At 47.4% G+C, this 72089-nt stretch overlaps 3 protein-coding genes and 1 pseudogene across 3 annotated transcripts; all 4 read left to right on the top strand.

The window, feature by feature from the left end:
* The first annotated feature begins 18563 nt into the window (after window positions 1-18563).
* LOC136484134 (dirigent protein 1-like) lies at window positions 18564-19524 on the top strand (annotated as a pseudogene).
* Window positions 19525-25576: 6052 nt separating this feature from the next.
* LOC136484136 (dirigent protein 1-like) lies at window positions 25577-26520 on the top strand. The gene has a single exon (XM_066481323.1). The coding sequence runs from the start codon at window positions 25828-25830 to the stop codon at window positions 26407-26409; it is 582 nt and encodes a 193-aa protein (XP_066337420.1). The 5' UTR covers window positions 25577-25827; the 3' UTR covers window positions 26410-26520.
* A 2626-nt stretch (window positions 26521-29146) lies between these two features.
* Window positions 29147-31382, top strand: LOC136484132 (beta-amyrin 28-monooxygenase-like). The gene is made up of 4 exons (XM_066481322.1): window positions 29147-29641; window positions 30071-30512; window positions 30620-30807; window positions 30902-31382. The coding sequence occupies exons 1-4, from the start codon at window positions 29147-29149 to the stop codon at window positions 31223-31225; spliced, it is 1449 nt and encodes a 482-aa protein (XP_066337419.1). The 3' UTR covers window positions 31226-31382.
* A 27172-nt stretch (window positions 31383-58554) lies between these two features.
* On the top strand, window positions 58555-63967 carry LOC136484131 (uncharacterized). Its single transcript, XM_066481321.1, has 2 exons — window positions 58555-62982; window positions 63016-63967. The coding sequence occupies exon 1, from the start codon at window positions 58708-58710 to the stop codon at window positions 59794-59796; it is 1089 nt and encodes a 362-aa protein (XP_066337418.1). The 5' UTR covers window positions 58555-58707; the 3' UTR covers window positions 59797-62982; window positions 63016-63967.
* The last annotated feature ends 8122 nt before the right edge of the window (window positions 63968-72089 follow it).

Below are 72089 nucleotides of genomic sequence, written 5' to 3'. Positions count from 1 at the left end.
GTCGTAATCCAACTAAACCTATATGACTTGCACAAGTATCTCACCTCAACACCTTGAATTTATTTTACCACATAGCATACATCAAGTTGCATTATATTCAACATGGTGATCTGGATTTTATTTGGGTTTATGTGTTGATTAATAAAAGCTAAAAAATATTTGTTTATAAATAAATGCACTAACATGGGATTAATATCCCAACATATACTATGACCAATGTTTATCACCATGGGACATTATACCAAAGGAGAAATATGCCACTTTGATTTATATACATGAAAGAAGTGTAACATAATACAAAAAGAAATAGAAAAAGAAAAGGAAATAGGAAAAAAGAGGGAACAACAGCAGCCCAGGCCTGCTCGGCCTTGCGAGCCAGCCCGGCCGAGCCCGCCTGCCCTCCCACTCGCGCACGTGGCCCACGAAGCCAGCCTAGCTTCGTCTCGCCACCCGCGCGCACGCAGACGTCAACCGCTGGGTCCCACCTGCCAGCCCGTACCGCTTCACCGTGTCACGACGCGCCTGAGCCGCACCCGCTGCCAACCGGACCCCACGCGTCAGCCACCCCCAGCAACAGGGTCTTCTTCCTCCCCATGCCAGCCTCTCCTCCTAAACCGAGCCCCGACTACAAAGCAGGCGCAGGCCCAGGGTCACGCACATCGCATGGCCCTATTCCCCCCTTGCGCCGCGCTTACGCTACCGCACGTGGGCCGTCGGATGCACCGCACGCATCACCACCGCCCGATCGCCGTCCGCCATTGGAGCCCTTGGAGCTCGGCTATAAAAGCCAACGTCCGTGAGCCCTAACCCTCAGCCCATTCGCCGCCGCCGCTGGTGGCACAGCACCACACAGCGTCAAGCCGAGAGAGAGGGAGGAGGGAGAAGCAAGGAGGAGAAGGAAGCCGCTGCGGGGAGGAGCTCGCTGGAGCCGAAGTGAGCGACGCCGCACTACACTGCTTCCAGAGCTACACGACCACACCGTCTCGCTGCACCGCCGCACCACACCGTCAAGAACACCGCGGTAATCCTCTCGCTGCTGAGATCTCCTCCTAGAACCATGGACGCCAACGCACACGCACATGCACGAACACGCTCACCATGGCCGAGAGCACAACCATGGCGAGACCACCGCGTCTTCTACGTCGCAGTAAAGGCGATGTTGACACCCCGACTGGCTCCACCATGACGAGAGACACACCGCGCTCACCTTAGCCGAGAAAGAAGCACACCGGAGCCCTGCGTTGCCGCACCGCACCTCATCGGAGCGCCACCGCCACTGTTTGCCCCCACCACCATGGCCGAAGCCACTGGGAGCACCAGGAGCTCCTTCAACATGCCCACCATGGCCGTAGAAGCACCGTGGAGCTCACACGCTCCTCCAACTGGGCTCTCGCTACCACTATAGCCCTGTCCATGCATGCCAACGAACCCACGCCGCCGTTCACTGTGGCCGGAACCCTAGGAAGCCCCAACCGCCACCTTGACCCCACCACTGCACTCGCCGAGGCTTGGCGACGCTTTTGCCTATCTTAATTGAACACCAGCGCCGTGGGTGAGGCTCGCCGAGGAGCTCACCACCGGCGGGAGCACGCCGGGGAAGAAGATGGGGATTTTCCCCTCGCCGACCACATGTCTGTGCACTTGGTGCACGTGAACCGAGCCCTGGAAAGGAGTAAGTGGACCAAGTCCTTCATAGACCGGCTCTACAGTCTATGGACCAACGCAGGCAGGTTCACCATGAACCACGCCTCACCTACGCCCGTGGACCATGGACGGTTAGTGGCCCAGTAAGAAGACGTGGCCGCACTAGTGTGCGCCACGTGGCGGGCCAAGCCTGGCCCAAATCCAGGCCCAACCAGCCCAGTCGAGGCCCGACCTGTATTGACCATTGATCGGTCAACGTTGACCGTTGACCGGGGCCACATGTCAGTGACACCACCATGCGGGACCCACTTATCAGAGGATGAAACAGCCGAGACGACGTCATGCTGACGTCATGATAACGTCAGTTGCAGACGTTAGCAGCTCTGGCCCCACCTGTCAGTGACTATGATCCATTGACCGTTGACTCACCCGTTGACTTGATGTTGACATTGATCGAACCCACATGTCAGTAATCCAAGAGCCCCTGGTCCCACCTGTCAGTAGCTGATGATGTAGATGACGTCATGCTGACGTCAGCGGGACCCACCTGTCAGCTCGGAACCGAGATGATGATGTCATGCTGCCGTCATACTGATGTTAGCATGCCACGTGGACCAACAGGAGCATGACACGTGTTAGTACGATATTAATTCAGCCTTTTCCCATTTTCAGAAATGATTGAAACTTTGGAAATTCATAACTAATTCATACGAACTCAGAAAAATACAAGACCAGGACCAAAATTCATCTAAAATCGAGCTCTATGCAATGAACTCATGATTGATTGCATTTGGCTCTTTTGAATTTTCATTGTTTTTTGTGCTATTCTATAGACGTCGCTAACGCGACTATAATGCGATCGTTTGCAGACTCGGAGGAGAACTAGACGGACGAGGACCGAGAGTACCGTGAGGAGTACGGAGATGACTACACTGAAGGTGCCACATTTCACCCAATCTCGTAGCACCTATTACGCATGGCTAATATAGAGCTGCTATTGCTTTACTTTATTGTTATAATCACACTATGATAGGACTTGCATGGTAGTATGCTTTCTTGATAGCCTTTACCTTGACGCAACCTTACCCCTGCTCACCCTGCTGTTAGGCTAAGTCACACGCTTGCTGCTATATTTCACTGCTTATTATTTCTACTACGCTTATATATACCATATTGATGTGTGGTGGAAACTGGAGTTATCTGGACTATGGGGAGAGTGCTGCGTGTGTGACTTGGGTGTGTGGAGTGTAAGGGTTGTGTCGACCAAGTTGGAGTATACGATGAGCCTGGGGCAAGTCTTGCCATGAGGTGCTACCTAGGCACCCCTAGAATGGATACCTGTGGTGGGTAAATAGTATATGAGGTGGTCCTGGGTGTGAACCTGTGATGGGAGGAGCCCGGGGTGGAGGTGCTGTGGTGGCACGATAAACGGAAACCCTAATGAAGACATTCTAGCTTGGTCATCCCTAAGGACTTACTAGTACTCAGATTCACCAGGAAGCCTTACGTACCACTCGCCCTATATGGTGCGGGACGGCCGGACTACTTGGTAGGATATTACCACTACTGCTAGGTTGATAGCAGACAGTGCGAGAAGGTATGGGGCATGGAGGATTCCCCCACACCCTTCTGAGACTTCATGGAGACCTTGTGGACTCGGCTCGTGACTCACAATTTCAGCCACCCCAGACTAGATTTGGGGTGTACTAGGGCTAAATGGTAGAGTGGCAATATCCTAGGCTAGCAAGCGGCCAGAATCTGCCCAGTTGACGATGGTCAGCGAAGAAGGCAGATCTTGTGGTTATGTAAAACCTCTGCAGAGTGTATGGTTGATCGATCGATACATGTGCCGACTTGTCGGCTATGGACCTTTCCTGGATTTCGCTTAAACTAGATAGCGAGATGAGTCCTTCTCTTCTTCCCCCGTGAGAGAGTGTCAGTCGTAGTCAGGGGCTACGGGCCATGAGACAGTGCCGAGAGGGAGTTGGCCTGTCGACTGAGCGATGGTATGGTGATGATATGGAGATGGTGGTATATTGATCCCAGGATCGAAACCTGGCTCTGGACAGAAATGGGGTGGAATGTGTGTGGGATTGGTGTTAAAACTTGACTATACTATTATATACTTGATATGCTAATACATAGGAAACCCTAGCCTTATAGGTTCCTTGTGATTATATCCAACTTGCATCCAATTTCCACAAAGCATTGCTCATAGGGTGGGAGTGGCAGTACAAATCGTACTGATAAACTTTGGCACACAGGTTCTGCTGAGGAGTATAGCTCTGAGGAGTTTGACGGTTGAGGGGTTCATTCCTATGCTCGAGTTTTGGCGATCTTATCTCCAAGCTGTTCTGAATGAATGCTACTTTTGATTCCGCCGATGCAGCGATATAATAATTTATGTAATTCCACACTTTATGTACTCTGATATTATCATTGTATGGATGTGGTATTTGACTGGAATTTGGGTAATATGATCTACAACGGTCATAATACACTTCGACTCTATGGATTTCCCTTTGTGGAAATCAGGTCGTTTTAGTTGGTATCAGAGCCATACCTGACCCTAGGACGAAACCCACAGAAATGGACGATAGAATAGGACGTGAACAACCTTTCTTTCGGTTATATACTGACCCTGCATTTACTTTTATGCAAGGCTTATCTATTTATTGACCTGCTAACACCTATTTCCTTAAAACATGCAGATGGCAACGAACATCGAATGGCCGCCTATAGGACTGCTACCTCTGGACCACGCCAAGCTTACCTTCGACCTACGTGAGCTTGGGGGTTTTGCATAGACCCTCTATCGAGTTCTTGTCACGTTAGGAGTCCCTGACGAGCTTGTCAAGGTCACCTGTACCGAGAAGTCAGCTCAGGAAGGAGGAATCGAAGGACCGATTGTCACCTTAGTCGAGTTCCCAGCTAGCACTACCTTACCTTCTGTCCCAGCTTTCATCGAGTTGACTATAGAGGACACGGTTGAGGAGGGATTGCGAGCTGTCTCACATAAGGCACTTTGTAGAGTGATGAGGGACCACCGTGAGCACCTGAAGACAATAGAGTTCCGTCTACTTCCCTAGGCCCTTGACCTCAGCCTTACCCCTAGTGAGCAGAGTTTCATAGCCGGCAGAGTTATCTTTGCCGAGGAGGATAGATGCCCTCGCGTCTCTGCTATCCACCTACTAGAGCAAGACAGGTACATGACCCAGCTTGAGCAGAGGAGACGTCAGGACCGGGCCCTTCTGTGGGAGTACCAGGAGCGAGACTCGCAGGGAGCATAGGAGCGAGCTAGTCTGCTTGAGACAGTTGCCAAGCTACAGGACGAGCTCAACCGTTGTGAAGAAGTCCACAGAGCCGAGGTCGCTGACTGACAGGACAAAGCTGCCGACCTAGGCAACAGGAACTGCTACCTCGATAGCAAGGTCTTGGAGTTGCAGAGAGAGTTGGACGACAAGAAGGTTGAGTTCAACCGCAGAGGAGATAGAGAGAGGTCCAAGGGGATTGATATGCTGAAAATCCAATCTCAGAATAAGACCATGACTCAGGAGCTAGAGGAGTTCAGGAAGAAGGCCGTTCGCAACTAGGGTCACCTGATCAAGGCACTCAGGCAGAACGAGTACCTACAGGATAAGTGTGAGAGGACCTGGCAGGCTTGGTAGAAGTCTGACAAGAAGCGCCTCAGGGAGATGAAGGGTATGTGGGATCAGCTACCCAAGGAGGTTCGTAGCAAGACGAAGCCTAGGATAGAGGAGTTTGAGTTAGCCCCGACTCACCTCAACCTAGACGCCTGCCCTACCCTACCTAGAGCCAAGCCTACTGAGGAGCTCGCCAAGGCCTTGAAGTATGTGTCCTGACTTCACAAATCTGACGAGGAGATCAAGATCAAGAACAGTCGCATCCTTGCTGTGGTGTATGAGATAGAGTAGATGACCCTGCATGGTCATGAGTCATGTCAGTGGCTTCGATAAGTTGTACCCCATGATGTACCCCTTATGAGATGTAATATGAGACACTATGCGTAGTACGATTCTTGCGAGTCTCCAAGTGTAGCTACTGGAGATGATGCTATGTAATAAAACCCATGTAATGAATGTTTTGGATCTTATTGCATCTTATGGATCTTATTGCTTCTTTGTAATGAGTGTTAGATAGTATAAATGTTTTTCTTTAAATTGTAAAAATCATGTAATCATACTGAATTATAAGCACTTATGGCACAAACACTAAAATTCCTATAATCCGGGTTGCAGATGCCGAACCGCCGATCTACTCGCCTAATGAACCAAGGACGTGCGTCCACCCTCGAACCAGTCAAACCAAACGGGGGGCATGGTGGCAACAACCATGGCCGTGGTCGTGGCTGTGGACGTGGAGGGATACCCTTCAACCTGGAGAATACCCCGCCGCTTGTTGAGGAGAACATTCCGCCACCACCACCACCGAACCTGGCAGAGGTGATGGCGCAACAGACCTAGCTTCTTGCAGCTCTTGTAGACAGAGCAAACCGTTGCCAGGGAGGTTAGCAGAATGACTTCCAAAGGAAGCTGGAGGGATTTCTGAAGCTAAGGCCACCTACCTATGATGGCACCGACCCTAACCCGCTTGTAGCTGATGACTGGCTCAAGGAGGTGGAAAAGAAGCTCGACCTCACCACCTTCACCGACGATGGGTGTGTTGGAGCTGCCACACACCAGCTCATAGGTGCAGCACGCGCCTAGTGGGACAGTTTTAGTGATTCCCATGAGGACCCTGCCAACATCTCGTGGGATGAGTTCGCCAAAGCATTCACTAAGTATCACATTCCCTAGGGTATCATGGAGGCCAAAGCCGAGGAGTTCCGCAACATCAAGATGGGAAAGGACAGGGTGACTGAGTACACCACTCGCTTCACCAACCTTCTACGCTATGCACCTTCCTATGTTGTGAACTCTGAGAAGGAGAAGCTGTACTATTATCGCAAAAGACTTAACCCACACATCAAGTTGAAGTTTGGTGGTATTAAGAGTAGCACGCTGCGTGCTCTGGTGGATCGCTGCATCCAGATCGAGAAGGACCATGCTAAAGCTAGAGAGTAGTACAGGGAGAGGAAGCGGAAGCCTGAGGAGTCCTTCCATGGCCGTGATTGGAAGAGGTTCCACAGAGATGCACCATCCAGGGAACGCTCTCGCCACAACAGGGATGACAACCCTGGATCGAGTAGGGGTGGTGGAGGCTACACCACCAAATACTCTCGCCCTGCTCAGGATCGTTACACCCGGGACCGTTATGCTCAAGACCACAACACTCAAGACCGTTCCAACCGTCCTCGCTCTACGAATGAACGCCCAGCATAGAACCACTCTACACCAAGCACTAGAAACTGGACGGCACCTGCGCCAACCCCTACAGGCAGTGCGCCTTTCACCTGCTTCACTTATGACCAACCGGGTCACAAAGCCACTGAGTGCCCTCAAAACTCAGCCGCTCAGAAGTCTTAGTTCAAGGGATCTGCTACTCGTGGACGTCTCTACCATCTGGACGCCGAGGAAGCACAGGCTACCCCTGACATTGGGTATGGTATGTTTTTAGTTAATGGCAATACTACATCAGTTCTATTTGACTCTGGAGCAACTTGTTCTTACATATCATCCAAGTTTGCATGAGAGCATGACCTGCCTGTAACCCCATGTGGAAAGCCTATCATCACCAGCTCACCTTTAGGAGACCTAAAGTGCACCCACATCTGTAAGGGAGTGAGTCTTACCATTGAGGATCTTGTCTTTGAAGCCGACCTAACCCTGTTACCTTCCACGAGCCTAGATGTCATCTTAGGTATGGATTGGCTAACCATTCACCGAGGTATCATATCATGTTCACCTAGATACGTCCAAGTGACCCACCCATCAGGCTAAGTTATTAGATGTGAACCTCAGTTCGGAAAGTCCACCTCTATCCTATGTGCCCTTAAAGCCAGTTCAGAACCACAAAAAGAGGAGAAGATAGGTCATGATGTGCCTATGGTCAGAGACTATCCCGATGTATTCCCTGAAGAATTACCGGGTATGCCACTAGACTGTGATGTAGAGTTCATCATTGATCTTTTGCCAGGAATAGGACCCATCGCCAAGAGACCCTATCGCATGTCAATTGACGAACTAGCTGAGCTCAAGAAACAGCTTGATGAGCTCATCTCAAAGAGGTATATCAGACCTAGTGCTTCACCCTGGGGATCCCCTGTTCTGTTTGTTAAGAAGAAGGATGGCTCAATGAGAATGTGCATTGATTACCGAAACTTGAACGCAGTCACCGTCAAGAACAAGTACCCCCTGCCAAGAATCGATGATCTGCTTGACCAGCTCAGAGGTGCCAAGTATTTCTCCAAGATTGATCTCATATCTAGCTATCATCAGATGAAGATTCGAGAGAGTGACATCTCGAAGACAGCTTTTGTGACTAGGTATGGGCACTTTGAGTTCACTGTGGTGTCCTTTGGACTCACGAATGCTCCTGCCTACTTCATGAACATGATGAATAAGGTTTTCATGGATGAGCTGGACAAGTTCGTGGTAGTATTCATTGATGACATCCTTGTTTATTCACCCACCGCCAAAGAACATGAACATCATCTGAGAACTATACTTGAGAAATTAGCCCAACATCAGCTCTACGCAAAGTTCAGCAAATGCGAGTTTTGGCTATAGAAAGTTGCCTTCCTAGGTCATGTACTATCAGCTGAAGGTGTTGCAGTTGACCCAGCTAAGATTGAAGCTATGAAAGAATGGGATCAACCTTGTAACGTGACCGAAGTCAGAAGTTTCTTGGGATTGGCTGGATATTACCGCCGGTTCATCGAGAACTTTTCCAAGATAGCTCGTCCAATGACCAACCTTCTGAAGAAGACTAAGAAGTTTGAATGGACGCCCGAGTGCAAACAAAGCTTTCAAGAGTTGAAATTGAAGCTTACCACAACTCCTGTGCTAGCATTGCCTGATATCAGCAAAGATTTCGTGGTCTACTGTGATGCATCCCGTCAAGGACTTGGCTATGTATTGATGCAAGGTGGAAGAGTGATAGCTTATGCTTCTCGACAGTTGAAAGAACATGAGAACCGTTACCCTACTCATGATCTTGAGTTAGCAGCAGTTGTGCATGCTTTGAAGATTTGGAGGCACTACTTGATAGGCAACAAGTGTGATATCTACACTGATCACAAGAGCTTAAAGTACTTTTTCACTCAGGAAGATCTGAATATGAGGCAACGCCGATGGCTAGAATTGATCAAGGACTATGACCTGGAAATTCACTATCATCCGGGAAAAGCTAATGTAGTCGCAGATGCTCTCAGTCGCAAGAGTTACTGTCATACTTTGATCACAGAATCCGTACCACCTAAACTCAAGGAAGAGATTGATGATTTCCAACTTGAGATGCTACCTCATGGCTTGTTGAATGAGCTCCGCATACAGTATGATCTCACAGATCGCATTCGTCAAACTTAGAAAAATTGTGAAGAGATCGAATATCTCCGTGGACTGATGAAACTGGGCTACAAGACCAACCACCATGAAGATGAACAAGGAACCATCTGGTTTAAGGACAGAATCTATGTCCCTTCTGATCTAGCACTACAAGAGGAAGTTCTGTTAGAAGCTCATGATTCTAAGTACTGTATTCGTCCTGGAGGTTCAAAGATGTATCAAGACTTGAAGAAACACTTTTGGTGGAAAGGCATGAAGACAGACATTGCGGGACATGTGGCACGATGTGACACCTATAATAGAGTCAAGGCTGAACATCAAAAGCCTGCAGGATTGCTGAAGCCTCTTGACGTCCCCGAGTGGAAATGGGAGAGCATATCCATGGATTTCATAGTTGGATTGCCCCGTTCACAGAAAGGCAATGATTCCATCTAGGTGATTGTTGATCGTTTGACCAAGATTGCTCACTTTGTACCAGTTAAGACCAAGACCGATGCCGAAAAGTTAGCAGATCTATATGTTGAGCATATCTACAGACTGCATGGAGCTCCCTCTAGTATTGTATCTGATCGTGGTCCTCAGTTTATGTATCGATTCTGGGAAGCTCTACACAAGTCCATTGGAACTAAACTTGATTTCAGTACCGCTTATCACCCACAGATAGATGAACAGACTAAATGAGTAAATCAAATCCTAGAAGACATGCTCCGCGCTAGTGTACTGAATTATGGCTCTGATTGGGAGAAATGCCTACCCTATGCAGAGTTCTCTTACAACAACAGCTACCAAGCCAGTATCAAGATGTCGCCGTTTGAAGCTCTGTATGGCAGACCTTGTAAGACACCTTTGATGTGGTCTCAACTGGGGGAAAGATCGTTCTTTGACTCTGCTAAGATTCAAGATGCCAAAGAAGGAGTTGCTCAAGTAAAGGAGAATTTGAGAATTGCTCAAAGTTGATACAAGAGCTATGCTGACAAAAGAAGAAGAGAACTTGAGTTCAATGTGGGAGATTTTGTCTATCTCAAGGTATCCCCGCTATGTGGAACTGTCAGATTCCATGTGAAAGGAAAGCTTGCCCCTAGATTTGTTGGCCCATACAAGATTTGCAAGAGGATTGGAAAGCTCACCTACAAACTTGAGCTACTTGAGGAATTGGCGGGTGTACATCCCGTATTTCATGTATCCCAGCTACGCAAGTGTTTGAGAGTGCCCGATGAAGTGATCCCGACTAATACACTTGACATTCAGAACACTCTCGAGTATAAAGAGAATCCTATCAGAATTCTAGGTAGAGATACCAAAGAGACCCGAAGCAAAACTATTCCTATGTGCAAGATCCAATGGAGCAATCACACTAAGAGAGAAGCAACATGGGAGAAAGAGTCTGACCTTCGGCTACAATATCCTCACCTCTTCGAAGAGTACGTTACACTTTAATCTTAGGGACGAGATTATGTTAAGGGGGTAGGACTGTAACAACCCAAAAATCCACACACCAAAAATCCCAACTACAAAATTTTTCTTCAAAACCCCATGTGATGATGAGTGACATTTGTAGGAGCTAACCCTAAGTGTTGCATTAGTCGTAATCCAACTAAACCTACATGACTTGCACAAGTATCTCACCTCAACACCATGAATTTATTTTACCACATAGCATACATCAAGTTGCATTATATTCAACATGGTGATCTGGATTTTATTTGGGTTTATGTGTTGATTAATAAAAGCTAACAAATATTTGTTTATAAATAAATGTACTAACATGGGATTAATATCCCAACATATACTATGACCAATGTTTATCACCATGGGACATTATACCAAAGGAGAAATATGCCACTTTGATTTATATACATGAAAGAAGTGTAACATAATACAAAAAGAAATAGAAAAAGAAAAGGAAATAGGAAAGAAGAGGGAACAGCAACAGCCCAGGCCTGCTCGGCCTTACGAGCTAGCCCGACCGAGCCTGCCTACCCTCCCACTCATGCACGAGGCCCACGAAGCTAGCCCAGCTTTGCCTCACCACCCGCGCGCGCGCAGACACCAACCGCCGGGTCCCACCTGCCAGTCCGTACCGCTTCACCGCATCGTGACGCGCCTGAGCCGCACCCGCTGCCAACCGGACCCCATGGGTCAGCCACCCCCAGCAACAGGGTCTTCTTCCTCCCCACGCTAGCCTCTCCTCCCGACCGAGCCCTGACCGCAGAGCAGGCGCGGGCCCGGGGTCACGCACATCGCATGACCCTATTCCCCCCTTGCGCCGTGCTTACGCTACCGCACGCGAGCCGTCGGATGCACAACACGCATCACCCACCGCCCGATCGCCGTCCGCCATTGGAGCCCTTGGAGCTCGGCTATAAAAGCCAATGTCTGTGAGCCCTAACCCTCAGCCCGTTCGCCGCCGCCGCTGGTGGCACAGCACCACATAGCTTCAAGCCAAGAGTGAGGGAGGAGGGAGAAGCAAGGACGAGAAGGAAGCCGATGCGGGGAGGAGCTCACCGGAGCCGGAGCGAGTGATGCCACACTGCACTACTTCTGAAGCTACACGGCCACACTGTCTTGCTGCACCACCGCACCACACCGTCAAGAACACCACGGTAAGCCTCTCACTGCTGAGATCTCCTCCTAGCCCCATGGACGCCGATGCACGCGCACATGCACGGACACGCTCACCATGGCCAAGAGCACAACCATGGCGAGACCACCGTGTCTTCTACGTCATGGTAAAGGCGACGTTGACACCCTAACTGGCTCCTCCATGACGAGAGACACACCGTGCTCACCTTAGCCGAGAAAGAAGCCCACCGGAGCCCTACGTTGCCACATTGCACCTTGTCGGAGCACCACCGCCTCTGTTTTGCCCCCACCACCGTGGCCGGAGCCACTAGGAGCACCAGGAGCTCCTTCAACACGCCCACCATGGCCGTAGAAGCACCGTGGAGCTCACACGCTCCTCCAACTGGGCTCTCGCTACCACTACCGCCCTGTCCATGCACGCCGATGAACCCACACCGCCATTCACCGTGGCTGGAACCCTAGGAAGCCACAGCCGCCACCTTGACCCCACCACTGCACTCGCCGAGGCCTGGCGACGCTTTTGCCTACCTTAATTGAACACCAGCGCCGTGGGTGAGGCTCGCCGGGGAGCTCACCACCGGTGGGAGCACGCCGGGGAAGAAGATGGGGATTTTCCCCTCGCCGACCACACGTCCGTGCACTTGGTGCACGTGAACCGAGCCCTAGAAAGGAGTAAGTGGACCAAGTCCTTCATAGACCGGCTCTGCGTTCTATGGACCAATGCAGGCGGGTTCACCATGAACCACGCCTCACCTGCGCCCGTGGACCACGGCCTGTTAGTGGCCCAGTAAGACGGCGTGGCCGCACCAGCGCGCACCACGTGGCGGGCCAAGCCTGACCCAAATCCAGGCCCAACCAGCCTAGTCGAGGCCCGGCCTGTATTGACCATTGACCGGTCAATGTTGACCGTTGACCGGGGCCACATGTTAGTGACACCGCCATGCGGGACCCACTTATCAAAGGATGAAACAGCCGAGATGATGTCATGCTGACGTCATGATAACGTCAGCTGCTGGCGTCAGCAGCTCTGACCCCACCTGTCAGTGACTGTGATTCGTTGACTCGCTCATTGACTTGATGTTGACTTTGACCAGACCCACATGTCAGTAACCCAAGAGCCCCTAGTCCCACCTGTTAGTAGCTGATGACGTAGATGACGTCATGCTGACATCATGATGACGTCAGCGGGACCCCACCTGTCAGCTCGGAACCGAGATGATGATGTCATGCTGATGTCATACTGATGTTAGCATGCCACGTGGACCAACAGGAGCGTGACACGTGTCAGCACGATATTAATTCAGCCTTTTCCCATTTTTAGAAATGATTGAAACTATGGAAATTCATAACTAATTCATACGAACTCAGAAAAATACAAGACTAGGACCAAAATTCATCTAAAATCGAGATCTACGCAATGAACCCATGATTGAGTGCATTTGGCTCTTTTGAATTTTTATTGCTTTTTGTGCTATTCTATAGACGTCGCTAACGCGACTATAATGCAATCGTTTGCAGACTCGGAGGAGAACCAGACGGACGAGGACCGAGATTACCGTGAGGAGTATGGAAACGACTACACTAAAGGTGCCACATCTCACCCAATCTCGTAGCACCTATTACGCTTAGCTAATATAGAGCTGCTATTGCTTTACTTTATTGTTATAATCACACTATGATAGGACTTGCATGGTAGTATGCTTTCTTGATGGCCTTTACCTTGATGCAACCTTACCCCTGCTCACCCTGCTGTTAGGCTAAGTCACACGCTTGCTGCTATATTTCATTGCTTATTATTTATACAACGCTTATATATACCATATTGATACGTGGTGGAAACTGGAGTTATCTGGACTATGGGGAGAGTGCTGCGTGTGTGACTTGGGTGTGTGGAGGGTAAGGGTTGTGTCGACCAAGTTGGAGTATACAACGAGCCTGGGGCAAGTCTTGCCGTGAGGTGCTACCTGGGCACCCCTGGAATGGATACCTGTGGTGGGTAAATGGTATATGAGGTGGTCCTAGGTGTGAACCTATGATGGGAGGAGCCCGGGGTGGAGGTGCTGTGGTGGCACGGTAAATGGAAACCCTAATGAAGACATTCTAGCTTGGTCATCCCTAAGGACTTACTAGTACTCAGATTCACCAGGAAGCCTTACGTACCACTCGCCCTATATGGTGTGGGACGGGCGGACTACTTGGTAAGATATTGCCACTACTGCTAGGTTGATAGCAGACAGTGCGAGGAGGTATGGGGCGTGGAGGATTCCCCCACACCCTTCCGAGACTTCATGGAGACCTTGTGGACTCGGCTCATGACTCACAGTTTCAGCCACCCCAGACTAGGCTTGGGGTGTACCAGGGTTGAATGGTAGAGTGGCATTATCCTAGGCTAGCAAGCGGCCGGAATCAGCCAAGTTGACGACGGTCAGCGAAGAAGGCAGATCTTGTGGTTATGTAAAACCTCTGCAGAGTGTATGGTTGATCGATCGATACATGTGCCGACTTGTCAGCTATGGACCTTTCTTGGGTTTCGCTTAAACTAGATAGCGAGATGAGTCCTTCTCTTCTTCCCCCGTGAGAAAGTGTCGGTCGTAGCCAGGGGCTACGGGCCATGGGATAGTGCCGAGAGGGAGTTGGCCTGTCGACTGAGCGATGGTATGGTGATGATATGGAGATGGTGGTATATCGATCCCAGGATCAAAACCTGGCTGTGGACGGAAATGGGGTGGAATGTGTGTGGGAATGGTGTTAAAACTTGACTATACTATTATATACTTGATATGCTAATACATAGGAAACCCCAGCCTTATAGGTTCCTTGTGATTATATCCAACTTGCATCCAATTTCCACAAAGCATTGCTCATAGGGTGGGAGTGGCCAGTACAAATCGTACTGATAAACTTTGGCACACAGGTTCTGCTGAGGAGTATAGCTCTGAGGAGTTTGACGGTTGAGGGGTTCGTTCCTACGCTCAAGTTTTGGCGATCTTATCTCCAAGCTGTTCTGGATGAATGCTACTTTTGATTCCGCCGATGCGGCGATGTAATAATTTATGTAATTCTGCACTTTATGTACTCTGATATTATCGTTGTATGGATGTGGTATTCGACTGGAATTTGGGTAATATGATCTACAACGGTCATAATACACTTCGACTCTATGGATTTCCCTTCGTAGAAATCAGGTCGTTTTAGGAGCAGTGTGATGAGGAGGAAGGGGGAGCAGAAGGAAGAGCAGGAGAGCCTGCTGAAGGCAAAGAAGAGGATGATGATGATGACTCAGAAGAGGGATATGTAAGTCCCGAGGATCCTTTCCCACATGAAGCCAGAAGGAGGCCAATGGAGGAAGATTTGGACAAGGATTTTGACCCGAACGAGGAGGTAGGGAAAAAGCCATAGCTTGTAAATTTTGCTAAAGCTTTGGCTGTGTTACCTCTGCTAACACATGACCTATTGTATATACAGGTCCCTCCTAAAACTCGGAAAAGACAACGTCGACGTCCATGACATCTCACTAGACAAGACGGAGTAGAGGAAAGGAGAGCAGAGGCAACAACCACAGAGACGGATCACGATGCCTCTGCTCCACAACCTCAAGACACAACCACGACTACCAAGATTAAGAGGAAATGAGGGGATAGAAAAGGAAATCTATATCCAGATAAGGCATGCTATGTGATAACGGAGGTCGGGCGAGCAGGGGAGATCCTTGAGCCGAAGGAATTAAGAGGACGATTCCATAATGCGATCGGGCCCCTAGTAAGAGATAAATTGAACCCAGCAATCCCTAACGGGAAAGAGGTACTAGAGAACAAAAAGAATGAACTATGGGATAGGCAGCTGAAGCTTAATTTTAGATTTCCGGAGGGTAAGCATGAACTGGTAAAAAAATGCTTTCACGATGATGGGAGAGTCATTCCGACGTTGGAGGTCGAAGCTCAACATGAAGTATATCCAAAAGGGGTTAACTTCCTTCAACGAGTTTGGCAAAATAACTCCTAGTCAATGGGAGGAGCTCATGGCTCAAAAGACTTCACCGGAGGCATTGGAGCTCAGTGCCCGTAACACCGAGCTGGCGAAGAGGAACAAGCACCACCATCATCTAGGCCTCAGTGGCTACTATGCCAAGGAAGGGCAGTTTAGGAAGATGGACGAAGAGGCCGCAGCTGCTAGGAATATCGATGTCACAAATTTGAAGGTACGCTCAAGGAATTGGATATATGCGAGGAGTACAGAATCATCCGGCGGTAATCTTAAGTTTGATAAGCCAGAGACCCAAGAGGCAGTATCATGGATACTGAAATATGCTAAAGACAAGGAGAAGGGCTCATTCAATCCTTCCAGAGAGAGGGATGAGCTTAGCCTTGGCTTGAGAAATAAGGAGCACACAGGCTGCACCAGGGGGCTAGGGAAAAGGATGACCTGAAAGCAAGGATTCGAAGAGGACAAGCACATGTACAAGAAACATGGCAGAGACCGGGAGACTAATCTTGAGCTCCAAGTGAAGGCTCTAGTTGCGAAGGCGCTGGAGGAGCAAGGACTGTCTACAGAGCCACATATATTAGTGCCGCCGCTGGGAGAACTGGCATTAGTTGGCAGCCCTCCGAAAGTTCCTAGCATCCAAGGTTCCACTGCAGCCATAACCCCCGTCTATCGCATACGGGAACCAACTAGTTGCACCTTGGTGTTTCTCAGCTGCCGGCAGAACACTGTGATGGAGGTGTCAACGGGTGTGGCACATCCTCCCGGTGGCTTACACCACAATAATAAGATACCGCCGGACTACACTAGGGTAGAGGTGCATATCGTGAAGCCCGAGTTCATGCAGTGGAGGATAGACTACGCAACTCCCGAGGGGCTGGTGTTACTTGGAGACATTGTGGGGCAGTTCAACCTCTGGCACAAACGGGATATTATATTGACTGCTTCTTCGCCGCCTCCCCCTCTCCCAAATTTGGAGCAAGTTGTTGAGGTCGGGGAGATATTTTCATTGTCTTGTGACCACCATTCCTGAGATGCCACATTCTTCCCCGCCTCCTAGCGAGCATGTGCCTAATGAGATGCCACAACTTTCTCTAGCTCGTACCGAGCAAGTGCATGATGAGATGCCACAGTCTTCTCAACAAGCACAGCCGTTACATGAACAACGAGTGCCTCCTGAAGAAGGTGATGCACAAGAAGATGAGGACGTGCTTGAATGGGAACTTCGAAAGAAGCATCCAATCACCATAAGGCCTGTTTATGTTCCGATGAAAGACGTCTCGTTAGTGTTCAAGTGGTATTCCCATGACCAGTTCAAGCCTGAGAACCAAGTTAAAAAAGTCCCATCACGGGGTTCTGAGGAGGCCGTCACTAGCAAACTCCACCAAATTGCAAAGCAATATCCAAATATTGATGCTATCAAATGGTCAAAGGATTGCCCAAAAACATATGAAAGAGACAAGCCCTTCCTACCAAACCAGGACATCCAGCGCCTACCACTTGGAATGAGAAGGTTCCATGATTGCTACTTGCGTGTTCTCCCAACGAGCATAGACCTCATACAAGCATGCTTCCCCACCGGCACATTTGGAAGCCCAGCCGAGAAAATTGTCTTTGACTTCAATGACATGTAGACATGCTTTCACCTGGGAGCAATGGAGATGAATCTAATTCACACGTGGTGCCTGTAAGTCCTTGTCCTCCCGATATGATATGAATGTAATCTTTGAATTTTGTTGTAACTAACCCACGCCATGATTTGTAGAATACAAGTGCACATTGTCAAACAAATGCCAAGTGTGAAAGCCGGGAATCTAGACCCTCAAGCTATAGCCCAAATAAATTTTAATTACCCTAAACAGTGGAAACTGGATGCCAAAGAGCTAGCTGCTGCAAAGACTCTTTGGGAGAAAGAGCACATCCGTACGGCGAAACTAAGGGAAGAGTCCCTTAAGGTTGCGGCATACATTGCCCTAGCTTTCAAAAGTTTCCAACAACACTCTATTATATGGCTACCATACAACTTCGAGTAAGTTCAACTCTATACTTAAAGCTTTGTTCGATATATTTTATTCGATGCAAAAGAGCTTATCTAGTTTTATGATTAAATCCATGCAACAACCACTGGATTTGTATAGCCGTCGATGTCGGGAGGAGCATGAGATGGGTCTTTGATTCAATAGATAGGGACCCGGTGACATACAAAGACTTCATATCGATTCTCAAGACGTATACATATCGACAATCCTCATTAGCTTACAGGTTTGTATACATACTTGTTACGTTCGCTTTTGGATACTAATAAGTTGTATTTGCTAAAATAATTCGAACAGGGCATTTATGTTCTATGTCACTAATCATCACGGAAGGCATGATCCAGCAAGGAAGGAAAAGCTGGCTATAAAAACACTATGTGCGGTAAGTGTAACTTACTTATTTAGTACTCCATTACATGGCTATCAAAAGCATTATTTAATATTTTCATATGCAAAACACACAGTGTCCCAAGCAGAAGCCTGGGAGTGTACATTGTGGATCTATGATTAATTCGCCTTAACTTTGCTTCTTCATAATAGAGGTGGTCAAGCTAGAGCGGTTCAATCCATGTAGTAAGCTGCTGTCGGTGAGCCAAGACTATACTCCGTACGTTAAGTATACGCAACGTGTACGTACATGTTTTGCACGTGACAGTCACGAGTATATTCATGTGTACATATCTCCTCTGGACTTTGTACGTACACGGAGGTCATGTGTACATATACTGGCTGTTTGATGGACCTTTGATAGCTACGCTCACTTGTAAACATATGTATTGGCAAACTTTTAACAAAATTTTGTAGAACAGTAAAGAGTTCATTCAGTCCATGTACAGGAGCCTTATCACCGGCTCACTACCATCCACACACAAATATGGATAATGCACGCCATAAACGTGGGTGTGACATTTCCTCGAAGAATTAGGGCCAACTACTAGGACCTCAAACCTCCTGACGAATTCGTTTTGACGCCATTATTCAGTCGTTGTCTTAGTCTAGAATTCTGGAGAATTCGTTTTGATGCCACACTGCCTTATATAATCGTATCCACAATCTAACTGAACGGAGACACGACGAGCTAAATTTTTGTTTCATTTTTTTATAGCAAAGCAGGCCATGGCGGCTAGCACGATCCCTACAGTCCTCCTCGCCTCCGCCATCCTCGTCGCTGCAGCGACCTACTTCCTCCATGACACACGCAGCAGCAACGGCCTCACCGTACCGCCGGAACACACCTCCACTTCTACATGCACGACCAGTACACCGGCGAGAACCCGACGGCCGCGCTGATCGTGCCTGGAAGGCCGTCGCTCTCCAACTCCAGCGCCACCACCACCGGCAGCAGCGACGGGGACCCGGCCCCGCGCCGGTTTGGCGACGTTGCCGTGATGAACAACGCGCTCACGGAGGGGCCCGAGCGCGGCAGCCCGCGCGTGGGCACGGCGCAGGTGTTCATGGTGCGCGTGGCGGACCGCGGCTCCGTGAACGCCCTGAGCATGCACCTGGTGATGGAGGCCGGCGAGCACGCCGGCAGCTCGCTGGTGGTCAGCGGCAGGGTCGACACCGACCTGGCCCTGCGCGAGTAAGTGATCGTCGGCGGCACCGGCCGGTTCCGCGGCGCGCGGGGGTACGCGCTCAGCAGGAGCTTCGACTACGACTTGGCCAAGGGAGGCGTCGTGGAGATCGATGTGTATCTGTACTAGGTATGCATGGCAGGCTACGAGCTGAAGATCTTGATGCATGGTGATGTATGAGGCTACGAGCTGAAAATTTGATCCAGTAATAAGGAATTTGCCGATTCGCAGTTCGTCGTCTCCACCTGGCTTTGTATGATTCTTTCAAGGTGTGCTGTAAATCTGTTTCACGGCCGTTTAATGTTAGTTTTTTCTTTTGTTTTGCCGTAAAGTTTCATTATAAAAGCAGAATGAAAGATTCGTTTGTGAACATGAAGTAAACTGTACATTTCCTGTCGGACTCAAGTTCACTTTTTTTTCCGTTTTTAGGGTCACTCAGAGAGGAGGCTCTCACCTGAATAGGTGCAAGACTGGAACTACAAGTGCGGTTCACTGTTTTTGTTGAGCTATAACTTTCTTCCAGAGGGCCTGTTTGATAGAGATTTTGGTACAGTTTCACAAAGTTGTTTTGCCACTTCTCTACCAAACGGTTCTCAGCTAACAACTTGCCCTCGCAATCTCCTAGTCTCATGATACCATACCATGTAGGAGAAATAGAATTGGATAAATGATTTACATTGAACCTCTCGAGCGGTATATGTAGAGTTCACCCGAATTAGAAATGATATTACGAGTATGACATTACGAGCGGTATATGTAGAGTGCAACAGTCCTCCAATCTTTGAAATGATATTACGAGTATGGCACAAAGTTGCACCGTATCAAGAACGACGTAGATGAATCTCGTAAAATACACTAGATGACAATGTTGAACCAATCATGGCAAGAGATTAGGTTTTGGTGAAGCCAACAAAAAATTCTATAAGCACAACTACAAAAGAGTACAAGTGATTATCTCTCTGTCACAAACGTACTTGACCCTCTATGAACCACCAATTCTTGCTCTATATAAGAATCTAATCGAATAGAACTATATAGCTTAATCCTCCCGAGCGCTCACAATGGCTCCTTATAAGCCTTCGAGAGGAGCCCCATGACCCATGTGTTAGTTTGGTTGATGCCTATGGCCACTACCCCTTGTCTATATAGTCCCCTACAAGACTTTCATACATACAAGTAGGAGTACTACTCCTACTAGAAGTCCTACTCCTAGTCGGATTCTATGCTCAAGTCCTAATAGAAATAGAAGTCCTAATATCATACCTCTCTTAAGTCCTATTACAAGTAGGATTTGAGTCACCATACAACAGTCGACCATTGCATTTAAGGTTAACAGTAATTAATCAGTTTTACTCTCCAAGCAGCTGCTTTTGAATCATAGAGTGAAGCTGATTTGCATAGAAGTGTTGTTAGCCTATAGGATCACCGGCTTAGGTGAGTCGACCACTCTCCAGTCTTGCCAAGCACCCGCTAGTGTTGCCGAGCACTCACTAGCTATGCCGACCATGAACAAGCATTGTCTGACCACACACACTATGGCTAGAGGTAGAAGAAAAGGGAGAACAGAGTATACACACATAGTACAAGCACCAGCGTTGGCCGGAGCCCTATATAGGAGATGGCAAATCTGAACTCTCTTTGTTGAGTTGCAGTGGCAAACTGTATATACAACTCTACTCATCTAGTCCTAGTACAGCTGCCCTGCTGCAACAATCACTAGATAACACAGCAGGACTGACTTCTACGCATGTCCCTGCATGTGGCTATAGTACGGCAGGTGAGCCGTTCGACGCCTGCCTCTACAGCGGCTACAGTACCATAGCAGGGAGCCTTTTCAGCGCCATCTTTCCTTGTTGTGTGTTCACATAAGGAAGCATTAGATTATCTAACAATTCTTCCCCTAACCCTACTGCTATCCCTTGTACCCCCTCCATGCCAATCATCTCCTTCAACTCCGTGAGTTGAAGTCGTCCGAGCGGCATGGTGAGGACGTCCGCGAGTTGCCAACCAGTTTCGACGAACTCGATGACGATCTGCCCTCCATCGACACAGTCCCTAAGGAAGGGGAACTTCACGTCGATGAGTTTGCTCCGGTCATGCAGAACTGGATTCTTTACGAGAGCGATGGCGGGCTGGTTGTCCACCATCAGTGCTGGCGGATGAGCTTCTGCACTGGTCAGCTCACCCAGCAGCCGGCGTAGCCACACAACATGGCACGCTGCTGTGGCCGCCGCTACATACTCTACCTCGCACATAGATAATGCCACCACCTTCTATTTCAGCGACAACCATGAAATTGGAGCCGACCCGATGAAGACGAGCACTCCAGAGGTGCTCCACTGTCCATCGATGTCCCCTGCCATGTCTGCATCGCTGAACACAGTGAGCTACAGCCTACTCCCACCGGTCTTGGGGAAGATGATCCCCTGATCCACTGTCCCTTTGACGTAGCGTAGTAGCCGCTTCACCGCAGCCCAGTGATCCTTTCTGGGATCCTCCATGAAGTGACTAACGTAGCCCACGGCGAACGCAATGTCTGGCCTCGTGTGGACTAGGTAGCGTAGACCACCGATGATGCTTCGGTAGAGTGTTACATCCACCTTTGCCGCGGTGCTGGCCTTCGTCAGCTTTAGCCGCTCCTCCATCGAAGTCATGCATGGCTTGCACTCAGCCATGCCACTCAGCTCCAACAACTTCGAGGCATACGCGCTCTGACCAAGCGTGAGTTCTTCCTTCCCCTGTCTCACCTTGATGCCGAGGTAGTAGGAGAGTGCACCGAGATCACTCATTCAAAAATGAGCCGCCATCTCACGCTTGAAGCTGTTGATGTCCTCCATGTGCGCGCCGGTGATAATCAAGTCGTCCACATACACGCCAACGATGAGCTCCTCCTTCCCCCGTCGTCGCGTGTAGAGTGCATGCTCGGTTGTGCACCGCTGGAACCCAAGCTCACCCAGCGTGGCATCAAGCTTGATGTTCCATGCTCATGAGGCCTGCCGCAGCCCGTAGAGCGTCTTGCGCAGTCGGAGCACTCTGTGCTCCGTTCCCTTGACGGCGAAACCTAGAGGTTTCCTGACGAAGACCGTCTCCACCAGCTCACCATTGAGGAAGGCCAATTTAATGTCCAAGTGATGGACGCGCCAGTCCTTTGCTGCTGCTAAGGCTAGTAGGAAATGAACGGACTCCATGCGCGCTACTGGCACAAAGACTTCCTCAAACTCGATGCCCTCGCGCTGAACAAAGCCTCGGACGACGAGGCACGCCTTATGCTTGACAATGGCACCGAGCTCATCCTGCTTGACCTTGTACACCCACTTTACGCTGATCAGACGACATCCTAGAGGTGGATCGATGAGCTGCCATGTCTCATTTTCCTCGATCGCCTTCATCTCCTCCAGCATCACCCATCGCTGTTTCCATCGCGCTCGGCCTACGCGAACGTGGGTGGTTCCTCTATGCTGATGAGCAGCAGCTCTTGATCTTTGAGCAGCCGACCAGCTAGTCCTAAGGGACGTCGTCCAGCCTACAGAACTACACCTCCTCACCTTCGTGGAAGGCATCCACGAACTCAGTGATGTTAGTTGGAGGTGAGGCGAACTCGATCAGTGTTGATGGAGTTCCTTGTTCCACCAGAGTGCTCGGCACAGTACCTGGAGTGCTCGGCACCCTGGTTGTAGTGCTCGGCACTACTTCTGGACAGCTCGTCACTACTCCTGCAGTGCTCAGCACCACTGTAGGAGTGCTCAGCCTCAGTCTTGGAGTGGTCGACACCACTGCAAGACCTCTTGGCTCCGCTATGGGATTGCTCGGCACCCATCCTGGAGTGGTCGGCCCCACTGCAGAACCTCCCAACACCACTCCTGGCATGCTCAGCCCTCTTGGAGTGCTCGGCACTCCTCTCGGAGTGCTTGGCACTGCCCTAGGAGTGCTCGGCTCTATCACTGGAGTGCTCAGCACCCCTCCCGGAGTGCTCGGCACTTCTTCCCCAGCGTCTCCACCACCGTGGATGACCAGGTGCTCGATGACAAAAGTGCTGGTGAAGCCACCAACTTCCCCCGTGCTCGGACTGTTCTAGTCCCACGCCATCTTCTCGTCGAACACTACACCGCGCGAGACAAGTACCTTGTTTCTGCGTGGGTCATAGAGCAGATACGCCTTGGTACCCTCCATGTAGCCCAAGAACACCATCGGTGTGCTCCTGTCCGTCTTTCAGAATTAACTCGTGCTGATTCCGCCTTTCAGAATTCATTCAATTTTGTGATAGTCCTCGTCCATTCAGGATATAGGAAAGTAGTTCTATACACATGAAAAACGTTGTTCTCAGCTAACTTTCTTCCAGTAGAGATTTTGGTACAGTTTCACAAAGTTGTTTTGCCACTTCTCTACCAAACGGTTCTCAGCTAACAACTTGCCCTCGCAATCTCCTAGTCTCATGATACCATACCATGTAGGAGAAATAGAATTGGATAAATGATTTACATTGAACCTCTCGAGCGGTATATGTAGAGTTCACCCGAATTAGAAATGATATTACGAGTATGACATTACGAGCGGTATATGTAGAGTGCAACAGTCCTCCAGTCTTTGAAATGATATTACGAGTATGGCACAAAGTTGCACCGTATCAAGAACAACGTAGATGAATCTCGTAAAATACACTAGATGACAATGTTGAACCAATCATGGCAAGAGATTAAGTTTTGGCGAAGCCAACAAAAAATTCTATAAGCACAACTACAAAAGAGTACAAGTGATTATCTCTCTGTCACAAACGTACATGACCCTCTATGACCCACTAATTCTTGCTCTATATAAGAATCTAATCGAATAGAACTATATAGCTTAATCCTCCCAAGCGCTCACAATTCCTCCTTATAAGCCTTCGAGAGGAGCCCCCATGACCCATGTGTTAGTTTGGTTGATGCCTATGGCCACTACCCCTTGTCTATATAGTCCCCTACAAGATTTTCATACATACAAGTAGGAGTACTACTCCTACTAGAAGTCCTACTCCTAGTCGGATTCTATGCTCAAGTCCTAATAGAAATAGAAGTCCTAATATCATACCTCTCTTAAGTCCTATTACAAGTAAGATTTGAGTCACCATACAACAGTCGACCATTGCATTCAAGGTTAACCGTAATTAATCAGTTTTACTCTCCATGCAGCTGCTTTTGAATCACTGAGTGAAGCTGATTTGCATAGAAGTTTTGTTAGCCCATAGGATCATCGGCTCAGGTGAGTCGACCACTCTCCAGTCTCGCCGAGCACCCGCTAGTGTTGCCGAGCACTCACTAGCTATGCCGACCACGAACAAGCATTGTCCGACCACACGCACTATAGCTAGAGGTAGAAGAAGAGGAAGAACAGAGTATACACACACAGTACAAGCACCAGCGTTGGCCGGAGCCCTGTATAGGAGATGGCAAATCCGAGCTCTCTTTGTTGAGTTGCAGTGGCAAACTAACTCTACTCATTTAGTCATAGTACAGCTGCCCTGCTGCAACAGTGATTATATAACACAGCAGGACTGACTTCTGCGCCTGTCCCTGCATGTGGCTACAGTACAGCAGGTGAGCCGTTCGACGTCTGCCTCTGCAGCGGCTTCAGTACCACAGTAGGGAGCCTTTTCGGTGCCGCCTTCCCTTGCTGTGTGTTTACACAATGAAGCAGTAGATTATCTAATAAGTTTCCCCAGAAAAAAGTATTTTTAAAAGATGAACACAGTCTAAAACTACGTGGCACCTAAGAAAAGAGAATTGCTTGCATCACTGAATTATGTATGGATAATTGTCATACATCACTCTGTGATTCAGCAAAACTCATGTTATGCCCGATTCAATTTTAATCTTTTAGTTGTGCTTAAAGATTTGTACGCTTTCAAGGTAAAAAATGCTTGTGATGAAGCTCCATGATCTGCTCTCGACTGGTTGGCATTACAAGTAGTTACACCGACATGGAACTAATTAACTCGTGCTGATTCCGTCTTTCAGAATTCATTCAATTTTGTGATAGTCCTCGTCCATTCAGCATACAGGAAAGTAGTTCGATACACATGAAAAACGTGGAGAGCAATACTTGTCTAGTTGTCTGCACGGGATAGTGACTACTTGTCCTTGGTACCCTAGCTTCCGTCCCATATCGAGTTTAACATACCTCAACATCACTCTTCTGTGTGAACCGAGTTCATGGCACGTCTTCACCAGCATTTTCAGACGATGAACCATCCTGTTCTTTTCTTTTGTACATACGTACGTTTCTTGCCACACATTCTTGTGGTCACTACCATCCACACACAAATATGGATAATGCACGCCATAAACGTGGGTGTGACATTTCCTCGAAGAATTGGGGCCAACTACTAGGACCTCAAACCTCCTGACGAATTCGTTTTGACGCCATTATTCAGTCGTTGTCTTAGTCTAGAATTCTGACGAATTTGTTTTGATGCCACACTGCCTTATATAATCGTATCCACAATCCAACTGAACGGAGACACGACGAGCTAAATTTTTGTTTCATTTTTTTATAGCAAAGCAGGCCATGGCGGCTAGCACGATCCCTACAGTCCTCCTCGCCTCCGCCATCCTCGTCGCTGCGGCGACCTACTTCCTCCATGACACACGCAGCAGCAACGGCCTCACCGCCGGAACACACCTCCACTTCTACATGCACGACCAGTACACCGGCGAGAACCCGACGGCCGCGCTCATCGTGCCTGGAAGGCCGTCGCTCTCCAACTCCAGCGCCACCACCACCGTCAGCAGTGACGGGGACCCGGCCCCGCGCCGGTTTGGCGACGTCGCCGTGATGAACAACGCGCTCACGGAGGGGCCCGAGCGCGGCAGCCCGCGCGTGGGCACGGCGCAGGGGTTCACGGTGCGCGTGGCGGACCGCGGCTCCGTGAACGCCCTGAGCATGCACCTGGTGATGGAGGCCGGCGAGCACGCCGGCAGCTCGCTGGTGGTCAGCGGCAGGGTCGACACCGACCTGGCCGTGCGCGAGTCCGTGATCGTCGGCGGCACCGGCCGGTTCCGCGGCGCGCGGGGGTACGCGCTCAGCAGGAGCTTCGACTACGACTTGGCTAAGGGAGGCGTCGTGGAGATCGATGTGTATCTGTACTAGGTATGCATGGCAGGCTACGAGCTGAAGATCTTGATGCATGGTGATGTATGAGGCTACGAGCTGAAAATTTGATCCAGTAATAAGGAATTTGCCGATTCGCAGTTCGTCGTCTCCACTTGGCTTTGTATGATTCTTTCAAGGTGTGCTGTAAATCTGTTTCACGGCCGTTTAATGTTAGTTTTTTCTTTTCTTTTGCTGTAAATTTTCATTATAAAAGCAGAATGAAAGATTCGTTTGTGAACATGAGGTAAACTGTACATTTCCTGTCGGACTCAAGTTCAATTTTTTATTTCCCTTTTTTAGGGTCACTCAGAGAGGAGGCTCTCACCTGAATAGGTGCAAGACTGGAACTACAAGTGCGGTTCACTGTTTTTGTTGAGCTATAACTTTCTTCCAGAGGGCCAGTTTGGTAGAGATTTTGGTACAGTTTCACAAAGTTGTTTTGCCACTTCTCTACCAAACGGTTCTCAGCTAACAACTTGCCCTCGCAATCTCCTAGTCTCATGATACCATACCATGTAGGAGAAATAGAATTGGATAAATGATTTACATTGAACCTCTCGAGCGGTATATGTAGAGTGCAACAGTCCTCCAATCTTTGAAATGATATTACGAGTATGGCACAAAGTTGCACCGTATCAAGATCGACGTAGATGAATCTCGTAAAATACACTAGATGACAATGTTGAACCAATCATGGCAAGAGATTAGGTTTTGGCGAAGCCAACAAAAAATTCTATAAGCACAACTACAAAAGAGTACAAGTGATTATCTCTCTGTCACAAACGTACTTGACCCTCTATGACCCACTAATTCTTGCTCTATATAAGAATCTAATCGAATAGAACTATATAGCTTAATCCTCCCGAGCGCTCACAATTCCTCCTTATAAGCCTTCGAGAGGAGCCCCCATGACCCATGTGTTAGTTTGGTTGATGCCTATGGCCACTACCCCTTGTCTATATAGTCCCCTACAAGATTTTCATACATACAATTAGGAGTACTACTCCTACTAGAAGTCCTACTCCTAGTCGGATTCTATGCTCAAGTCCTTATAGAAATAGAAGTCCTAATATCATACCTCTCTTAAGTCCTATTACAAGTAGGATTTGAGTCACCATACAACAGTCGACCATTGCATTTAAGGTTAACCGTAATTAATCAGTTTTACTCTCCAAGCAGCTGCTTTTGAATCACAGAGTGAAGCTGATTTGCATAGAAGTTTTGTTAGCCCATAGGATCATCGGCTCAGGTGAGTCGACCACTCTCCAGTCTCGCCGAGCACCCGCTAGTGTTGCCGAGCACTCACTAGCTATGCCGACCACGAACAAGCATTGTCCGACCACACGCACTATAGCTAGAGGTAGAAGAAGAGGAAGAACAGAGTATACACACACAGTACAAGCACCAGCGTTGGCCGGAGCCCTGTATAGGAGATGGCAAATCTGAGCTCTCTTTGTTGAGTTGCAGTGGCAAACTAACTCTACTCATTTAGTCATAGTACAGCTGCCCTGCTGCAACAGTGATTATATAACACAGCAGGACTGACTTCTGCGCCTGTCCCTGCATGTGGCTACAGTACAGCAGGTGAGCCGTTCGACGTCTGCCTCTACAGTGGCTTCAGTACCACAGCAGGGAGCCTTTTCGGCGCCGCCTTCCCTTGCTGTGTGTTTACACAAGGAAGCAGTAGATTATCTAATAAGTTTCCCAAAAAAATATTTTTAAAAGATGAACACAGTCTAAAACTACGTGACACCTAAGAAAAGAGAATTGCTTGCATCACTGAATTATGTATGGATAATTGTCATACATCACTCTGTGATTCAGCAAAACTCATGTTATGCCTGATTCAATTTTAATCTTTTAGTTGTGCTTAAAGATTTGTACGCTTTCAAGGTAAAAAATGCTTGTGATGAAGCTCCATGATCTGCTCTCAACTGGTTGGCATTACAAGTAGTTACACCGACATGGAACTAATTAACTCGTGCTGATTCCGTCTTTCAGAATTCATTCAATTTTGTGATAGTCCTCGTCCATTCAGGATACAGGAAAGTAGTTCTATACACATGAAAAACGTGGAGAGCAATACTTGTCTAGTTGTCTGCACGGGATAGTGACTACTTGTCCTTGGTACCCTAGCTTCCGTCCCATATCGAGTTTAACATACCTCAACATCACTCTTCTGTGTGAACCGAGTTCATGGCACGTCTTCACCAGCATTTTCAGACGATGAACCATCCTGTTCTTTTCTTTTGTACATACGTACGTTTCTTGCCACACATTCTTGTGGCCACAACGTGTCACTGCATCCATTTTGGATAATAAAAAGTAGAGAAGAACAAACCACCACACACGTAGACATGGAAATTTTGTTAGTTGCACCCTGAAACACAGATTCTTATCAACATATATACCCTTTTAGTAGCACGGGGAACTGAAAATTGCAGTCTCCGTCCAAGTCATAATCACATGTTTTTCATGTGTTCAAGTTAAACACAGTAGCAAAACTCATCGACCTCGTGCAGGGCATGGTCTATTTCAATAGTACATGCTTTTCCTACTCATTTGGGATGACATGAATGTCAAAACTAAATGTGTAAAACAAGATACATATGGATTAATCTCCACTTTACACAGCACTATATATCTACACAAGCAGACTTTTAAGTATCCAACGCCACTAACCAACCCCCAAGTTTCATCGTGCTCCCTGCAACCCTCTCCCAGCATACTTCCAATGCCTTTCATCGTGCTCCTTGCAGCTGCAGCAGCGATAGCCTTTCTCCTCCACTTCGTCACCAAAAACCACAGGTCTTGCTCAACCTACAATCTCCCTCCCGGCAACCTCGGCATCCCGGTCATCGGCCAGACCTTCTCCCTCCTCCACGCTCTACGCACCAACACAGACGACCAGTGGTTCCGGACGCGGATAAAGAGATATGGTCCGGTGTCCAAGATGTCCGTGCTGGGCTCGCCGACAGTGCTGCTCGCTGGGACGGCGGCCAACCATTTCATATTCACCAACGAGGGCCTCGTCCTCACGCAGACGCGTGCGCTTCGCTCCCTCCTCCGGCGCTCCATTCTGACGCTCACCGGCGACGAGCTGAAGCAGGTGCGTAGTGCACTGCAGGGGTACCTGAGGCCTGAGATGGTCAGAAGGTACGTGGGGAAGATGGACGGCGAAGTCAGAAGGCAGCTGAAGCTCAACTGGGTTGGTCGCAACACTGTCAACGTAAGGACAAAATGATTGACACTTGGATATTTTTTTCATTTGTATAGTGAATTCTGTTTACAGTGCAAGATATATACTCCCTCGCGCGTGGTCCCTCCAATTATAAATTATGTGTTTCTATTTAATTTTGTTCTATGTCAAACATTCTGAGCTTTGACGTCCAACAGTAATTAAAATTCTAAATAGATATACAACTTACGGTTGATGCTACTATATTCATCATGGCAAGTAATTAGTTTTCGTAGTACATAATTGTCTCCATCAAGTTCTATATTTTTGTAGACATTGTTAGTCAAAGATTAACCTTGTAGACGGTATTGGTACCATATATAGCCCGCTCACAACAACTAAATTCGCTACTTATAAGGCTTATTACAAAAACAACTATAAGGTTAAGACGTAAAATGTGTGTTTTTGATGACCTTGTAGGTCCTGCCGCTGGCAAGGAGTCTTACGCTTGGGGTCATCTGCTCTGTTGTCTTTGGCGAAGAAGCATCCACCATAGTAGATGCCCTTGCTACCGACTTCCAGTTGCTAGGTGATGCAATCTTGTCATTTCCAGTGAACATACCCTTCACCAGATTCGGCAAGGGCATGAGGTCCAGTGCTAATATTAGGGAAACCATCGTAATGTTTGCCAAGAAGAGGGAGGAGTCATTGTTGGACGAACGATGCACTATTTCCACCACTGACTTTGTCACCTACATGCTCGTTCTGCGCTCCAAGGGTGCGCATTCCCTCACCCTAGAAGACATTGTTGACAACGTGATGGGCATTATCATCGGCGCACACGGTACCACCTCAGCTCTAATCACCTTCATGATGCGCCACCTCGCAAATGAGCCAGACGTCCTTGCTAAAATCACTGAAGGTATGTGTTAGACTGTTAGTGTGGACCAGTGCCTACACTTTTGAATCTACATGGTCTCACCTTTCATTCAAAGTGATCATATTTTAACATCATATACGTGATAGCAGAGCAAGATGAGATCGCAAATAAAAAAGGAACAGATGGTGCTCTAACTTGGGAAGATGTTTCAAGCATGAAGTACACATGGAGGGTGGCATTCGAGACACTGCGGACAGTGCCTCCAGTATTTGGGAGCTTCCGAACGGCTACCAAGGACATCGAATATCAGGGCTATCACATCCCCAAAGGCTGGAAAGTAGGCATCTTTTTGTGCACGTATTTTCACCAACTCGCTTATTTTTCATTGTCAGAATAATTGATCAAGAGGCTTTTGTTTCACAACATGGCAGGTCTTCGCAGCCCAAAGCATTACACATATGGATTCCAGGTTCTTCACTGAACCCACCAAGTTTGACCCATCTCGCTTTGAGAAGCGCTCATCAATCCCACCATACAGCTTCTTGCCGTTTGGGGGAGGGCCAAGAATGTGCCCTGGAACTGAGTTTTCTAGGGTAGAAACAATGGTGGCCATGCACTATCTAGTGACACAGTTCAGGTGGAAGTTGTGCTTCAAAGATGAAGCCTACAAGAAGGATCCGAAGCCTACGCCTGTTTTTGGATGTCCAGTGGAATTGGAGTTAAGAGAACCCCCTACAATGACTCATGATGCTTGAAATAATGCTTTATACGCCCATTCATGGTAATATGTACAGCCATGTTTGGCTGTGGTCAAACCATTGTCCACCAAAACTAGGCCTAATAAGAGTGCAAGGATATGTTTTGTGGGTGCTTAGTTTTCATCTGCAGATGTATATACACCGAAGGAGTAGATATAGGCTGTGATCAAAACTTATCCACCAGCTTTATTGGAGTAAACCATCCTTATTAACTTTGATTTCCTATATTACAATTAAATAGAATTAAATGGAGGTTAGTGGCTTTAACCGGCAGGGATCTTTATTTTCCCACTTTTGTATATGAATTATTATTACAATTAAATAGAGGTTGCTATCTAATATTACTTGTGCATCATATATATCTCATTGCCATCATATTGCTCAAAAGATTCGATATATGAATACATCTTAATTAGAAAACATATATACATGCTTTAATAGGTAGAGACCAAGTCATTACAAACCAAAGTACCAAAAAATGAGTGGAGCACACCCACTACTGCTGGTTACCACGTGCCGTGACATAGTTCGTTTGGCGAACATCCCTAGTTGGGTAACAAGCACAACATTAATGTATATCAACGCATGAATTAGTGCACTCTCTTTTGTTTCATAAGAATGAGCACATGTCCACCAAATATTGAACAAATCTAGAGGCATTGCAAATGGGCAAGGACCTAAAGCAAAATGTAAGTGCCATGTACTCCATGTGATGTGGGCATTGAACCTGCATAGTACCTGCGGTACCCGAGTTCTTCCATGACTTGAGTTAGAATTGCATGGAAGCTACAAGCAGCGTAAGCCGAATCATGATACGGAACTGGCCTATAAGTGGTATCAACAAATAGATTATGAGCACTATGAATGGAAAAATCACGGGAAAATTATGTGCACCTGGTGAGGACTCCCCGGATTAAAAAAGTTGCTATTTGGACCAATTTATGATTTTTCAATGATTTCTAGGAAACGATTTGTAGAGGTGTCTATCGTCGGTAGCCGCCTTTAGAAATCATGTTATGCTAGGTGTTGGTAAGGAACCGTGCTAATCTAGAACAAGCGCTGAAAGTGTTCGGGTAGACAGTTCGCCCTATTCTAGCAGATCGGCCAAGAACCACGGACCATTCCTAGACACCCTCAGACTGTTATGTTCCACTAGTGTTCTAGGAGACCGTCTGGTGCTTCTGGTCTGACCATCCACAAGAGCATGGACAGCGTGAACAGTGCCCATGAATCACCAAATCCACAATATCTCTAGTTCTCATCCACTACAGCTCATCAAACCTTTGCACAAGTGAAGCATCCTCTACAAGATCCCCAAAATCTCCTAGTTCAATCCATAGCTAAAAAATAGATCAGGCTAAGCCTAAGTTTGAATCAAAGGAGAGAAAACAAGTTTGGAGCAAAAAATTGGAAGCTTGCCCCTGAAACAAGTTGGAGAAGCACATGGGCAACGAACGGCCTCCCGGTAAGCACGAGCACATGGTGGGAGCAGTGAATTCGACTTTTGGCATGGTGTGACAAGATGGGGATAAGAAAAGGAACCCCATCGGTTGATGTCGGTCCTTTGTAGTAGTTTTTTGCCGCACCATTCGGCAGATCCTGCCGAATCGTCCATGATAGCACTAGGCCTGAGGAATCTTCTACTGAAAACCCTAGGCACCGTTGGACCGTCTGGCCATGCTCACCAGACCGTCCGCGAGAACCTTATCCTTCCCAAATACATGTTTAAACATTCTCAAACCGTAATCAAATATGTTGCCAAGCAAATGTTAATGAACCTTGTGGTTCAACCTTATACCTGCACCCTTTTGTCCATGTTAAAAACCCTCCCCTTGTATATGTTTTTTGTCTCCCATCGGTCATGATCTTTTTGAGGTGGGTATCAATAGTGTGCGTGGTTACAAGTCTTGGTGCCAGGTCGAAACCCGGACTCCATGTATGGACTGCAGCCATGAATAGCAACTTAAGCATAGCAGCATCTCTTGCATTAACTTAGTCACGCCTTTTTGCAAACTTTACAAATGTCTATTTATTACATCTATTGCATCCACTAAATAATTATGTTGGAATATAATAAGCCCTCTAAGTACAATCGCAGTCACGTTACTATCGTTAAGCTGTTATAGGTGTCGAAAGAATTGGCGCCCGCTCGAGCCAAGCTTGAGTGAAGTCAAAGGCTTAGAAGTGCAAGGGATGGGCGTCCCCCAAAAATTTCCATTACTCTAATAAAGCGGCTATACAAGAGTTTAACGTAGAAATCGAGATAAGTAACTTAAGTTGAGTTGATGACCGGAATTTCTAACTTGTTAATTATTTCCTTATCGCAACTTGTAAATTTCTTAATTAATTGTCGTGTGATTTTTGTGTTATACAATTCTTGATGGTTGCATCATTGCGTTCCTCTATGACGATCCCACGGTTTAGCTGAGCTAATGGAGATAGTGGGTGACGACTCCAGGGAGTCGTCCCATGACCCTCGAGTTAGTGCTATGTCAGTCGAGAGGACTAACACACAGTACTAGCTGGACGGCTGGAGTGACGTCCTCACAATTGAATTATAAGATGACGCACCAACAAAACAATGTAGCATTTTATGAATACTTGGATAGCTTGCATTAAGAGGTTAAAAGTTAGTGAGATAACATGGCTATTAATTGAAGATGATGTGGATAGCTTTTATGCTGAGATAGAACATATAGTGAGAATTAACTTTATAAGAGATATTTAGATACCTTATTAAAAAAAGAAGTGAAACTGAAAATGTATTTTCTTGTGTTTGAGAAGCCGATTGATATCTTATGACGAATTTAGGGACCACACATGTATTTTTCTTTTAAAGTAAACTATCGGCATGGCTATCGTCCGGACGTCTGAACGCTCGCGCCTGCCCCGGTTGCTGCGCATGTTGCTGTGGCTGCCCTACCTGCAGCACCTGCCCGCGGCTACTGCCGGCGCTCGCCTTCTACTGCGACGCATGGCCACCTGCTGCTGCTTCTCATGCTGCCCACTTGCTGCTACACCTGCACGCGCCTGTGCTACCGTGCCTGCTGCTGCGTATGCATGTGGGTACCGCCCGCACCCGCTTCGCTTTCTGTGCACACTCGGGGACCGCCTCCACCTATGCTCGGTTCCCGCGTCTACTAATGAAAACACTTGCAACGTGAAGCACTTGCTGCAACATATGTCCGAAACAGGTGAAACATTTGAAACTATCACTTGAAACATATGCAACATTTAGATAATACACTTGCAACATACGTCTGAAATAACAGAAACATTAGAAACATACACTTACAACATACGTGTATAGCCATTGCAACATATACAATACCATACCTACTTTTGCAACATCTAGATAAAACACATGCAACATCCATATGAAACATACATCTGAAACGCATGAAACATAGAGCTCGACATCGGCGCAGAGCTCGATGCCACGAAGCGGCACGGAGGTCGTTGGTGCAGAGCTTAACGGCGACACAGACCATGGTAGTGGCCTTGGTAGGTGAAGGAGCGCGACCGCAGTGGGAGACACGGTGGAGGTGGTGAATCCACGCGGGCAAGTGGCACGGGTGGGCCGCGTGTGGCACGGGCAGGGGCGTGCGGCGTGCAACACAGGTGGGGTCCGTCCGGACAGACGGATGCCCGATAGGGAGCATTGCCAAAATACTATTGAAAAGAAGGAAGAACGATGTTAGCTTTTTTGTAAAAAAAAAGAAAAAAATCAACTACATACCTGTAGCTCTCTGACCTCTGCCATGACTTTATCTGTTTCGACTCAGCTGCGTTGTCCCTTTATTTTTTTCCATTTAGTTTAGGCCACATGTTTCAGTCATGTCCCCTTCCATCACGATCCGGTCCGTAGGGGCTTCCAATGGCCGGAATCGACGGTGGTGACCATAGGGGAAGGGTGCCCCTCTGCATTGGCCATGGATCCACATCTGCGGGCACTGCAGAGGATGTAGACCACGCCGACAAAAACGAAGAACAAGACGACAATGACTTTAATCCACGTTTTCAGTCGGTAAGATCGGGTTTGGTACTAGTTGGTACTAGTTGGCTAGTCATCAACAAAAAAGAAAGAGCGAACCCTACTAGATAACAGTATGCAGTTTGTGTTTGACCTCTGCTGCTCTGCCACCAGTACTATTATCGTACTATACTATATTACTAGTTGATTTTATCTTGCTGCATTACAGCACTAATTAAACTGCTAGCTACGAGAGGCAAAATCCGGCATTCTATTACAGTCAGGTTGAGGCCTTAGCGCTAATTAAGCAGCAGCAGCTCAAGCTCTCGAGGCTCTGAATGAATTCTCTTTTTCTCTGATATGGTCCGCCGCCATTTGAGTGACCCCTCTGGATTCGAGGATCATATATATCCATTTCATACGTTGGGGTTCAGTTTCAGTTAATACATGGTGGAGTGAGTGAGTAATAAGCGAGCTAGCGAGAGATGTGGCATATCTCTGCTGCTGGAGTGCGTCAAATTTGTAATCATAGACAGAACAAGTGCTGTTACTGAATGAATGAAGGAATCGAGGATTGAATTGGTGCAGGCATGGAATGCTCGAGCACTAGTAGTCAGTTACTACTAGTTTTAATATTTCTTGTATTATATTAGATTGTTGGTTAGCTTAGCTACATTCTATAGATGATAGATTGTAGTTGTGGTAGAGCAGAGTAGATGATGATACTTTTTTATTTTCTGCTTTTCTGTTCTGGTCAGTGGTAGGTACCTTTGCTGCAGTTCCATGCTACTTATGTAGTTACCTCAATCATATTTATTTTAACTAGAAGCATTTCCATGCAACATATTTGAGTATTCCTGCATAGGTATCCTTATAGTTTAGGTACTACACACATGAATGATGTGAATTAGAAAGATTAAATTTATTGCCATGCTACTTGTGTAGTTAGAGTTAGACTACTTTTCATAGTAGCATTACCTTTTTATAGTTTTAGTTTATTGTCTTCATGTGAAGTAGTATGTGACTGTTATTTCAATCAGCTGAAGCCTCAAGTACCTCTTATTTGTCTGCATTTTGTACACCAAATTACAGTTGAGTTTTGCTGCATTCTAGATATGTGATGCCATCTTTTTTTCTGTTATAGAGGATTATGACAAGGCACATTGGAGTGACCAAAACATATACTATTTCTGTGAACTTTTTATTGAGCAAATGAGAAAAGGGAATTGGAATAATGGGACAATGACCACTAGAGGTTACATCGAAATTCGAAAAAAATATTACCACATCACTAATCTCTGGCATGACACCAAATGCATTAAGAACTGAGTGAAAAATTGCAAGACAATGTACCAGTTCTGGTTGAAGCTTAATCAAAACACAGGGTTAGACCGAAAACCTGATGGTACAATTGATGCATCGCCTGAATTGTGGACCAACAACACAAAGGTACTTACTGCTTTGGTTTCACCTAGACCATGTGCCTTGCTCACTGTGATGTGATCTAATCATTTGTGTTCTTCATCTGTGCATTTCAGGGACAAGCAGAGAAATTTCAATCGAGCAATCCTGCTTACTTGCACCTTCTAATTGATATGTTCTAAGGTGTGACAGTAGATGGGTCATCTTCATGCATCCTTGGACAACAAGCATATGATGTTGTAGGGGATGATGTGGTTGAGGTTTCTGGGGCTGCTGCTTGGAGTCCTACAGGAAGTGATGCAGATGTGTTTGGGAATAGTCCAGTGAGTAGTTCCAGCCGCAAGAGGGCAAGCAACAGTGCCACTACAGCCGAGAGTCCATCCAAGAAATGCAAGTCAGGCGACAGTCCACCTAGGAAAAGTAAGACACCTTTGTTGAACATGATGAGTGGAATCATGGACAAGTTTGATCAGGACAGCAAGCTTTCAAATGAAAAATTGGATCAATATAGAAATAGCAAGGTACGCAGACATATGAAGAAGAAGCAAGAGAAGCAGGAACAAATAGACAGATGCTTGGCCATGGCTAAGGAATGTGGGGCAGCTGAAGAAATAGAAGAATTCTTCATAGCTACAACATTATTTGAGAAAGAATACAACAGGAACATCTTCTATAAACTCACCACAGTGGAGTCAAGGTTTCTGTGGTTTAGAAGATGGTGCCAGCGTAGCAGCGGGTGAACCAATGGAGTGTTTGATGTATCTATGATGGCTATAGTATCTTAAGTAAAGTGTAGTATCTTTGGACCTATTATGCGTGATGAACATCTTCTATGCTTGTTGAACCTAGTATATGCTTAATGAACCTATTATGTGTGATGAACATCTTATGTGCTTGATGAACCTATTATCTATGATGAATTTATTTATGAGTGGTGAACCTATGTCTTGACTCTTGAGTGGTGAACCTATGTCTTGAGTGGTGAACCTTTTTTATGAGTGGTTAACCTATGGTCTGATGCGGTTTGTTGTTTGTGTGTTCAGGTCGATGATGTTAATGCAGCAAAACTTGAGGGAGATGGCACTAAAGATGATGATGATGATTCAGAGCAAGGGTCAGATGATGATTCAAGTGACAGTGCTAGTTCGGAGGATGATGATTCAAGTGACAGTGATAGTTTGGATGATGAAGATGTTGTTGTAGAAGAGTATTTCTTGAGGGCTTAGAAGAGGAGGAAGCAAATGGTCCTTACTGCATCCATGATCGATATGATTCACTTCGACAAATATATGAACAAAGCTGAGTATAGAGTACCTAAAGAATATGGATACGAATGGGTCATGAGAAACCTAGGTAATAGGACTGGTTGTTACAACGTGTTTAGGATGCACAGAAATGTTTTTGATAAGCTTCATAATGTCCTTGTGGAGTCATATGGATTGAAGTCCACACGTAAGATGTCATCAGTGGAGGCTTTGGGGATGTTCTTATGGATATGTGGAGGACAACAAGCTATTAGACAAGTTGAAAATAGGTTTACACGATCACTCGAGACAGTTAGTAGGAAGTTTGAGAAGGTGCTGGCTAGTGTGTCCAAGCTAGCAGCTGATATCATTAGGACAATTGATCCTCATTTTAGGTCTGTGCATCAAAGGTTACAATCCCCTCGGTTTTCTCCTTTCTTTGATAATTGGAGCCATAGATGGAACACATGTCCCTGTAGTTGTGCCAACTAATCAGGTAGTGCAACATACGGGGAGGCATGGTTACACTACTCAGAACGTGTTGGCAATATGTGACTTCAATATGAGATTTACCTTTGTTGTGGCGGGATGGCCTGGATCTGTTCATGATATAAGGGTATTCAAGGATGCAATTGAGAAGTATGGCGACAAGTTTCCACATCCACCTCAAGGGATTGATGTCTCCTATCATCTCTTGTTTCACCTAGATTGACATACTTTTCATGTTACTTTCCATGTTTCACCTAGATTGTGTTAGCCACTATTACTCTTGGTGGATCTTTTTCTATAGATTTAGTCCATGCAAGTGCAATGCTTACCGGTGGTTCAGTATGTGTGCTAGTGATGCAATAGATATTGTGGTGTGGTTGCAATCTTACCAGTAGCCATGCAAATAGCTAATATTTTAATAATACATGAGCTGAAATTATATTGAAATATAATTTTCAATTACAGACACTCCAGCTATATTAGGCACTACATCTAAGATAATTAGCCATTACACGCACTCAAACTTGAGCGGTGTCATGTCCAATGGCCATTGACTCCTTTGATTTACTTACTGCTGTTTATTAGGGAATTTAAGCTGACATGTCCATTGACCATTAACTTGTTTGATTTACTTACTGTTGTTTATTAGGCAACTTGAGCTGTGACGTGTCCATTAGCCATTGACTTGTTTGATTTACTTACTGCTGTTTATTAGGAAACTTGAACACATTTCTTATTGCCTTTGCTAACTACTCCTGTGCCTTTTAATGAGCTATAGACCTGCTATTCAGTTTCATGTCCACTCTCCAGTTTCTTATATATGCCACCTTGCCAGCATTCTATAATGCTTGATGTCAGATAACTGTTAATAATTTTTATTTTATCTTATATATACTGGTGGGTGCTTCAGGTAATTGTGCACGTCAATTTTCATGCTACAAGTCTGCAACTGCATTTATGTCTTAATTCCATGTTATGTAGGGAAGTTTTATCTTGTAGACTCGGGTTACCCAAACCGAACAGGTTATCTTGCACCGTACAAGGGAACAAAATATCATCTACAGGAGTTTCGGTAAGGACCAATGCCAAGAGGTAAAAAGGAGCTTTCAAGGTTTGACATCAACGACTCTAGAAACAATATTAAAGAGCCTATTTAAAAATCTACAAATCAACTAGACCAATTTGATTAGTATGACAAAAAGCGTAATGCAAACTTGCTCTAGCTCTACAAGAGTTGCAAGCCACCTATCCAACAATTGTAGTTGCAATGATTACTTAGGCACACAAACTTGCTATGTAACTACTCACTAAGAGCTCTCAATCTTGCTACTCTAAAGAGCTCAACTAGATGAATGTAAATGATAAAGCAAGCTCTCAATTCTAATTACACTAAAGAGCTTGTATCAACTAGTTTGCAAGAATGTAAATAAGTGAGTAGGGTGATTATACCACCATGTAGGGGATGAACCAACCACAAGATGAATATATAGCCAATCATCGGGAGAATGCCAAAGACAAGAGAATCGATTTTCTCCCGAGGTTCACGTGCTTGCCAACACGCTACGTCCCCGTTGTGTCGACCAACACTTGGTGGTTCGGCGGCTAAGAGGTGTTTCACAAACCTCGTCCACACGATAGGACACCGCAAGAACCGACCCACAAGTGAGGTAACTCAATGACACGAGCAATTTACTAGAGTTACCTTTTGGCACTCTGCCGGGGAAGGTACAACTCCCCTTACAATCACCAGAGACGGCCACGAAAAATCACCAACTCGTGCCAATCCTCCACCGCTACACCGAGCCATCTAGGTGGTGGCAACCACCAAGAGTAACAAGCGAAATCCGCAGCGCAACACGAATACCAAGTGCCTCTAGATGCAATCACTCAAGCAATGCACTTGGATTCTCTCCCAATCTCACAAAGATGATGAATCAATGATGGAGATGAGTGGGAGGTGTTTGGTTAAGCTCACAAGGTTGCTATGTCAATGAAAAATGTGCAAGAGTTAGAGCTACAACCGGCCATAGGGCTTAAATAGAAGCCCCCATGGAATAGAGCCGTTATACCCCTTCACTGGGCAAAACGCGCTCTGACCGGACGCTCCGGTCATACTGACCGGACCCTGGACTCAGCGTCTGGTCCGCTGATCTTTGCCACGTGTCTCTTTGAGTTAAAACTGAACTATCAGATCTCAACGGCTAAGTGCCGACCGGACGCTGGAGCCTCAGCGTCCGGTTGAGTACAGTAAGGGTCAAAATCCGTTTTTCTTCGACCGGACGCGTCCGGTCCACCTTGACCGGACATAGTCCAGCGTCCGGTGGTATACCCTATCCACTGCACCGCCGAGTCAACGCGACCGGATGCAGGCAGTCAGCGTCCGGTGCATTCAAATCCAGCGTCCGGTCACTTGATCGACGCTGGCATCTCCTGTGTCTTCTTCACCCTTGCTCAAATGTGCTAACCACAAAGTGTATCACCTTGTGCACATGTGTTAGCATATTTTCACAAACATCTCCAAGGGTGTTAGTACTTCACTAGATCCTAAATGCATATACAATGAATTAGAGCATCTAGTGGCACTTTGATAACCGCATTTCGATACGAGTTTCACTCCTCTTAATAGTACGGCTATCTATCCTAAATGTGATCACACTCACTAAGTGTCTTGATCACTAAAACAAAATGGCTCCTACATTTTATACCTTTGCCTTGAGCCTTTTGTTTTTCTCTTTCTTCTTTTCAAGTTTAAGCATTTGACCATCACCATGCCATCACCATTGTCATGATCTTCGCCATTGCTTCATCACTTGGAGTAGTGCTACCTATCTCATAATCATCTTGATAAACTAGGTTAGCACTTAGGGTTTCATCAATTAACCAAAACCAAACTAGAGCTTTCAACGGGCAAGTTCGAGTGGACAGAGGAAGCCAAGAAAGCTTTTGAAAGACTTAAGGCATACCTCACCTCCTCGTTTGTCCTCACACTTCCAAAGAAATATGAAGACATGATGCTATACATTGCGGCAACTTCTACTGTAATCAGTACAGCGATAGTCGTAGAGAGAGAAGAAGAAGGGCGCGTATATAAAGTACAACGCCCCGTATACTACATCAGCGAAGTACTGTCAGAATCAAAGATCCGGTACCCACATGTACAAAAACTACTCTACTCCCTCCTGATCACTTCCCGCAAGCTTCGTCACTATTTTGAAAGCCACAAGATTACCGTGGTGATAGATTTCCCACTCAGAGACATCCTACACAATAGAGACGCAACGGGGCACATATCTAAGTGGGTAGTTGAACTTGGTGCTCTCAACGTCGATTTCACCCCACGGAAGGCAATCAAGTCTCAAGCCCTTGCCGATTTTGTTGCCGAGTGGACAGAAATTCAACAACCTATGTCAAATACCATCCTCGACCATTGGAAGATATACTTTGATGGATCACTTAAACTAGGCGGAGCCTGTGCAGGCGTTCTCTTCATCTCTCCAGACGGAAAACAACTCAAATATGTCCTTCAGATATTATGGCAAGCTACAAACAATGAAGCAGAATACAAAGCCCTCATCCACGGGCTTCGAGTAGCAATTACCGTCGGGATCAAGTGACTACTCGTCTACGGCGATTTGGCAGTAGTCATCAACCAAGTCAACAAAGATTGGGACTACACCAAAGACAACATGGGCGCTTACTGCGCTGAAATACGAAAACTCAAAAAACATTTTCAAGGTTTAGAAATTCTACATGTCCTGCGTGATTCAAATATTGTAGCGGATGTCCTCGCCAAGCTCAGATCGGACAGGGCGAAGGTCACACCTGGCGTATTCGTAGAGGAGTTATCAGCTCCCTCTATCAAACAACCCGATGAGATAACCCCTGAACTCCCAGCTAAAGGCACCCAGATTTTGGTAATCACCACCTCATGGACCCAGGTTTTTATTGATTATATCAAAGAAAATAAGTTGCCAGCAGACAAAGAAGAAGCTACCCGAGTTGTTCGCAGAAGCAAGAACTACGTCCTAGTAGGAGACAAACTCTACAGAAGAGCCGCATCATCAGGAGTACTCCTAAAATGTGTCTCATCTAAAAAAAGCAAAGAGATCTTAGACGAAATACACTCAGGTTGCTGTGGAAATCATGCCACTTCAAGAACACTAGTCGGCAAAGTATTCCACACCGGGTTCTACTGGCCAACCGCTTTGAAAGACGCAGAAGAACTCGTCAGAAAATGCAAAGGTTGTCAAATGTTCGCAAGACAAGCTCACGTCCCAGCTTACAATCTCATCTGCATCCCACCCGCTTGGCCTTTCTCCTGCTGGGGGCTGGTTCAAGTAGGACCTCTCAAGAAAGCAAAGGGCGGTTTCGAGTACATCTTTGTAGAAATTGACAAGTTCACCAAGTGGATTGAATACAAACCACTCGCGAAATATAGCGCAGCTAAAGTAGTCGAGTTCATCCAAGACAATATGCACCGCTTCGGCATGCCCAATCGAATCATCACAGATTTGGGTTCTCCCTTCACAGCTACAGAATTCCAAAGTCGGGCACAGGATTGTGGCTTCAGCATAGATTATGCATCGGTCGCACATCCAGAAGCTAACGGACAAGTAGAAAGGGCTAATGGACTCATACTAGCCGGATTAAAACCCAGATTGTATGAAGAACTAGTGGACTATGGATCCAAATGGATTGAAGAATTGCCCAAAGTAGTATGGGGGCTACGAACTCAAATAAGCAGAGCCACTAGATACTCATCTTTTTTCCTAGTTTACGGATCAGAAGCTGTACTATCTGCCGACCTAATCTGGACATCACCAAGGATAGAGCAATATGATGAAGGTGAAGCAGAACACACACGGAGATTAGAACTCGACAGCACAGTAGAAGTCAGAGTAAATGCTACCCTTCAATCAGCTCGATACCTCTAAGGTCTAAGACGCCACTACAACAAGAGTACCCAGCCTCGATCACTCTAAATCAGAGACCTAGTACTACGAAGAATACAAAAAAACGGACGGACGTCATAAACTACTCAGCCCATGGGAAGGTCCTTTTATTGTCGCAAAAGTCACCGGACCAGGCACGTACTAATTGATGACTGAAGATGGAACAGAAGTCAATAATACATAGCACATCAGCCAACTAAGAAGATTCTACGCATGAAAACAACTCAAGGAAGAATCTATATACAAAAAAGCCACAAGAGATCAACGTTCACGATCAATAAAGATAGTGTTCCTCGACAACATTTGTCTTATTATGGCTTGCCCCGAGTTGTTTTCAAAACAAAATAAGAGCGAAATGGCTGAAATTATGCCTAAGCCTACCGACCGAGAGCAAAAAAAAGCTGAAAAGATGCTTGAGCCCATCGATGAGGGTAAGAAAGCTGATAAGCTAACACCCGAACCGGTCCTGAGTTGTTTTCACAACCAGGGCAAGTGCCAGATACTGCCCACCTCCCGAGTTGAACAAAAAAGCTAAAAAGATGCTTGAGCTCACCGGACAAAGAGCAAAATGGCTTAAATTATGCCTGAGCCTACCGGCCGAGAGCAAAAAAGCTGAAAAGATGCTTGAGCCCGCCGATGAGGGTAAGAAAGCTGATAAGCTAACACCCGAATCGGTCCTGAGTTGTTTTCACAACCAGGGCAAGTGCCAGATGCTGGCCACCTCCTGAGTTGAGCAAAAAAGCTGAAAAGATGCTTGAGCTCACCGGACAAAGAGCAAAATAGCTAAAATTATGCCTGAGCCTACCGGCCGAGAGCAAAAAAGCTGAAAAGATACTTGAGCCCACTGATGAGGGTAAGAAAGCTGATAAGCTAACACCTAAACCGGTCCTGAGTTGTTTTCACAACCAGGGCAAGTGCCAGATGCTGGCCACATCCCAAGTTGAGCAAAAAAGCTAAAAAGATGCTTGAGCTCACCAGACAAAGAGCAAAATGGCTGAAATTATGCCTGAGCCTACCGGCCGAGAGCAAAAAAGCTAAAAATATGCTTGAGCCCACCGATGAGGGTAAAAAGCTGATAAGCTAACACCCGAACCAGTCCTGAGTTGTTTTCACAACTAGGGCAAGTGCCAGATGCTGGCCACCTCCCGAGTTGAGCAAAAAAGCTAAAAATATGCTTGAGCTCATCGGACAAAGAGCAAAATGGCTGAAATTATGCCTGAGCCTATCGGCCGAGAGTAAAAAAAACTAAAAAGATGCTTGAGCCCGCTGATGAGGGTAAGAAAGCTGATAAGCTAACACCCGAACCGGTCCTGAGTTGTTTTCACAACCAGGGCAAGTGCCAGATGCTGGCCACATCCCGAGTTGAGCAAAAAGTTGAAAAGATGCTTGAGCTCACCGGACGAGAACAAAAAAGCTGAAGATGCTTGAGCTCACCAGATGAGAGCGAAATAGCTGAAAAGATGCTTGAGCCTGCCGGTCCTAAGTCTTTTCAGTACTAACGAGACTAAGAAGGCTGTCAAGACAACGATCTACATACCCCGAGTTGTTTACACAGGCGTAGATGAAAGCCAGACAAGCACTCGACAAATCAAGGAACTCTGTCAAGACAACGATCTACATACCCCAAGTTGTTTACACGGCGCAGATGAAAGCCAGACAAGCACTCGACAAATCAAGGAACTCTGTCAAGCCAACGATTGACTTACCCTAAGTTGTTTACACGGCTCAGATGAAAGCCAGACAAGCGCTCGATGTATCAAGGAGATATCCTCCAACGGATGAAAAAACACGACCACTCTAAGCCGCGGATGCATACCACGCCCAATAAGAGACTACTCAGAAAAAAATTCTGATCGCTTGGACAACTCGTCTAAAGAATAAACAAGGCAAAGAAATTCATACAAAGAAACAAAAGGAAGATACAACGAAAAATAAAAAATCTTCATTCAAAGAGGAGTATAATTTCCTATTACAAAGGTTGGAGTACAAAGATCAATTACAATCAAATCAAGCATCATCATCAGGAGAAGAAATATTAATACTAAGATTATCAACAATCCTCCAGGCTAATTTTTTGACCTTAGGCTCCACCCTTTCAATAGCATCCAGGTACTCTTGACTCTCGGCTTCCTCTGCAACCTTGGACAAAGGGACCTCCGGAGCAAGAACCCGGACCTGGGCAAGAACATTTTTGGTGCAGAGTTGGGCGCATCTCTTCACGAACTCCTGGAAACGGGTCGACACCTGGGGAAGATTGGCCGTCATCTGCTGGAGTCCAGAGAAGATCAGCTACTGACCGAAAAGATTTTCACAAAGCGTTCCAGTTCTCAGTAGCCGTCACCAACTTGCCAGTCAAGACCTCAACAGTTTTCTAGACCTGCACAAGATCCCTGTCAGCTCCACGCCTAATCAACTTGGCAAGTGCAAGTTCTTCTTCAGCACGAGTAATTACCTCCTTGGTCCTGTTATGGCTATTGCTAGGGGTGAAAATGGTACGGATATTTTCCAACCGTATTCGAGATCGAATCCGTTTAGAGGGGTTCAGATATGTCCATATCTGAGTCCGGGTATTCAATATCCGACACCGTATCCATATTCGAATACTCAAATCGCATATTTATGATGTCGATATTAAATCATATCCTATCCGACATGGGTGACACTATCCGTATTCGAATCTGAATCTGGACAGAAATATACAAACAAATGTAATATCCTATCCGACATGGTTGACACTGGCTCTGGTGAACGCAGCTACATACCAGCAACAACAACAACTGCAACAGGTCGTATCCGCGGTTAGTCAATAGTCGTGGCAAACCCTGCTGCCAACCTGCAACAACACCTGCTTGCATCCAACCCACTGGCTACGGCCAATGCCGCTGCATACCTACAACAACTAGCCATGGCGAACCCTACCGCCTACTTGCAACAGCAACAGCTGCTTCCATTCAACCAGCTAGCTGTGGCTGAACACCGCTGCATGCCTGCAACAAGCAATAGCTGCTTCCAGTTAACCCACTGGCATTTGCTAAACCATGGGTTGCTGCCTTCCTGCAGCAGCAACAATTATTGCCATTTCAACCAGATATCTTTGATGAACCCTGCCTTGTCCTGGCAGCAACCCTTCGTTGGAGGTGCCATCTTCTAGACTACATATGAGTTGTACTTAGCTTGATAACTAGCTTTGATACCGGCGTGTGCAACTTTCCAGAAATAATCAATATATTGATTGAGATTTATCTAAGTCTATTTCTTAACTGTGTTTTTTTGTATATACAATTGAAAACATCAAATCATAATTAAAGACACATGCTTGGTTAATATATAGAGCTCTAAAGATGTGCCAGTCCGCCATCATGAATGTTCTTGTTTGGATGTGTGCGTGTGAATTTATAAGATTGATGTGACTGTACGCGCTTGAAGTTGAGTACGAGCATCTGTGATATGTTCTTTTGAGAAAGTGGTGGAGTTGAACCCTTGTTTAGCTCCACCCCAAATTTTCAAAAAGTGCTACAGTACCTATCACATCGAATGTTTGCGGCCCGTGCATGGAGCATTAAATGTAGACGAAAAAAAACTAATTGCACAGTTTGGTGGGAAATTACGAGACGAACGTTTTGAGCCTAATTAGTCCATGATTGAACACTAATTGCTAAATAAAAACGAAAGTGCTATAGTAGCCCTAAATTCCAACTTTCTGAAACTAAACACGCGCTGAGGAAAATATAGTACTCCCTCCTCTAAACGGTTAGCAATCTCGTTTTTTAAAAAAAAAATTCAAGCGATTTATAATTTTAACTAAATCTATAAACGAGAAGTATTTAAATACTCATTAGACAATCATTTGAACTCATAAATATTAAGAATCTTTTTTTACAAACTTAATCAATTAACTCAGAACGGGATCTCTTTAGGACGGATATGTAGCACGATAGTTGAAATGGTAAAACCTTGGATCGTTCCAAAGCAAGACTAGGACTACTTGAACTCACGATGAACACGATGGTGAAGAGGTACTTCTACTCCATTTGTAGCTGCCACGGCCGTCCTACCTCTGGGGATTGAATGGAAGAAAAAAAAAAGGTGGCAGTTAGCTGGCGGATTAGTTGGGTGGCGGTGGCGGTGGCGGTGGTGGGGCGTACGAATCTCCGTTGCGGCGGATGTTTTTTTTTACTATCGTCCGCATCTGGATGGATTTCTTGATGGGCCCGGTCCTCGCCAGGAATGGCTGGATGACCCAGCCGTGTCGTCCGTCCAGCAAACAAGTTTTCTATTTTAAAAGAAAAAATCCTAAAATTGTATTCTAAATTTTCTGATTTAAAATAATTTTATTTTAACGACTCAGATATTGCACATGATTTAATCAGAATTGTACAGCACTCCGTGGTATATAACTCTTTTCAAGTTATTCATTTCAAAATTGTTTAGTGTCTCAAAAACTAAGTTGGGGTCAGCCGACCCCTATAAAATTTGACAGTCGCTATATAAATTTACTATTAGCTACTAGTGTACATCGGTGATTATTAGGGTGTCCCCAACGGCTAGCGATTTCGCTGGCTGACATCCGAGGCGACGACGACAACGCGATGCCTCACTCCCGCCGTGCGGAGCCCGCCCTGTCCCATCCACGCTGGCGCAGAGAAGCCCGACGACTCCGCACCAGAGCGCACGCTCTTCGGCTTCAAGCCTTCAAGGACTCGGCCCCCGATGCCGAGCCCGCCTCCACGGGCGACGGTGCCGCTTTGGCGTCGTTCCAGAACAGGGAGATGGTACTCATCACCTGCTCCTGCGCACATCACGTACAGATTAGGCCGCTAATTTGTGTCCATTTTGCACATAGAAATAAGTGAAACTGATGTAGCTAATTAGTAAGTAGGAGAAACATAGTTATAGATGAGTGAGTTGCCTGAAATGATAGCCCATGGATGGCAGCGTGCAGTGTACTGAAATTTCACATACCCGTACTCTGAATTGTCATACTTGCTTTGTTCAAACCAATATATTAGCCCAATCAAAATACCACATCTGGTGTAGGTACTATATTTTCTTCAAGTAGGTGTGTTTGCATAGACCCCCCCTTTATGTTGTTTCTACTAGAACAAGTAGAGCTTGAATCTGACATGCATGTGGTTGTTATTGGGCATATATGCTGATATTTTCAATTTGGACCATTTTTTTCTTTTTGATATTGTTTCCTATAGGAGAAGGGCGGGCTTGGTGCAAGCGGTAGAGTCTTACCGCCTGTGACCAGAAGCTCCCGGGTTCGAGTCGCGGTCTCCTCGCATTGCACAGGCGAGAGTAAGGCTTGCCACTGACACCCTTCCCTAGACCCCGCACAGAACGGGAGCTCTCTGCACTGGGTACGCCCTATTGTTTCCTATAGGAGGAATTACATGTGATTTCTCTTGGAGCTAATCCGGTTCTTATGCTATTCATATAGAATTTATCTAGTTTTTTTACTGCTTATGATTAAAGCAATCGTGCATCTTATGGGTATGCCCCTGTCCCACGGCACGAGCGCAGCCCTGTTGTTGACCGCAAATTTCGGGTGAGTTTTCAGCTGGACTACTTTGCTGTTATGAATGCATCGATTTTCTATATTACGGATGTGTTCGTGGGTATGGGACTACTTTGCTGTTATGAATGCATCGATTTTCTATATTACGGATGTGTTCGTGGGTATGGGAGGGGGGGGTAGGGGAGGTGTTGATTTGTTGCCAGCAACGATGCATTCTAAGAAGGCGAGTTCCTCGCCATTACCCATTAAGATTAGTATTACTCTTTTTTGACACCGCAGTTTGTACTCTGAATTAGTGTAATTGCTCAGTTCAAACCAATAGATTAGCCCACAGGCATGTAATTTCTACATAGGCTGAAATTATATAACTGAAATGCTCACAGGCTGCAATTTCTACATGGGGAAGTTTGTTATGATGGTGCATTTTTATTGCTTTATTATATCAGTTGCATGTCAGCGTGAACTTTTTCCTAATAGGCTCAATTGCTTCAAATTTGACTTGCTTATATACCTGAACTAAAGCCATTTGGGATGATCTTTTGTTTATTCCCATGATGGTGGATCCAATATGCTGGATTTTAGTACACTTGTTTAGTGGAAAACAATAGAATAGCCTAATTATAATACTAGATCTTGATAGATTTCTTAAGACTCAATCGAGTCAAAATCCCAGTAATCAAGATCCTAACACACGATCTACAGAGAGGTAGAGAGAAGGGGAGTGAGAGGTCGCAGACCATCGAAGGCCGTAGTGGTCGAAGCACCAGCCGGGGTCTCGTTGGCGGACGCCATCTGCGCGCCGGCAGCGACGTTCGATGGAGAGGGAGAGTCGGTGCAGTGGCGTCCTCGGCGGCGGCGTGTGCGTCGGGGTGGCGTTGCCGGCGTCGGTGGTGCTTCCCGTCGCTGGCAGCGCCCCTTCTCAAGATCGGGTTAGGGTTAGGATATCGGTGGGGTGACTCGCTGCGCGGTGAACCTCGTACTGCGAGCCCTGGCCCCCAACTTTCCTTTATAGCGCTGTGCGACGGGGGCCCACCAACCATGTAGGGTTGGGCGCCCCCGATCAGGGTGTGAGAACAAGGCCCAAAGGCCATTGGGCCTAATGTCGTGGGAGATCAAACCTAACATTCCCCCTTTGATCTCTCATCTATTCTTCGTTCTTTAATTTCATACTCAAAACTTTCAATTCATATTTTTCTTGCTTCCATCCTATTTCATCACAGATTAGTGCATAAAAATGTCCCATCGTCACAGCAATTAGTGCCGTTAGACTAACAGCCACAATACACTTCTCCATTTTGAAATATAAACTTTCTTTGGACCCTTCGTATGTTCGGGAATCATAGGCTTTCTCTTAAACCCATGCCGACTACGTGTTCTCTGAACATGTTGGGTGGTAAGCCCTTTGTGAGCGGATCCACGAGCATTTTCTCTGTACTTATATGCTCAAGATTTATTATATGATCCCGAACTTTATCTTTCACAACATAGTACTTTATGTCAATGTGTTTGGTAGCACCACTTGACCTATTGTTGTGAGCGTACTGTACCACTGGATTGTTATCACAATACAATCTCAGTGGTTCATTTATATCATCAATCACTTTCAATCCGGGTATGAATTTCTTCGGCCAATTCACCTGCCCCGTTGCCTCATAGCATGCTATAAACTCGGCATACATTGTCGAGGATGTAGTCATGGTTTGTTTGGAGCTTTTCCACGATATAGCCCCTCCTGCGAGAGTAAATACATATCCTGACGTGGATTTTCTTTCATCTCCCGCATAATCAGAATCTGAATACCCCTCTATCTGCAGGGTATCAGATCTTCTATACGTAAGCATGAGGCCTTTCATACCCTGCAAATAACGTAGGACTTTCTTCACTAATTTCCAATGTTCAATTCCTGGATTCTTTTGATATCTGCCAAGTAACCCGGTAACAAAAGCTAAGTTAGGGCGTGTACACACTTGAGCATATTATAAACTTCCAACAGCTGAAGCATACGGTACCGCTTTCATTCGGTCAATTTCATATTAGTTCTTGGGACACTGATGTTCCCCAAACCTATCGCCCTTGACTATAGGAGCAGGTGAAGGACTACACGCATGCATACTAAATTTCTTCAGGACCTTTTCTATATATGCCTTTTGCGATAATCCTAGAACCCCTTTTCTCCTGTCTCGGTGAATCTCTATTCCCAAAACGAACGAGGCATCACCGAGATCTTTCATATCAAAATTTGATGACAAGAATTTCTTCGTTTCCATTAGTAGATTGATATCACTACTAGCAAGAAAGATATCATCCACATATAAAATTAGGAATATGTACTTTCCATTCTTGAACTTTGCATAAACGCAATTGTCCTCAACATTTTCTTCAAACCCAAAACCTTTTATCGTTCTATCAAACTTCAAATACCACTGTCTTGAAGCTTGCTTCAATCCGTAGATTGATTTCTTCAGATGGCATCCCATATTTTCCTTTCCTTTTACGACAAAACCTTTCGGTTGTGCCATATAAACATTTTCTTCCAAATCCCCGTTTAGGAAAGCCGTCTTTACATCCATTTGATGTAACTCCAAATCATAGTGGGCTACAAGTGCCATTATAATTTTGAAGGAATCTTTACATGAGACTGGAGAAAACGTCTCATTGTAATCAATCCCTTCTCTTTGCATGAAGCCTTTTGCCACAAGTCGCGCTTTAAATCTTTCTATATTCCCTTGGGAGTCATATTTCGTTTTGTAGACACATTTATAGCCTACTGTTTTGGCTCCTTTAGGAATATTTTCTAAGTCCCAAACTTTATTGGTACTCATTGATTTCAATTCATCTTCCATGGCCTTAAGCCACTTTGATGAGTGGTCGCTTCTTATGGCTTCTTCAAATGAGGTGGGATCATCCCCCATCTGACATTCTTCTATTTCATAAACTTCATAGTCATCAGTAATAGCTGATCTTCTTATTCTTTGAGACCTTCTAGGTGCCTCCGGCACTTGTTCCACATTTGGCTATTGTTGTTCTTCCTCATGTGCAACATTTGGTTCTATAGGTTCCTCAAAGATAGGTTCCTCAAGGATAGGTTCCTCATGTTCATTCATTGTCGCCACGGGAGAACTTGCAACAGGTGTTGGCACTACAGTGTTTTGCACTGTCGGTGTAACAGTAGCAGGTAGCGTGAAGAATGGTTCTTCAACCATCGGAGTGGGTACATGTACCCGCTTCTCCTATAGGCTGATTTCTCATGCTACCATGCTCCCCCTGATCATGTTATCCTCCAAGAACATAGCGTGTCTTGTTTCTACAATCTTCGTATGTCTGTCAGGACAATAGAAGCGATATTCTTTCGATCTTTCTGGATAGCCAATAAAATGGCAGCTGACTGTCTTAGAGTCTAACTTTCCTATGTTTGGATTAAACACTTTTGCCTCAGCTAGATAGCCCCACACACGCAAATGGTTAAGTGAGGGTTCCCTTCCTGTCCATAATTCATATGGTGTTTTAGGCACCGATTTACTTGGTACTCAATTAAGTATGTGAATGGCGATTTTCAGTGCCTCCATCCATAAACTAATCGGTAATGTGGAGTAACTTATCATGCTTCTTACCATATCCATTAAGGTACGGTTACGTCTTTCAGCCACTCCATTCTGCTGAGGCTCCCCCAGTGTGGAGTACTGAGCAACTATGCCATTTTCCTGTAGGAACCTTGCAAATGGTCCAGGAATTTGGCCATATGGGGTATGTCACCCATAGTACTCTCCACCTCGGTCTGATCGTACTATCTTAATTTTCTTATTGTGCTGATTATCAACTTCAGCTTTAAATATTTTGAATTTATCCAATGCTTCCGATCTTTCTTTAATTGGATAAATATTGCCATAACGAGAGTAGTCATCTGTGAATGTTATAAACGAGTCATAACCATCCACACTTTTCATAGGAAAAGGACCACATATGTCTGTGTCGATTATTTCTAAAATTCATGTGCTTCGTTTGGCATCTTTCTTAATTTTCTTGACATACTTTCCTTTGATGCAATCAATACATTGTTTTAAAACTGAAAATTCTAAGTGTGGGAGAATTGATTCCTTAACCAATCGTTCCATTCTCTCCCTCGAAATATGGCCCAAGCGACAATGCCATAATTTCGAAGAGACAGTATCAATTCTCTTCCGCTTCTTAGTTACATCCGCAGATGGGGAATCATTCACATTCTCATCGCATACATTGTTCGCATTATCAGCAAGAGATAATAAATAAAGCTTGTCTTGTTGGAAGGCAAGACCAACACATTTATTATTAACCAGTATCTTACACTTGCCATCACCAAAATGGCAATCAATTCCATCATCATCAAGTTTCGAAACACTTATCAAATTTCTATGCAAAGAGGGAACATAAAGTACTTCTTTAAGTCTAAGTACAAAACCATTATTCAATTCTAATGAAAAAACTCCAATGGCTTCAACATTGGCTTGCACTCCATTTGCAACTTTAATCGTTCTTTTTCCTCTTTGCAAGGTTCTCGTCCCACTTAACCCCTGTAAGGAATTTGCAACATGAGTAGTGCTCCTGAATCAACCCACCAAGTGAATTTATCATAACATAAATATAGGGATTCATCTACAAATGTAATAAATTCATCACCTTTCTTTAGCAGAGATTTCAGGAAGTCTGGACAATCCCTCTTGTAGTGTCCCTTCTTGAAGCAGTGCTTGCACTGATCCTTTTCAGCTCCACCATACTGCTGATTCTTAGAATCCTGGAGTTTCTTTCCCTGTGAATTGGAGGAAGAGGACTTATCCCACTTAGGTTTCCCTTGTGGTTTAGAATTCTTGCCATTAAAGTTCTTTCTTTTGTTATCCTTCACAAAATGAGTAGATTCACCTTGTGAGGACTTTATCCTCTCCTCTTCTTGAGCACACATTGGGATGAGTCTTTCTATGCCCCATCTTTCAGGCTGCATATTGTAATTCACAATAAAGGTATCATATTCTTTTGGCAAAGAAGCAAAAATCAAATGAATCAGGAAATCCTCCTCCTTCAAATTCATTTCTTTTAGCTTTGATGCCGTAGTGTTCATCTTCAAAATGTGCTCTCTTATGCTACCACCAGTGAATTTCTTATTCATAAGCTTCTTAATCAGTGAACTTGCTGTGGCCTTGGTAGACCCAGTAAACTGACTCTTGATTTTCTCAAGATATTCTTTGGCAGTAGCACATTCAGGGATTGAGCCCCTTATCTGTTCTTCTATGGTGGCTTTGGCTACCAACAGGCACTTGCGGTTGGAGAGAGTCCATTGCCTATGTTCAAGGTCATATTTTATTCTTATTTCAGCATGATCACGCTTTCGAACAGCAAAATCAGCGTCAGATTCATTTTCACCTCTCATCGGGTCCTCTGGCTCAGTAGGACACGGTGAGGTGATGGCAAAATCGACCTCTCCCAACGCAAGTTCCAATTCATACTTCTCCCGCCACACACGGTGATTGGTCCCATTGAATGTCGGGATGTTGGCAATGTTCACAATGCATTTGCCTCCTAAAATCACACCAGAGTAAGTAAGAAATATTTATACATAAAATTTCATGCTTTTAACTCAACGTTGATCAAATTAAAACTTATAATTCATCCATGCAAAACATTTTACATCACCGTTGGGCAGAAGTAAAATTAATGCATAATTTCTCATGGATCAAAAATTATAATATTGTTATTAACAACGTTGGTCAGAAAATAACAATATCATAATCGCATCAAAATTATCAGAAATTCATTACTTCTCTTAAAATTAAATTATCACGTTGGTTCAAATTTAATCAAAAGAGAACGAAAATTATCATGCACAGCGGAAACATTAATAATCTTTTCATATTATTATTTTCCAGAAGCACTAAAAAATTCACTGTTTTCTGAGCAAAATATCGTTGGATAAAATTTGCACAGAAAAATTGTATCAAAATCATTCAAATTCATCAAAATATGCATTAAAATTGCGCCTGGAAAATAATAAGAAAATTTTCTTCTTCTTTCATTTCAGCCCAGTGTGGCCCAAGATGGCAAAACCAATTCGGCCCAGTCCTCCTCGCGCGCAGCTGGCCGCACCCATGCCACAACCTGGGCCTGGGCCGGCAAAGTGTCGCGCGCGCTCGCGCCCGCCTGGGCCGGCGAGTTGGCCCATCCAATCTCGAGCGTCCGTCTTGATCCGACGGCCAGGCGTCCGTTTCGGCTGGATCAAAAATGTCGCCGCGGCCGGTGGCCTGGAAACCCTAGCGCATTCGCGCCTGCTCTCTCTCTCTCTCTCTTCTTTGCCGCACTCTCTCTTCTCTCTTCAGCGCAGCACAGCCGCAACCGAGAGCGAGCGCGATGAGCGAGCGGGCGGTGGAGCGAGCCTCGGCGCTGTCGCCGGCCCCCTTGCCGGCGTGCGTGCTCCCCAACGGGTGAGCACGCCGCCGTCGAGCGGCCTGGCCGCGACGCTTCCTTGGCCGAGCCCGGCAAGCCAGCGCCCCCGGCTCGGCTTCTTCTCCCGCACCGGCGAAGGTTCATCCGACGCACCCTAACCCTAACCCCACTTTCCCCTTTCTGATTTGAGTTGTTCTTTTCGGGTTCATCCGAATGGGAAACTAGGGTTAGGGTTAGGGTTCGTTCTTGCCAATTCGGTTTTCTGTGCTTTCGATTTCTTTCTTTTTCGTTCATCCGAATGGGAAAATGGGGTTAGGGTTAGGGTTCCGACCCTTCTTTTCTTTCTTCTTCCCCTTCTTCCCTCTTTCGGATTTGGGTCTAGGGTTTTCTCTTATCCGAAAGGATTTAGGTCTAGGGTTCTTGTTTCCGACCCTCCCCTTTTCCCTTCTCTGATTTGATTTGGGGAATTAGGGTTAGGTCTTAGGGTTCGGCTTCGTGAGCCGAGGGCCCTATCTTTTATCTGATCCGAATGGATCTGTTCTCTTTCTTTCTTCTACCTGGTTAGGGATACACAGAAGCACCTGGCTCTGATGCCATTGATAGATTTCTTAAGACTCAATCGAGTCAAAATCCCAGTAATCAAGATCCTAACACACAATCTACAGAGAGGTAGAGAGAAGGGGAGTGAGAGGTCGCAGACCATCGAAGGCCGTAGTGGTCGAAGCACCAGCCGGGGTCTTGTTGGCAGACGCCATCTGCGCGCCGGCAGCGACGTTCGGTGGAGAGGGAGAGTCGGTGCAGTGGCGTCCTCAGCGGCGGCGTGTGCGTCGGGGTGGCGTTGCCGGCGTCGGTGGTGCTTCCCGTCGCTGGCAGCGCCCCTTCTCAAGATCGGGTTAGGGTTATGATATCGGTGGGGTGACTCGCTGCGCGGTGAACCTCGTACTGCGAGCCCCGGCCCCCACCTTTCCTTTATAGCGCTGTGCGACGGGGGCTCACCAATCATGTAGGGTTGGGCGCCCCCGATCAGGGCGCGAGAACAAGGCCCAAAGGCCGTTGGGCCTAATGGCGTGGGAGATCAAACCTAACAGATCTGTGTAATGTAATCAATACATGTGCCTATATTTTTTAGAGTTGACATGAGCCAGTGGTTAATGATAGATTACCGGCACCATGATGCTAGTACATTATCTTTGCATCCAGCATATTAATTTTCTGCTGAAACCTGAATGGAAGTGCACTGTGTTGGGGTGAGAGGCATCACTCACTCACAATCAATCAGTTAGTCAGTCACAAGTCACAACACTTGCTGAAAACACCGAAGGCATAAAAGGAACAGTGCTGCAGAACTACAGAGCAAGTTGCAGGCAGCAAGCAAACACAATGCAGCCGCTAGTGGAAAATGTGCATCTGTGTTTTTTAAAATATTGTTCTAGTGTTTGTGCTTTTATGCATAGGACTAGTTGAATCATGATTTTTTTTCGGACAAGTATTTTGAATTAAATTGTTTTGACATGGATATTTGCTTAGAGCTAGATGTTTCCATCAATAATTATTGCATTTCATGCTCATACAAATGTAATGACAAAAACTCTTTTTTGTGCATGCATACTTTTTACTTTTTCAGAATACTTAAATTGCCTATTTAGGAAGACATTTTTGCCTAGTGAATGACACTTAAATTGCCTAATAAAATGCAATCCACTACACCATTACCAGCAGCAACCTGCTCACAACCAATAGAGGCTCCAGGATTATCCCCTAGCACTTTTAGGTACTTCTTTTCAGTTGCTACATCATACTTTTACACATGTATATTTTAACAGTTCAATGCACTGTTTTGTTACACATGTATTTCTTTTATAGGAACAGTCGTCTGTTTGTCTGTGTTAGGCTTCATCAATTTGAAGATCGGTGGTACGCCTTGGGCTTTATCAATTGAACAAGATCATTCCTGTGCAGTCTGTGTTGCCTTCCAACTGTTTGGAATGGTTAATCAGTGTCCTCTATGCCTCCTCCTTGCCAGGTGCTGGGCAAAGCTAAGGCGGGCGGAGCCACATTCCGGGTGGAGCTGTGGTTGCAAGCGGTGGGGCATCTATGGTCAAGTGCAGATATATCTATGGTCAAGGGAAAAGATGGATGACGCACGCGAAGGTGAGCAATCCGGTGTTACCTATTTTCCTAGCAGCCCCATGTTAGCACCTTTGCATTTTTTAGGCAATTTAAGTGTCATTTGTTAGGCAACAATGGGCCTCTAAATAGGTAATTTAGCCTTTTCTTACTAGTAAAAAAGGCCATCCGGCTGGACAAATTTATGACACATGTTATCCCTTTTTTAACATAACATGCAGGATGCAGGCCATGGACAGACGAGCAAGATGTAGGCCATATACAGAGAAGCTGCGTAAATGGGTGCTTTCCTAGGTACATGTATCGTGTTGTGCTCTAGGAAACTTGCAAATGCAAATGTGTTCTTCTGCGATAGGATAGCCAATCAGTCTTATGAGAAGCTTACTACATGTCTCTTTTTTTGGGATTTGCCCATAATAACCGTGGTCTGGGCCTAGACCGCTTAAGTCGCTCGGTTATGTACGGTGGAAAATTCTTCTTCCACACGCGCGGAACAAGCCAGCGTGATTAGAAAAAGAATATAATAATTACACTTTTTACCAAATATGGCATGGCCGTGCGGAGAGGCTATATTACGGTCGGCCGTAATTTAGCTGCTTTATTTAAAATTTTTATTTTTATTTTACAAAAATGGATAATCTAGATCCTAGGATACCCTTTGTCAGCGATGACCAAGCTACTCCAACTGAAGAGGTGCTGGGCTCCAATGATAAACAAGAAGCTGTCGAGGCCGCACGGCCCAAGAGGAAGACTGAGCCCAACCGTATGCTGTCCGGCCCAGAGTGGTCCAAATAGATGATGTATTTAGGCGTCCTACTGTAAGAGTGGAAGGATCATCGAATTGTAAGGCTATTCGCACTCGTCCACCTTTATTTTCATCTTAAAAAAAAATATTTTATTTTAGTCATCGAGATACTCTCCTCTATACATATTTCTCCCGCACTCGTGTTATCTCTATCCTATACTCTATACTCACTGTTTCATATTTTATTCCCCTCACTGGTATTTCTCTCTCTCCCTAACTCTCTCTACAGTGTTTGACGTGTGAACAGGCCTCTGAAAATAGCGCTCGCGCAGCCGGCCGCTACGCGCGCGAGATGCAGCGTTTAGCGATGCAGGCGCGCGATACAGGGCCGTTTAGCGCGCAGGGGTGCGGACAGCAAACACTCTTCTGAACTCTAAACGAAGAACTCCTCCTTCCTCTCCCGTTCTTCTTCCCGCCCAAGCCTTCCTCCTTCTCTGATCCGGCTGCTAACAAATTGGTATCCGAGACTCGTCCAATCCTGGAACCCAACCCACCTCCCCACCCCCACTACACCAGATTCTAGCGATCCCGCGACGCTATGGAGTCCAATCTCCGGCTCATCCTCGATGAGATTACCGGTCTGAATCGCCGGTTCGATGTTCAGGAGGCCAGCCTCAACCGACGCTTCTCTGATCTGGAGCGCAGCCTGTCCAAGCGCTTCGCCGCCGTCGACTTCCGCTTCGACAGCATGGAGGCATCTCACGCTGCCGCTTCCAGTGACCTGCTCGCCGCGTCGCGGATCTGGAGGAAGCCCCGGCGGATCCACAGGTCGCTGCGGTCGAGAGCCGCCTCGCCACGCTCCAAGCCAACTACATCGACCGCGACGCCGAATTCGCCTCCCGCCTCTCGGAGCTGGAGTCCCTGCGTAGCGTTCCCATCAAGGGTGCGCGGGACGATCGCCTGGCGACGCTGGAGTCGGCGACCTAGGAGCTGTGCGCATGGCGTCCTCGACGACATCCGGATTGCTGTCCAGAAGATGGCGAAGACTCAGGCCCGCGCTGTGTTCGACGAATTGCCGCACGGCCACAGCGTCGACAACTCTTCAACCAAGGCTGTTGCGAACTCGTCTGACGGGTTCCCTGCCGAACTGCCCGTGTTTGGGCGCCGCGTTGAGCCGACTACACGGGATACGGGACCCGGGGTCGTTACGACCTGGCTCCCTATCCCAGCCATGGGTACGTCCTCCGATTCTCATCCTGTTCACCCTGTTTTTCCTCCGCCGTATTCGTGTAACCCCCCACCTCAGCTTGCTGCTGTTCCTAGTCCATTCCATCACCTTGCTCGTCCACCAGAACCACTCCGTTCTACTCTGGTCCTACCACCCCGATACCCTCCCCCTCGACCACCTGAGAATCCTCAACACTCACCACATACTGGCCGTCTTCCTGAACTTCTATTTCCCAAATTTGATGGTGAAAATCCGCGTCGCTGGCGTTCTCTCTGTGAAAAGTACTTCAACACATATGAGGTCAATCCGTCCCTCTGGGTCAGCTTGGTCGAGCATTACATGGCTCTGGGTCAGCTTGGTCGAGCATTGCATGGAGGGCGCAGCCGCTCGCTGGTACCAGTCCTTTTCTCCCCAGTTGCCTTCGATCACTTGGGAATCCTTTTGTCAACTCTTGCATGATCGTTTCGATCGAGACCCAGCACGAATCTCTCCTTCGCCAAATGTTCAACATCGGCCAACAAACCACCGTGTCTGCCTATGTTTCTGCCTTTTCCCAACTGGTGGACCAGCTAACGGTTTATTCTCCTTCATCTGATCCCCTGTTTTTTACCACTCGATTTATGGATGGGGTTCGCCATGACATTCGTGCAATTGTGGTTGTTCAAAGACCCCAAAACTTCGATACTGCTTGTCGGCTAGCATTGTTGCAGGAAGAGGTGGCTTCTTCACCGTCAAAGCCGTTCTGCTCTGGTGATTGCTCCTCGCCATTCAAGTCTCTGCTGGCGATCAAGACTCCTCTGCCCTTGCCGCCCCCGCCCAAGATGGAGAAGGCCCCGGTACCTGCTGTCCAAGCTGCGGTGGCAACATCGTCCACTGACTCTACTCCCAAGGCGGTGAAAGCTTACCGTCGAGCGCTCGGGCTCTGTTTCAAGTGTGGCGGCAAGTGGTCCAAGGACCGTCGTTGTTCCCCGGAGGTTCTTTTGGCTGTCGAGGCTATCTGGCAAGATTTCCAGGATGACGATGATTGTTCACCTGAGGACAGTGGCCCTGAGTGCAGCGAAGAGCAGGTGTTCTTGGCAATCTCTAAGGCTGCCCTGCAAAGTTCAACTCCTACTAGAGCCATTCAGTTCAATGGGTGGTGGAGCGCTGCCCTGTGCGTATCTTGATCGACTCAGGGAGTTCAGCTTCATTTGTCAGTTTGTCTGTGGCCGAGCAGTTGTCTGCCGTGTCTGTGCTAGCTGCTCCGACTCAAGTACAGGTTGTTGGTGGCGGTATCCTTCACAGTCCGGGCCTCTTGACGGATATTGAATGGTCTGTGGATTTGTGTGTCTTTCGCTCTAATTTCAGAGTGCTGCAACTCTCTGCTAATGATGTTATCATCGGGATGGATTGGTTGCAGAAGTGGCTTGTTATCCCGTATTAGGGGCAGTCGGTTTTGCTTCAGGGGCTCAACTCGGTCAGTCCATAACATTTGTATCTCCAGCTTTGTGCTGTGCAAGATCCTGAGCCCACCGAGTCACTTCATGATGATGTTCCTCCAGAGATTCGGCAGCTGCTCAATCAGTTTCATCACCTGTTTTAAGCACCTACTGAGCTGCCCCCATCACGTGCCTGTAATCACCGTATTCCATTTATTCCAGGGGCTCAGCCAGTATTTAGAAGACCATACCGGTATCCTCCAGGTCTCAAAGATGAGATAGAGCGTCAGGTGGCTGATATGTTATCTCAAGGGTTGATTCAGCCAAGTGCTTGTCCCTTCTCTTCACCGGTGCTCCTAGTCAAGAAAAAAGATGGAACATACAAATTTTGTGTTGATTTTCGACAGCTCAATGCCATCACAGCTAAGTCCAAGTTCCCGGTTTGTGTTTTTGACCAACTGATGGACGAGCTCACGCATGCCAGCTGGTTTTCTAACCTGGACTTGAGAGCCGGATTCCATCAAATTCTTTTGCAACCAGGAGAAGAACACAATACGACCTTTCAGACGCATCTTGGCTAGTATGAATTCCGCGTCATGGTGTTTGGCCTCACAGGCGCTCCAGGGTCCTTCCAGGGCATGATGAATGTCACTCTGGCACCTGGGTTGCACAAATTTGTCATCGTGTTTTTCGATGATATCCTAGTCTAAGCCGCACTTATGAGGAGCATCTTTGTCATCTTGCTGCGGTGTTTCAGTGGCTTGCAGCCGACAGCTGGAAAATTAAGCTGTCCAAGTGTAAATTTGCTCAGCAGTCTGTGGCTTATCTGGGGCATGTCATCAGCGAGCAAGGTCTGTCAACTGATCCCACCAAGATCAGAGCAATTGAACGGTGGCCGGTGCCAACATCAGTTAAGGTACTACGGGGCATTCTTGGATTAGCAGGGTATTACCGTAAATTTATTCGCCACTTTGGTCTCATGGCAAAACCACTCACTGAATTGCTCAAGAAGGACGCTCTGTTTATCTGGATGTCAGTGCATCAGTCGACTTTCCAAGCTCTCAAGACAGCGCTCAGTTCAGCGTCGGTGTTGGCACTTCCAGATTTCTCACAGCCATTCCATGTTGAAACTGATGCTTCCGGGAATGGAGCTGGTGCGGTGTTGATGCAAAATGGACACCCCCTGGCATTTCTCAGCAAACCACTCAGCCCGCGCAACCGAGGCCTTTCTGTCTATGAAAAAGAGTACTTGGCTACTGTGATGGCGGTAGATCTGTGGCTGCACTACATTGTTGCAAAATGAGTTCGTTATCCACACGGATCATCGCAGTTTGGTGCACCTGAATGAACAGCGTCTCTACACACCGTGGCAGCAGAAAGCCTTCACCAAATTGCTCGGTCTTAATTACCAGATTCAATACCGTCGTGGTGCCGAGAATCGTGTAGCGGACGCTCTGTCCCGCCGCAATCACCCTACTGAGGTTCTCGCAATCTCTTCCCCAGTGCACGATTGGTTGCTTGAGCTCCAGCAGTGGTACGCCAACGATGAGGAGGCTCAGTCACTGTTGGCCAGGCTTGCTCTGCAGTCTGAGGACTCTTCTCCTTTTTCCCTGTGCAACGGCATCATCAGATTCAAGCAGCAGATCTAGCTGGGCTCAAACAAAGTGCTTCAGTCCCGTGTGATGGCTGCTTTGCATAATAGTCTAGTCGGTGGTCACTCCGGAGCCCCAGTAACCTTGCAGAAGTTGCTCCAGCTTTTCTATTGGCCTTCAATGCATGCCGATGTTCTGCAGTTTGTTCAGGCCTGTGTTACCTGTGCTCAAGCCAAACCTGATCGCTCTAAATACTCGGGTTTGCTGCAGCCACTGCCTGTGCCTAAGGCTTCATGGGAAATCATTTTGATGGACTTCGTTGAGGGCCTTCGACCGTTAGGTTCGGCAAATGCTGTTTTGGTGGTTGTCGATAAGTTTTCAAAGTTTGCACACTTTGTTCCGTTGTGCCACCCTTTCTCGGCTGAATCAGTGGCCAAGCTTTTCCCGGATCATATTTATCGCTTGCATGGACTGCCACTTTCAATCATTTCGGATAGGGACCGAGCGTTCACCAGCAAGTTTTGGCATACTCTATTCCGTCTTGCCAGAGTGGAACTTCGAATGAGCTCGCCATATCACCCTCAGTCGGATGGACAAACTGAGCACGTCAACCAGTGTCTCGAGACATTCCTGAGGTGCTTCAACCAGTGTCTCGAGACATTCCTGAGGTGCTTCATCCACGCTTGCCCTCGCCGTTGGATTCATTGGTTGTCAGCCGTGGAATTCTGGTACAATTCCAGCTCTCACTCTGCTCTTGGCGGCTCGCCATTTGAAGTTCTTTATGGGTATCCACCGCGACATTTGGGCTTGGATATTTCATCTGCTTCTTCTGTACCATCGCTGTCGGACTGGATGGAAGAACGGGAGTTGATGCACAGTCTGATTCGGCAACATTTGCTTCGTGCTCAGCAGCGCATGAAGCGGCAAGCAGACAAGGGGCGTCTAGATTGCAGTTTCCAAGTTGGTGACTCTGTGTTCTTAAAGCTTCAACCATATGTTCAGAGTTCGCTTGCTCCTCGCTCCAACCAGAAACCGGCCTTCCGGTTCTTCGGGCCTTTCCATGCACTGGAGCGAATCGGGAATGTGGCCTATCGCTTGAAGTTGCCATCATCATTGTCTATCCACCCGGTGTTCCACGTTTCTCAGTTGAAGAAGTCGAAGGCTCGGATTCTGCAGTTGCTGCTTTGCCCTCTGATCTCACTGAATTTCAGGTGCCTATCAATGTTCTTCAGAAGCGTTGGACCGGTGGCGATCATCCTGTGGAGCAGGGGCTGGTGCGCTGGTATCTCATGCCGCCGACTTTGTCTACCTGGGAGCCGCTGGAAGCCCTGCGACAGCAATTTCCGCGGGCACCGGCGTGTGGGCACGCCGCTGCTCAAGAGGAGGGGAATGTCAGCGATGGCCAAGCTACTCCAACTAAGGATGTGCTGGGCTCCAATGATAAACAAGAAGCTGTCGAGGCCGCACGGCCCAAGAGGAAGACTGAGCCCAACCGTCTGCTGTCCGGCCCAGAGTGGTCCAAATAGATGATGTATTTAGGCGTCCTACTGTAAGAGTGGATGGATCATCGAATTGTAAACACTCTTCTGAACTCTAAACGAAGAACTCGTCCTTCCTCTCCTCTTCTTCTTCCTGCCCAAGCCTTCCTCCTTCCCTTCTCTGATCGGGCTGCGAACACCCTCTCAATCGTTTTAGCTTGCAACAGGGCAACTAAGATGTTGAATTTGTTAAAATTATACGTTTAGTAGTATTATTTTATAAAACATAAGTATTTAAAATTAAACTACCAGTAATCCTATATTGATATGACATAATGTTTGAGTCCAAATATACAAATTCATTTAAAATGACAACTTGTGGAATTTAGGCTTTGTTTAGTTCCAAAAAGTTTTTCCAAAAGTGCTATAGTAGCTATCACATCGAATCTTGCGATACGTGCATGGAGCATTAAAGGTAGATGAAAAAAAAAATTAATTGCACAGTTTGGTTGGAAATCGCGAGACGAACGTTTTGAGCCTAATTAGTCCATGATTGAATACTAATTATCAAATAAAAACGAAAGTGCTACACTAGCCAAATTCCCAAGTTTCGCCCAACTAAACACAACCTTATTATCATGGAGTATTAATACACCTAAAGTGAATTATCAATCTCATGAATATAGGATGCCATATCCTCACTTGGACAAAACAAATTTGGAACAATATTCATGTTGTTTGTCAAGGAAACATTTTTTTTCGCTTGATAAGCTACTAAAAGAAATATTGATCCTAATGTCTACATGTTTACTTGGTCTATATTGACAAACAAAATTGTCAAAAGTCGTTAAATCCAAAGTTTTCAGCACAAACAGGCTTAGTCAGTTTCCCAAACCAGCTAAGCTAGTTTTGGTACTTTGTCTAAATGCATAATGGACTACACCATTATGTTCCTCTTGTAGAGACAATCATAACAGATTAATAAATCATCCAGTTTAAAGTCCAGATGAAGAAAATGTGACTTTAGGAAAATCATCCAACAAAAACAAGCTAAGCGTCCTTGTCGGTGTTTTAGACCGGCAGGGCCCTCAACCGGCTAGTGAAAGTGTACTGCGTGCCCCTAATCCCGGATGGTGATGTAAAGAGACACAAGATTTATACTGGTTCAGGCAATAGGTGCCCTACGTCCGGTCTGAGAGAGCGATCTTGTATTCCTTGCACCGAGGCGCTTGTAGTAGGGGTTTACAAGCAGGGCGAGAGAGGGAGCTTGTCCCAGGTCTCTGCGTGGTGCGGCGTGGGTTGCTTGAGATGTTGATCTCTTACAATGCGGAGGAGTGTGAGTTACAGAGCGTTGTGCGTTGTTCGTCCGTGTGTGTCTGTCTGAGTCTACATCCGTCTGTGTCTGCGTCCCTAGAAACGGCCCCGGTCACTCCCTTTTATAGTTGAAGGGGGGACAGGGGCGATACATGTGTTCGCTACGTGGCATTTTGTGAGTGGAGGCGGTATGTCTGAGCCCTGCAGCTTGCCACTGTGGCGGCATGGTCGACGGAGTGGTCTTGTCCTCGATGCACTGGAGCAACGCGCTGGTCACGTGCCGATCCTGTGCGACGTGCTGTGATGGCTTGATGCAGGGTATGGCGCATACTGTGAACGACGTGCCGGTCGCTGTATGTTGACAACGTAGAGAGCCGAGGCCCAGTCGGTGCAGAGGCTGAACCATTGTGGGGGCCTCAGCGGGCACGAATCCTGAGGCTACCGAGACCCTGAAGCGGATAGCCGAGCTCAGAGGGAGCAGTTGGTGCTGTACGCTGATTCCAAGGCTACAAGGACCCGGACATGACTCTCCACGTTGCGCTGTCCTTGGAGCAGGTGGGGTTAGGCAGCACAGTGCCGCATGGGTGTCAGTCGTGGGCACAATGCCGAGCACAACGGCTGGTAACCCCTGCCCCGTCCCGTCCCAGATGGCCTGGCGTCGATGTGATTCCCATCTCGTCGGCCACTCCGCTGTATAGAGCCGTCGTTGGGCTGACATCGCGGGAGTGGTTGGTCATGTTAGTTGGACGTGACGTCCCGGTCGAGGCGGTGGTGACGGGGTAGCTGCCGAGCCGGCCTCGAGCGAGTCGGAGAATCAGCACCTCGTCCGAGGCCCTACGTGCGGGGCCTCGAGCGAGACAGAGAATCAGCACCTCGTCCGAGGCCTTACGGGCGGGGCCTCGAGCAAGGCGGAGAATCGGTACCTCATTCGAGGCCTTACGGTTGGGGCCTCAGGCGAGTCGGAAAATTGGTACCTCGTCCGAGGCCTTACGGTTGAGGCCTCGGGCGAGTCAGAAAACTGTTCGAGGTGGGCCGGGCGGTCAAACCGAGCCTCGGATAAGGTGGGGGTTTGCCGGTAGTTGTCTCATGGCTTCGATTTTTACAAGGTCTTAAGCGATTTTTTTGGTTCTTGCTTAGGGGACCCCTTTTTATGGTACCCGACAGTAGCCCCCGAGCCTCAGGGAGAGTGTGAGCGCTCTTCCTGAGGTTTTGATGAGACTTGGCTCGCGGGAGCTTCTGGCGGGATGGTATTTCGTACTCGAGGCCTTGGTGGGTGCGCGCGAGCGCACCCACTGGGTGTAGCCCCCGAGGCCCTGGAGGAGTGGATTTATTCCTCCAGGGGCTTTTCTCATGGGGTTTTATCATGTTTGCCAAACCCCTGAGTGCGAGTTCGGGTCACTGGGTCTCGGCTAGGTTGCAGGAAGAGCCCCCGAGCCTCTACGCGGAGCAAGAGGGCGATCAGGAGTTTCCCTGTCTTTTTTATGCATCCCTCACGCATCCTTTTCATTCAGAAGGAGGGGTGGAGTATGCCAGGCTACCCTCGGTGGGCGCGAGCAGTGACATCTCGGGTGAGCTGTTATCGGGTAAGTCCAAGTGGAGGCCCGTGCCCCATTCAGTAGGGGTCGGCTGGTGGTCTAGAGATACACTCCAAAAGTACCAGAGGGCTTCTCTAGTGGGTCCTAGGGCCATTCGATTGGCCCCGAGGGCTCGGTGCCTCCCTATGGTGGGATCCCATTTAGAGACCTCCCTGCCGGCCTCAGACACGACTTAGGGCATCCTAAGCAATTGCTTGCTTGGGCCTTGGCCATGTACGGGCTCGCCCATAGTCATCCCTGACTCTGTTTGTCCTGGGGCGGCTGTCGAGACCCTTGGGGGCCCAGTCTTTGAACCCCTAGACCGTAACGGGCTTGGTGCCCTTTATCTTGTTTTGCTGAGCCCCCAAGTGCGAGTTCGGGTTGCTAGGCCTCGGCGTGTATGCAGGAAGAGCCCCCGAGCCTCTGCGCAGAGCAAGAGGGTGATCAGGAGTTTCCCTGTGTTTTTTGTGCGGCCCTCGCGCATCCTTTTCGTTCGGAAGGAGGGGTGGAGAATGCCAGGCTACCCTCAGTGGGCGTGAGCAGTGACACCTCCGGTGAGCTGTTATCGGGTAAGTCTGAGTGGAGGCCCATGCCCCATTCGATAGGGGTCGGCTGGTGGTCCAGAGACGCACTCCAAAAGTACTAGAGGGCTTTTCTAGTGAGTCCCAAGGCCGTTCGATTGGCCCCGGGGGCTCGGTGCCTCCCTACGGTGGGATCCCATTCAGAGACCTCCCTGCTGGTCTCAAACACGACTTAGGGCATCCCGAGCAATCGCTTGCTCAGGCCTCGGCCATGTACGGGCTCGCCCATAGTCATCCCTGACTCTGTTGTCCTGAGGCGGCTGTCGAGACCCTCGGGGGCCCAGCCTTCGAACCCCTGGACCGTAACGGGCTCAGTGCCTAGTTCCTTAGTCTGAAAGGAATCGGGTGGGGGATATTCCCCTCCCATCGGCTGACAACGGTGGGCACGCCTTTTGAGGTGGTTTCTCGGGGAGACGGAACGACGCCTGCCGTCGCTGCGGTCGGATGCAATGCAATGTCTACGGATGGGACGTTACTGTGCGTGCGCGGTTAATAAGGAAAAGGTGGACGCGTGGGCGGTTTAATTGGATCTGGATTAACTGCGCCAGATTTGAGGGAAACTGCCCCGGTTTCGTCGCCCCTTCGTTTTGCCCCCTTCCCTCATAAATACGTGACGAGCCTCGCCTCGCCCCTCTTTACCTTGCCTACATACGTTCGACCTTTCTGCCCTCGAGCGGTTGCTAAGAACAGAGAGCGCCGGGGAGAAGAAGGGAGAAGGGGAGGAAGAGAAAGAGAGAGAGAGGGATAGCGAGAGCTCGCCTTACCACCATAGCTGCATTCTCCACCGCATCCATGGACGGCGACGCTGTTGTCGTTCAGGCGGATCCTTGGGGTCCGTCCGACGTGTCTGTGGTGACGCTACAGTCGCTTGTCGACGACATCCTCCTTCACCCGGTTACCGACCCCAACAGACTGGAGTGGATTGCTCCGGGGGGCGAGCCAGAGCCGAGGCCACGCGATGGCTACATCATGAGCTTCGTGGCCTTCCACGAGCGCGGTCTCGGCCTGCCGGCGGACCGGTTCATGCGGGCGCTCCCGCATTACTACGGCGTGGAGCTCCACAACTTCAACCCCAACTCCATCGTGTAGGCGGCCATCTTCGTCGCCGTCTGCGAGGGGTACCTAGGCGTTGCCCCCCACTAGGAGCTGTGGCTCCACCTTTTTTGGGCGAGGCTCACCACCAAGCTGATGGGCACGGCGGGCACGCAGAAGGCGATGAGGGCCGGCGGCTGCACTCTCCAAGTGCGCCAAGACCAGCAGCTCCTCTACATCCCGGCCCAGCTCATGTCGTCCAACCGTCGCTGGTACAACAACTGGTTCTACCTCCGTAATGACGACGATGGACTTCCCCCCTATACCGGGCAGGTCGTGGAGAGCCAGCCAGAGAAGTGGAGGTATGGCGTCCTAATGGCTGATCAGCCCAAGCTGTGGCCGCTTCTAGAGGCGCTGGAGAGGCTGCGCAGCCGTGGCCTTACAACGGCTATGGTCGTGGCGGCCTTCCATTGTCGGAGGGTGCTGCCGCTGATGGCCCGGCAGGTAGCGCCTGTTCGAGATGACATCGGACGAGCCGATCGATGGCGTCCGGATGTCCGCCGTCGCCCTCTCCGACGAGGAGATTCTACATCGGGTGAGAGAGACGGTGGAGGGGCAGCTAAGGAGCAGTGGTCTATCCCCGTTCCCAATGCGCCCATCGTGGGGGTACCTTTCTCTGGTAAGTCACGCGCCGCTGCGGCCCCCGAGGCTTCCTTGCTCCTTGCATTTTCCTGTTCCTTTATTGGCGTTCACTATTCCTGCAGGGGATGAGGGATGTGCGAGCCTCCCCGCCACCCGTTCCCAAGGACGCAGAGCGACGGGCAGTGAACAGGGCGCATGCCGAGGCGCAGAAGAAGCGAAAGGATGCCAAAGAGGCAAGGCGCAAGAGGGAAAACCTTGAGCGCGATGAGCTAGAGAAACATCGTCGGCAGCAGAGGCATGATGGTCTCCCGGTGGAGCCGTCTTCGTCACCGTCGTTGTTGGATTCCTCGAGCGATGACGACGAGAGCGAGGCGGGGCGGGGTACCCTGGACCATCTCCCTGGCGTTAGGGGACGGCACCCGGGGCGTCGACGAGCAGCCCGACGTTTCCAGGAGGAGGAGGAGAGGACGCCTCGGGGCCAGTGATCGCCCGCCCCGGGGCCGAGGCCGACACGCCCGAGGCATAGGCATTAGGGAAGCGCGCCGTCAGCCCGGTGGGCTCGATGGCGGAGGTGGAGCGGGTGACGGCGGGGGCGACGCAACCACCTCTGCGGAGGGTCGAGGGGGCGCCGGAGTCTAGTGAGGGCTGGCCGGCACCGACGAACGCGGAGGCCGTGCCACCACCACTGCAGAGGACGAGGGATGCAGTGCAGAAGTGGTTGTGTCCCCGTTCGAGGTAAATGTTTTGTCAGTGGAGTTTTCAGCATCTCCCACTCGTCCCTTGGTCGTATGCTGACCTTGTGAGTGCTTTGCCTTCAGCCAGAAGCGTCAGGCGGAAGCGCCCACCCTGGCGCCACGTAAGGCGCTCAAGGTGAGCACCAGCTCCACCACCCAATAGGGTGGTGGAGGCGCAAGCTGCCATACAGCGTGGTGCGGCGTCGGCGAGGGCCGACCCTGAAGGAGCTGGTCGCCCAAGGAGCCGGCGTCTTGCTAGTGCTGGGCGCTCGAGGATTGCGTGATATGATGAATCGAAGTCTACGACTTCAAACTTGATGAACTCTGTGTGGTAGTTCGAGGGAGTCCCAAAAGTAACCGGTAGAGTGATTTGTCCAAGTGGCATTGCTGCCTTGCCGGGTACTATGCCATAAAAAGGTGTCCTTGTTGGTGTGATCATCTCGGAGAGTTGTAGTCTCATCTTCCTTAGAGTTTCTAAAAAATGATGTTGAGTCCAGCTCCTCCGTCGATTAGTACTTTCGTAACAGTCATACCGGCAATGGTTGGATCTAGAACCAATGGGTAATGGCCTACGTTTCCTACGCTGGTCCATTGGTCTTCTCTTGAAAATTGAATTGGATACTCTGACCAGTTGAGATATCTTGGTGTAGCAGGTTCTGCTGCCATGATGGTTCGTAACGCTAGTTTTTCTTGATGTTTGCTTCTGGAGTCTGGAACCCCAGCAAAGATTACTGCCACTGTCCCTCTAGATTTTTGGAATCCCTTGTCTTCATGGTTGTCTCCTTTTTTTATGATTGCCTTCTTTATTGTTTCCCTTGCTATCTTTTCTAGTGTATCTTTCGTTGAAGGTGTAGCAATTTCCGATGGTGTGCTTTCCGTTGGGGTGCAAGGGGCAATGTATGTTCTCAATGTCGTCATATCTTCTGGGCTTGGTAAATTTCTTTGATTTGTTAGCCATTGCTACTGTGTTGTCTAGACCTCGCTTTCTCTCCTAATGTCTATTGTTTCGAGGATTTTGCTTGTCCGGGTTGTCTCTGTTGCTTCTATCCGGGAATCTTTCTCTTGTTTTTTCCTCTGCGGTAATCATCTTTTCCACTGTCCGTCTAAATTCTTCATTGTTTCTTGGGTTTTCTTTGCTGAAATCTTGAAATTGCCACCTAGCCACGATTCTGTGAGAGAAAGCTTCGATTACTTCTCATTGTGTGATGTCATGTACTTGAGCTCGTAGTTCGCCAAATCGTAGATAGTAATTTCTGAGACTTTCACCTCCTTTCTGCTTGAGTCCTTTTAATTCTGCGTGGGTGATTGGATGTGTAATAATTCCTGAGAAATTTTCACAAAAAGCTCTTTACAAGTCTTTCCAATTTCTGATTGATCCTGGATTCAATTTGTCAAACCATTGAAGCGGCATGGTTTCTAGGGCCATGGGAAAGAACAAGGTTTTGATGTCATCATCTCCTTTGGCCAATTCAATCGATTATGAGTAAATCTTGAGCCATTGCTTTGGTTCGGTCTTGCCATCGTACTTGGAGTGGTTGGACAGTTTGAACTTGTGAGGTAGTCGTATTGAAGCAAGTCTATTTGCAAAACAGGGGAATCTACTGTGCGTTCTGGCTTCTGTATATTCTGATTCTACGCCCTCTTCTTGCCAGCTGTCATCTTGGCAAGAGTAGTTCTGCGTGGCTGTCTGAGTAGGTGCTTTGCTTCTAGCCTTTCTTGGTTGTTCGACTCAGTTGTTTTGACTATGATTTCTTCGGCTCTCTCCGTTGTGACTTCCACTTGGTCCAAGTCTTTCGAAAGCGGACTTCCTTTGATTTTGATCTTCCTATTCATGAGATGCTGCTCTTCCGTCATGTGTCCTAAAGACTGTCGATCGGAGAAAGTCTCAGAGCTTTTCTTATTTTTCATTGGGATATGAGGTCGCCCTGAGTTCTTCTAGTGCTTCTCGGACCTTATCGTAGGGTGTATTCGCTGCTCGTCCTTCTTCGACCTCTCGTTCTAATTTTCTTCTATTGTACTCGGCTAGGTCTGATTCATATTTGATCCAAGTGTCCTTTCGCTATTTATCCCGGCGTTGACGTCCTTGTTTCAATTTGTTCTTTCTTTCTCTCGCTTGCCTTTGACTCTCAGTCTCACCATCATGCCCCTGGATAAATGGTGATATGTTGGATTTGGATTCATCTGAAGACCTCATGTTGGGTACTTCTGGGGGGATCAATGGTGATCGAGGATGGCGAATCATGAATACTTCTCTAGCATGAGTTGTTCTGTCATCGTCATTGATTTCCGTACTGCCAGAGCTGTTGATAACTTCAGTAGAGGTTTCAAGGTCATAGATCGAATCTCCTTCTTGGTATGGTAGAGTTGCTGTTGTCGTATCGTCGACT

Source organism: Miscanthus floridulus, chromosome 9 (assembly GCF_019320115.1).
Source record: "Miscanthus floridulus cultivar M001 chromosome 9, ASM1932011v1, whole genome shotgun sequence".
Taxonomy (NCBI): Eukaryota; Viridiplantae; Streptophyta; class Magnoliopsida; order Poales; family Poaceae; genus Miscanthus; species Miscanthus floridulus.
This window is presented reverse-complemented; position numbering and strand designations above follow the sequence as displayed.

Excerpts from the sequence above, each read along its gene's own strand:
- LOC136484131 (XM_066481321.1), top strand. The coding sequence starts at position 58,708 with ATGGAGTCCAATCTCCGGCTCATCCTCGATGAGATTACCGGTCTGAAT.
- LOC136484132 (XM_066481322.1), top strand. The coding sequence starts at position 29,147 with ATGCCTTTCATCGTGCTCCTTGCAGCTGCAGCAGCGATAGCCTTTCTC. Across the intron at positions 29,642-30,070 it reads TTGGTCGCAACACTGTCAAC|GTCCTGCCGCTGGCAAGGAG; the intron begins GTAAGGACAAAA and ends ATGACCTTGTAG. Across the intron at positions 30,513-30,619 it reads CCTTGCTAAAATCACTGAAG|AGCAAGATGAGATCGCAAAT; the intron begins GTATGTGTTAGA and ends ACGTGATAGCAG.
- LOC136484136 (XM_066481323.1), top strand. The coding sequence starts at position 25,828 with ATGGCGGCTAGCACGATCCCTACAGTCCTCCTCGCCTCCGCCATCCTC.